The sequence below is a fragment of the Tachysurus vachellii genome, chromosome 12 (assembly GCF_030014155.1).
Source record: "Tachysurus vachellii isolate PV-2020 chromosome 12, HZAU_Pvac_v1, whole genome shotgun sequence".
Taxonomy (NCBI): domain Eukaryota; kingdom Metazoa; phylum Chordata; class Actinopteri; order Siluriformes; family Bagridae; genus Tachysurus; species Tachysurus vachellii.
This window is the reverse complement of record NC_083471.1, coordinates 13,078,972-13,148,971: the sequence shown is the minus strand read 5'-3', so window position 1 is coordinate 13,148,971 and position 70,000 is coordinate 13,078,972. Positions and strand designations below refer to the sequence as shown.

The 70,000-nt window shown below is 38.4% G+C and overlaps 6 protein-coding genes across 9 annotated transcripts in view; 4 read left to right on the top strand and 2 right to left on the bottom strand.

Moving 5' to 3' along the window:
- The window catches only part of dguok (deoxyguanosine kinase), a 6,840-nt gene extending 627 nt beyond the window's left edge, over nucleotides 1–6,213 (bottom strand). Inside the window, exons 1-5 of one of the 2 annotated variants that reach the window (XM_060883926.1) lie at nucleotides 5,988–6,213; nucleotides 5,457–5,575; nucleotides 5,103–5,299; nucleotides 4,866–5,013; nucleotides 164–279 (exon numbers count right to left, since the gene is read on the bottom strand). In XM_060883926.1, the coding sequence (XP_060739909.1) occupies nucleotides 164–279; nucleotides 4,866–5,013; nucleotides 5,103–5,299; nucleotides 5,457–5,575; nucleotides 5,988–6,189 (782 nt within the window). In that variant the 5' untranslated portion in view covers nucleotides 6,190–6,213. Of the gene's footprint in view, nucleotides 1–163; nucleotides 280–4,865; nucleotides 5,014–5,102; nucleotides 5,300–5,456; nucleotides 5,576–5,720; nucleotides 5,883–5,987 lie in introns of those variants that run through there. The other variant, XM_060883927.1, reaches the window with a different exon arrangement.
- A 2,648-nt stretch (nucleotides 6,214–8,861) lies between these two features.
- Nucleotides 8,862–15,289, bottom strand: mob1a (MOB kinase activator 1A). The gene is made up of 6 exons (XM_060883166.1): nucleotides 15,093–15,289; nucleotides 12,237–12,403; nucleotides 11,785–11,878; nucleotides 11,566–11,699; nucleotides 10,775–10,938; nucleotides 8,862–10,636 (listed from the first exon to the last, which is right to left on the bottom strand). The coding sequence occupies exons 1-6, from the start codon at nucleotides 15,104–15,106 to the stop codon at nucleotides 10,559–10,561; spliced, it is 651 nt and encodes a 216-aa protein (XP_060739149.1). The 5' UTR covers nucleotides 15,107–15,289; the 3' UTR covers nucleotides 8,862–10,558.
- A 4,359-nt stretch (nucleotides 15,290–19,648) lies between these two features.
- Nucleotides 19,649–28,467, top strand: mthfd2 (methylenetetrahydrofolate dehydrogenase (NADP+ dependent) 2, methenyltetrahydrofolate cyclohydrolase). The gene is made up of 8 exons (XM_060883790.1): nucleotides 19,649–19,878; nucleotides 21,454–21,638; nucleotides 22,610–22,732; nucleotides 23,213–23,365; nucleotides 23,559–23,666; nucleotides 24,475–24,567; nucleotides 24,787–24,912; nucleotides 27,647–28,467. The coding sequence occupies exons 1-8, from the start codon at nucleotides 19,799–19,801 to the stop codon at nucleotides 27,793–27,795; spliced, it is 1,017 nt and encodes a 338-aa protein (XP_060739773.1). The 5' UTR covers nucleotides 19,649–19,798; the 3' UTR covers nucleotides 27,796–28,467.
- A 2,837-nt stretch (nucleotides 28,468–31,304) lies between these two features.
- On the top strand, nucleotides 31,305–35,463 carry arl6ip4 (ADP-ribosylation factor-like 6 interacting protein 4). 2 transcript variants are annotated; one of them, XM_060884107.1, is made up of 6 exons: nucleotides 31,305–31,418; nucleotides 33,399–33,582; nucleotides 34,224–34,559; nucleotides 34,669–34,786; nucleotides 34,925–34,994; nucleotides 35,161–35,463. In XM_060884107.1, exons 2-6 carry the CDS (start codon nucleotides 33,405–33,407, stop codon nucleotides 35,215–35,217), a joined length of 759 nt encoding a protein of 252 aa, XP_060740090.1. In that variant the 5' UTR covers nucleotides 31,305–31,418; nucleotides 33,399–33,404; the 3' UTR covers nucleotides 35,218–35,463. The 2 variants fall into 2 exon arrangements, with proteins under 2 accessions (XP_060740090.1, XP_060740089.1); XM_060884106.1 differs by having other exon boundaries at nucleotides 31,411–31,529.
- A 2,990-nt stretch (nucleotides 35,464–38,453) lies between these two features.
- Nucleotides 38,454–39,305, top strand: mtrfr (mitochondrial translation release factor in rescue). The gene is made up of 2 exons (XM_060883159.1): nucleotides 38,454–38,807; nucleotides 38,880–39,305. Exons 1-2 carry the CDS (start codon nucleotides 38,538–38,540, stop codon nucleotides 39,093–39,095), a joined length of 486 nt encoding a protein of 161 aa, XP_060739142.1. The 5' UTR covers nucleotides 38,454–38,537; the 3' UTR covers nucleotides 39,096–39,305.
- A 3,322-nt stretch (nucleotides 39,306–42,627) lies between these two features.
- On the top strand, nucleotides 42,628–46,785 carry rilpl2 (Rab interacting lysosomal protein-like 2). 2 transcript variants are annotated; one of them, XM_060884215.1, is made up of 4 exons: nucleotides 42,628–43,189; nucleotides 43,260–43,411; nucleotides 43,949–44,086; nucleotides 45,667–46,785. In XM_060884215.1, the coding sequence occupies exons 1-4, from the start codon at nucleotides 42,896–42,898 to the stop codon at nucleotides 45,686–45,688; spliced, it is 606 nt and encodes a 201-aa protein (XP_060740198.1). In that variant the 5' UTR covers nucleotides 42,628–42,895; the 3' UTR covers nucleotides 45,689–46,785. The 2 variants fall into 2 exon arrangements, with proteins under 2 accessions (XP_060740198.1, XP_060740199.1); XM_060884216.1 differs by having other exon boundaries at nucleotides 42,731–43,189; nucleotides 43,263–43,411.
- Nucleotides 46,786–70,000: the final 23,215 nt, after the last annotated feature.

The window sequence follows — 70,000 nt, the reverse complement described above, 5'->3', positions numbered from 1 at the left end:
AGTTTAAAAAAATAAAATAAAATAAATTTTGAGAGATGAATTTAACCAATTATACATTTCTATCATACAGAACACAGTAATTCTACTGCTGACATTTATTTCAGTGTTACCAACAATGGAACGATCCACCAATGACCTGCCAATAAATGAACAACAAACTCACTTTGTAGTTTTGTTTATAAGCCAATTGTCATGCTGCTTATGGAGGGTTTCAAGGTAGTCCAGCTGTATTCCCTGCTCCTCTTCTCGACCTCTGTGTCTCAGCCGCTCCATGCAGGTCTATGAGACACACATAGTCAATTTCATCCTAGATTAGAGTTTATAGATGATGTTCACAGCAAATTGCAAAAAAAAAAGTGAGAAGACATAACTCTGTGGCCAATACAACCAATTTGTCTTGTTACTAATTTTATGGCTTAAATACCTTAAAAATTTCCTGCAAACATGAATGAAGCTATTAAAGAAATCATTTCCGACATATGACTTCGCTGTGACATTGACCCTGTCTGAATCACTTCTAAAACATAAGTTAGTACATCTGCTGGTCATTTATAATTTATTAGGAATCCTACGTATTTAGCCACTAATTTTTTAAGATAATCTTTGAGACATAGCAGGTGAAACAATGATACACAGCACAATCAATAAGAAATCCTTGTGTGCACTTTAACTGGAACATCTTTACAGAGGCTCATTTATGCAATTATACAATCCAATAGTAATTATCCAATCATTTGGCAGCAGTGCACTACACGAAATCAAGCAGAATGGGGAATGTCCAAGGCATAGTTGGTTATTACAGGCTACTTCCAGACTTTGAGAATCTGCTAACCACGTGAGATTAAGTATCTTCATCCCAAACCAAGATTGTAACCTCATCTTGAATTTTGGGAGAGAGTACAAACAAGTGTGTGTATGTGTATGAAAAAAAATTAATAGGCCACTCCAAATTCATGTTCAATTCCAACACAGGCACACATTAGGTGATCACCTGAAACAAATCTTATTTAACAAGTAAAAGTATTAAAACTACTGCTGTCATCACTGTCCTCTTTCAATAGCACCAGCTGGATGGCAAAAACACTGCTAGTCGTACCTCAAAAGAAATTGCAGTCAAATAACTACTGACCATGTCAGAAATGTTGAAAAGAAAAGAATTGAGTGAGGAAAAGAAGGGTTCGATCCGGGCTTTACAGGCAGAGGCATACAGTGAGCATCAGGTTGCTTCCATCCTTAAAAATTCAAAGACAGCAGTTAATTTGTACAAGGTCAAGCTGCAGACTCTGGAGACAACAAAGCTACAGACAGGTACTCAATTCACTCGAATGTCACTCAACAGCCATAGGATGACCAAGTGATCTACAACAAAATGGCAAACAGCAGCTGGGGGTGGAGTGCACAGCAAGGGCAGTTTGAAAAACTCCTACAGGCAGGGCTGAAGTCACGCAAAGCTAGAAATAATGTCTTCATTATTAAGAAGCAAAGAAGAGTCAGGCTAAGGTTTACAAAAGACCATAAGGATTGAACTGTAGAGTAAAGTCATCTTCTCAGTTTTCAGCTTTGCCCAACACTAAGTCATCTAATGGTTATACAGAGACCTAGAGAGACCTACAAGCCAGTGTCTTGCTGTGAAATTTGCTAGAGGATCGGTGATGATCTGGGGGTGCTTCAGCAAGGTTGGATCAGGCACATGTGTCTTTGTACAGGACACATGAATCAAGCCATGTGCAAGGTTGTCCTGGAAGAAAACTTGCTGCCTTCTGCTCTGACAATGTTCCCAACTCTGTGGATTGTTTTTTTTAGCAGGACAATGATCCATGCCACACCACCATGCCAATCAATGTGGATTGGCATGGTGTCTCCAGACCTGAACCCCATCGAAAACCTCTGGAATGTGTTCAAGAAGAAAATGGATGGTCACAAGCCATTAAATAAACTGAGCTGCTTGAATTTAAAGTCACACAACAGCAACAATTGGTGGAGAGCATGCCAAGACGCATGAAAGCTGTGATTGAAAATCAGGTTTATTCCACTAAATATTGATTTAAAAACAGTTTCACTGTGTTGTTTAAAAATTAATGAGATAGTTTTCTTTGCATTATTTGAGATGTGAAAACATTTATTTTCCACAAACAACTGCGCTAAATGACAATATGTACATATTTGGGAGAAATGTCAGAAGTTTATAGAATAAAAAAGGCTCAGTTAACTCAAACACATGGCTATAAATAGTACAACAAAAGAAAATTGCAGTTGTCAATTCTTTTCAGAGCTCATACAAATATACTGTGTGTGTATATATATATATATATATATATATATATATATATATATATATATATATATATATATATATATATATACAGGGAGTGCAGAATTATTAGGCAAATGAGTATTTTGACCACATCATCCTCTTTATGCATGTTGTCTTACTCCAAGCTGTATAGGCTCGAAAGCCTACAACCAATTAAGCATATTAGGTGATGTGCATCTCTGTAATGAGAAGGGGTGTGGTCTAATGACATCTACACCCTATATCAGGTGTGCATAATTATTAGGCAACTTCCTTTCCTTTGGCAAAATGGGTCAAAAGAAGGACTTGACAGGCTCCGAAAAGTCAAAAATAGTGAGATATCTTGCAGAGGGATGCAGCACTCTTAAAATTGCCAAGCTTCTGAAGCGTGATCATCGAACAATCAAGCGTTTCATTCAAAATAGTCAACAGGGTCGCAAGAAGCGTGTGGAAAAACCAAGGCGCAAAATAACTGCCCATGAACTGAGAAAAGTCAAGCATGCAGCTGCCAAGATGCCACTTGCCACCAGTTTTGCCATATTTCAGAGCTGCAACATCACTGGAGTGCCCAAAAGCACAAGGTGTGCAATACTCAGAGACATGGCCAAGGTAAGAAAGGCTGAAAAACGACCACCACTGAACAAGACACACAAGCTGAAACGTCAAGACTGGGCCAAGAAATATCTGAAGACTGATTTTTCTAAGGTTTTATGGACTGATGAAATGAGAGTGAGTCTTGATGGGCCAGATGGATGGGCTCGTGGCTGGATCGGTAAAGGGCAGAGAGCTCCAGTCCGACTGAGACGCCAGCAAGGTGGAGGTGGAGTACTGGTTTGGGCTGGTATCATCAAAGATGAGCTTGTGGGGCCTTTTCGGGTTGAGGATGGGGTCAAGCTCAACTCCCAGTCCTACTGCCAGTTTCTGGAAGACACCTTCTTCAAGCAGTGGTACAGGAAGAAGTCTGCATCCTTCAAGAAAAACATGATTTTCATGCAGGACAATGCTCCATCACACGCGTCCAAGTACTCCACAGCATGGCTGGCAAGAAAGGGTCTAAAAGAAGAAAAACTAATGACATGGCCTCCTTGTTCACCTGATCTGAACCCCATAGAGAACCTGTGGTCCATCATCAAATGTGAGATTTACAAGGAGGGAAAACAGTACACCTCTCTGAAGAGTGTCTGGGAGGCTGTGGTTGCTGCTGCACGCAATGTTGACGGTGAACAGATCAAAACACTGACAGAATCCATGGATGGCAGGCTTTTGAGTGTCCTTGCAAAGAAAGGTGGCTATATTGGTCACTGATTTGTTTTTGTTTTGTTTTTGAATGTCAGAAATGTATATTTGTGAATGTTGAGATGTAATATTGGTTTCACTGGTGAAAATAAATAATTGAAATGGGTATATATTTGTTTTTTGTTAAGTTGCCTAATAATTATGCACAGTAATAGTCACCTGCACACACAGATATCCTCCTAAAATAGCTAAAACTACAAACAAACTAAAAACTACTTCCAAAAATATTCAGCTTTGCTATTAATGAGTTTTTTGGGTTCATTGAGAACATGGTTGTTGTTCAATAATAAAATTAATCCTCAAAAATACAACTTCCCTAATAATTCTGCACTCCCTGTATATATATATATATATATACACACACACACATACACACATATATATACACATATACATACACACACACACATACCACTGCTTTTAGCTATTATGCTGCCCGTAGATGGAATCAGCTTCCAGAAGAGATCAGATGTGCTAAAACATTAGCCACATTTAAATCTAGACTTAAAACTCATCTGCTTAGCTGTGCATTTTCTGAATGAGCCCTGTGCTACATCCAAACTGATTGCACCATGTATAAGCCTTTCCTCTTTGTTTGTTTTAATTTTATTTTAAATCAATTTTTAAATAATTTTACATTTTTTTAATTCCTTTTTTATTGACATGTTATGTCATTGTTATGTTTGTTTTATGATTCTTTTCTTTTCTGTAAAGCACTTTAAATTACCATTGTGCATGAAATGTGCTATATAAATAAATATGGCTCCTCGTGGCAAAGAACACCGAGGATCTGAAAATAAGAATTGTTGCTCCATGAGCATAGGCTATAAGAAGATTGCTAAGACCCTGAAACTGAGCTGCAGCATGGTGGCCAAGACCATACAGCAGTTTGAATTCTGTATATATAATATAAATATACATATATGGTGGCCCATAGGTTGCCCAGGGTCTAACTCTAGAAATACTCAGACTTCTAATACATATTCAATTAAAGATATTAGTTGTCATCTCTACATTTGACCTCATTTCCTGCCTGCTAATAACCAGAGGCATTACTTTTTATTATTGTTGCAGACATCCCTTATTTAATTAAGGAAAAATAAACAGGAGTCCATGTGCTTATATGAAAATTTCACACTGTTATTTGTAGGAAAATAAGTATTTTATATGCATTTATTGGTCATATTGTGCCTGTTCTTAATTGCCAAGAATTGTTCCTGCGTACTCAAAAAGTTCATACACAACTTTCAGGAATATTTATTTTCACATCACTGACCTGAGGTGGTGCCCTAAGGTATAGGATACCCTCTAGTTGTACCTTAGGACCAAACTGCTCAACAAGAAAGGAATGCCAGTCCTGATATACAGCCCATTCTGTGGAGTTAATACAGCCTAACTCAAACATGTTCAGAGCAAAAACATACCTGAAAAGGAAATGTGACATGGATATCAGAGACAAGAAATCAATGATTAGAAGAAGCTGAAATGATGATGTCCGTGTGCATGAATTCACCGGTCACTGTAGATGGAACGTTCGTACACCTGAACAGCAACGTCACCTGTTTCCAGTAACTGAGCAGGAGGTGGCTGCAGCTGTGTGCGCAAACGGCTCATACAAGAAAATGTCTGAAAGGTGTAGGACCAGCGTTTGGGGTCTTCATACATCATTTGCAGCAGGTTGGTTGCTGTCTGGTGGGAAGATGGCACTGGCTACGGAAAGGATAATGGAAATGTAACATCAACAAGAAATGTTATCCAGTTTCAAACAAAAGCAGCCTTTGTTGCATTAAAGTCATGAGCCACCATGTCACTTCGGTCAATGTGTCCATCAGGCACAGAATAACAAGGATTACAAGATTATTTATACCGGTCTCATTTGTGAAGTCGCCTCTTCGACATTTTGCCATTTGCTGACCGGTTCTGGTGTGACTTCCCAGTTTCGCCCTGCACTGCTTAGCAACCTTGCAAAAGTCGACTTCCCAACCGCTGAAGTTTCCAAAAGACACACAGAGCAATATAACAGCAGTCCAGTTAAAAGTGCCACATATGATAACATACAAAATAACAAAATGGATTCAACATTTACTGTAATAATAAATTATAATTAAATAAATCTGCTTGACAATCTTACTTTTGTCTTCATGCTTTCATTCATATTTCAGTTTCTGCATGTTACAGTTTAATGCAACGATAAGCAAAGGTTCCATGTTGATTCCTTTAGCAAATGTTTTATCCAATTACAAATAAAAACAAACAAAACAACAACACAAGACTGTATCTTGACTGGAGAACACTTGCTGTCTTCAGAGCAGGGACCATGTGTGTAAAATGCCGTTAAATTAATTTTTAAAGCACATCCAGAGGTTAAAAAGAAGTTGTTAATGAAATCATTCCCTACCTATGTTGCCCTCAATAGAAAGCCTCTTTACACGTGTTACTGCAGGACGATGCTCCATAAAGCTCTCTAACTGTGTGTTTGCAGTCATTCTGCTATAAGAGAAACTGGCTGTAGAGAGAAGCCGTGAAAACAAGACGCACCGTTTCAGATCAGACCTCAGATGCTTGAATGCGCGCTTAAAACAGACACAGTGTGCAGACATGGCGAAGTTTAAGTCTCGCTCAGTGAAATGTGCGCATGCGTTAAACAACCGACACACGACTTGTTTGTTTTTGTACGCTGACAAAAGTGATCACGTGGGCAACGTTGCAAAAGTATATCCGGGTCATTTATATTTTTGTTCTAGCTTAAAATTAAACTTTTTTTTTAACTGTACGTACGTTTTCCTGAGCAGTACATAATACGTTGGCATCTGCATTTACGCACAGAAATGTAACACATTTAGCACGGGGTTTAGATTAACATTAAAGCTTGTTAATATCTGTCACTAACAAGCACATCATCTTATAAAGGGGGGCTTATTGGCTAAAGTTCAAACAAATAAAAATATATGTACACTACTATATAAATATATGTATATACATACAGTATATGTCTGTACTTTTGAGAGTCACAAACAGCTGGAACCAAATTATATATATATATATATATATATATATATATATATATATATATATATATATATATATATATATATATATATATATATATATACATACACAATTATTTATATTAGACAGATATTGAATTGTGTTCTGAATTATGCATAGATATATAATTTATACTTACAGTATATATACATGTGTATGTATATAGGATTTATAAGAAGGTCTTTTCTCAAAATCCACCCCAATTTCTTTTCTTTCTTTTTTTTAATGACATAATGAATATTTCAATTGAGGAAAAAGGTAGGACACCCTATTAGCTAGTGTTTCCCCCTTTGGCTGAAATAACCTCAGTGAGACATTTCTTGTAGCCATCTACCAGTTTCAGACATCAACTGGAAGAAAGTTTCCCCACTCCTCAATGCAGAATTCTTTCAGTTGACTTGACCATTCCAGACCATCCTTGTTCAAACACATCCCATGATAATTAAAGTTGTGCTGTCTCGTTCCGTATTCATGCACTTTGACATCAACTGTAGCAAGAGCTTGCTGTAGGTCCCATGATGATATTTTAGTGTTTTTCTTGCAGGCTGCTCTTGGAGTGAATTTGCTTGGATGGCCTGACCTGGCCACGGTGGCAGTTGTTTTAAATTTTCTCCACTTCAAATGATTTTCAAACAGTGGAATGGCTGATTACAAATTATTTTGAGATCTTTTTATATCCCTTACTAGATTCCTACGCTTCAACAATCTTCTCAAAGCTCTTTGGGTCTCACCATGGTGATATCTTTCACTTCAACAAATCAAACTAAATATCTGAGGTATAAGAAGTGCTTTTACTAGGTCCACAGGCAGCCAGAAGTAAGCTTTCTGATTACAGAGTAACTCTGGATGGTCATTCTATTACATCATGTGCAGCAGTAAAAGACCTCAGTGTGAATATTGATACCGGTTTCTCATTTGAAGCTCACATAAATAATACCACAAAGGTAGCCTTTTTTCATCTAAAAATATTGCTAACATAAGAAATATGATGTCATTACATGATGCAGAAACACTAGTTCATGCATTTGTTACCTCTAGGTTGGATGCTTTACTGCATGCTTTAATGCTTTACTGTCTGGATGGTCCAGTAGGAGCATAAACAAGCTCCAGTTTGTCCAGAACGCAGCAGCTAGAGTCCTAACTAAAACCAGAAGATAAGAACATACCACCCCTATCTTATACTCATTGCGTTGGCTTCCAGTAAAGTTTCGCATTGATTATAAAATTGAAAGGACATTATTTACATTTACACTATTTACTGAATGTCACCAGGTTGGTTTTGAGAATGGGTTCCCTTCTGAGCCTGGTTTCTTCCTCATATTATCTCAGGGAGTTTTTCCTTGCCGCCATCACCTCCTATATATCTAGGGATAGGTATAGGGATAGATATATAGTATTTTAAATTTTAAGTTAATCTTAATTTAATTTTAGTTAATTTTTTTTAATTAATTTCAAAGTTTTTCTTCTGTTTTCATACTTCTGTAATGGGAATTGAATTGAATTAATTAAATAAGGCAAGCCTTTTTCAAAATGCTCGGTAAGAATGTTATAATAATTTGCACCTGATGTGATATACCTGTAGGTTATTTTATCCATTTTAAGTACAAATAAATGTGGGGTGTCCTTACTTTTTCCTCACAAGAAAATGAAAAAAAAATTATATATATATATATATATATATATATATATATATATATATATATATATATATTTGTTTGTTTATATTATTTTATATTGTTAATTGAATCTTAATTTTATATAGTTAATTGAATCTTCCAGTACTGTTAAAATGAAATTATATATATAAAATGAAATTATATATTATGTGTGTGTATGTATGTATGTGTATATACATATATATATATAAAAAATACGCTCTTAGAACAAATATATATATATATATATATATATATATTGTTCTAAGAGCGTATTTTTTCTTTAAAACAAGGCACTTTGTTTAAACCATTATCACTATTACTATTCAGTATTTATTATAAAGGATCATTAATCAGTTGTCTGAAACATATAATTTGATTTAAAAAAAAGGCTCTGTATGAAATCTGTATATTGAATTTTTTAATTAAAAGGAAGCAAAAAATGTTCAAATAGTAGATCTCCAACATCTATGGAAACTTTTTTTGAAAAATTACTTACTAAAATCAGTGAGAATTTCTATGTAGACAAACCTTGCCAAGTGACAATTAAAAATGTACAGACAATCTGATATGGATACAAATACAGTTTTAATCCTCATCTTAAAGTTATTTAGATGATCAATTATTCTTTCATTTTTCATTGGACACAAATATACTTTTCAAAAAGGAAAAAACTACTGAAGATATTCAAAGCAAGGGAAAAATCAGCATTTTATATCGAGGAAAATCGGCAGCATTACTGTTACAGTTTACACTCACTGAGCACTGTATTAGGAACCTGTAACACCTACTCTTTCATGCAATCATCAAAAACAACCAAACATATGGCAGCAGTGTGATGCATAACATCATGCACATATGATGGGGAAATTGTGTGATCTCTGTGATTTTGTGATCTCTGTGATTTTGACCTTGTTATGATGTTAGATTTCAAAAATTTCTTTAACTGCTGATCTGCGATTATCAGTCTCTAGTGTTTAAACAGTGATGCAATAAAGAAAAAAGAAAACACTTATTTGGCTAGTTTTGGGGACAGAATCTCTGTGTTGTTGAGGAGAAGTCAACAGAGTAACAGTGACTCAGATAAGCACTCTGTCATGAGCAGAAAAGCATCTCAGAATGAACATGTCAAAGCCTGAGGTGCAGGAGCTACAAGAGTAAAACACCATGTCGGCTTAGGCTCCTGTCAGACAAGAACAGAAAATGAGGCTGCAGTTGGCACAGACTTCAACAGTGGAAAGTAAAAGACTAGAAAACTGCAGCCTGCTGTGATGAATCCTGATTTCAGCTGATACAAAGAGGTGGTCAGAATTGGGCACTAACTGCATGGACCCAGTATATCTTGTGTCAACAATCCAGACTGGTGGAGGTGGTGTAATGGTCTTGGTAATGTTTTCTTGGCACAGGTTATTTGAGTATTGTTGCCGATCATGTGCATCCCTTCATGACCACAATCGCCATCTTCTGATGGCTCCTTCCAGCATGAAAATACACCATGTCACAAAGCAAAAGCCATCTCAAACTCATTTCACAAATGTAACAATAAGATCAGTGATTTTCAGTGACCTTCCCACTCCAGAAGAACACATTTGGGTTGTGGTAGAACAGGAGATTGACAACATTAAAGTGCACCTTACAGATCCTTGTCAACATGGACCAGAAACTCAAAGGAATGATGAACTAATGACATAGAATTAAAGCCGTTTTTAAAACAAAGGGAGGCTTAATCAAGTGTTATTATATAGTGTTTCTAATAAACTACTCAGTGAGTGTAAATTTCAAAGCAAAAATACTGACTTAAAAACCATTTCAGCATAAAAGGAATGTTGGACCCTAACAAGGATGTACACATGTGCTGATCCCAGAAACCAATAGCCTTTTACTTAATTTACCTTTAATACGAAACTGTAAAAGGTTGTATAGTTTCTTTTCTCTTATATAAAGATGCTAGAATATAAAACAATAAGAAATCTTTAATACAAAAATCTGCCTGCAGTTTCTATCTGTTTTCTATCTCCTGTCTAATTTGTCCAACATTTGTATACATCATGAAACCCAAATAAAAAAAATGTAAAAAAATCAAAGGCAAAAAAAAAAAAAAAAAACGCACCCTAAAATGATTTTGGAAGATACAATCTGTTAATCTACAGTCAGCTTATTATTAAAATATACCTCTACTCCTAAAACGTTCTGACTGTGGCTTTAAAATTCTCTAAAAGGAAAAGAAGAAATACTTCAGTAATACATGTTTATGTGGTTTGTTTTTTTATCTGTCCTTGGTGCCTAGTTTCTCGATAAGTTCCTGCAGTGGAACCAGCTCTCTGCGGTCAATCAAGTTGAATTCCTGTCCATACACATGCAAACAAAGAAAGCAAGAAAAAAAATAATGATTAGAAAGAACAACTGTCAGACATATCATTTATGGTTGTGTATAAAATTATGTTAAAATATAAACCCCCTGAGCTGAGCCAAGCCCTATCACCTGCACAAAGAAGATGAAATGCTTGAAGGAAGTGTTGAGATGGGCCTCCTCTTGTAACTGCATCACAGAGTCAAAGTGCTGGTGGTAAATATGAGCATAGACTCTGAATAAACGTTTCAGAATAGTTTTAGCCACTGACATGAAGTTCTTTGGAAAAGGCACACCTGGAAAGAAGAAAACAGTGTCATTGTGCAAACAAATACTACACTGTCTAGTTATGGTGGGGGGATGTGGTGAACTTTTAGAACCGCCTCCTTAACAAGCATCTCTATGTTAAAATGTTTACTATTTTATATTATATTGACAGTTCCACTGTTATTACCACCAAATGGCTTGGGTCTTTAACCCTTGTGGGTACCACTGTGGACATGTGCTGATTAGTTAATGGTTCGTTGCCATTAATCTCCAAAGCTCTAGCTGCAGACGGAAGAACCATCCTACCATCAACCACGGGAATTCCAAACTGATGCAGAATCCCCTGTTCGATTTGGTAAGTCATGTATTTTTTTTTTTAGCCCTGTTCTGACATGACCTTGCCTTATTACATTTACATTACATGTACGGCACTTGGCAGACACCCTTATCCAGAGCGACTTCTTTTAACCTTCCAACTGGTAATCCAACACTATAACCTCATCACCCCCATTATTTTCTGGTCTGCTGTGGCAGCACCAACAATTTGCCAACACCAACTTTGCCGTACTTGCATTATTCCAGCTCACCCCAATGTTTCACTGCATATCAATTTACATACTGTATTTATTCTTCTCTTATCCATATGCCATGCTAACCAATTTTGGAAGGAAATAGGGTTTCGTCATCCAGTTGATCTTGGACCCAAGTCATCAAGTAGTCGATATATTTTGGAGCCGAACATTTGATCGGTTTCTTTATGTTGGTACCATCAGCCCAGTGATATTCATACCTGGAGAAACATAAGAGATACTGTAAAACCGTACAGTTGTATTTATGTGGCAAATAACAAAATATGTTATGATATTTCTTCCTACTTGGGCCCTGCAGACATGACAGGGCAGTTGGTCTCAGTGCAGAACTCAGTGATTGTGCCATACAACATATTGATCTGGTTGAAGAAATCGACCGCTAAAATAAAGTCAAAGTAGCTCGTCAGAATAAGAAGACCTAGATCACACAATCTGCCTTACACAAAAATGAGGAAGAAAGATTTTACTACAAATTTTACTACATATTTTGCAAAAGACTGTGCATAAAAAGACTATAGATATTTTAGTATTAAATATTTTAATGCTTTTAGAAAATGGAAAAAATTAAGTTTAGGGACATCAGTAAACAGAACACTACAATAACTTACAACAGATATATTAAAATATAAAACCTCACATATTGATCACTCAAACATTTCATATGATGTTTGGTAACGTTTAATTAAGATAATGCTGCTAGAACTTCAACAATTAAGCATGTAGATATATACACTCACTATTAACAGCGATCCATTCATTAAGGTCTTCTCCTTCTGGTAACATTACAGCAGCTCGAAGGTTGCCACTTCCCAATGTTGCTTCAGCATGTTTCAAGAGCTCGTACTGGTGAGAACCCTCTGGAATGTTTTTCTTTGGTTTAAAAGTCTTTGAAGACCGACTGCCACTAAAGCAAACACACGATCATCATTTACTCACTTACATGGTCTGATTATTCCTGCATAACAGCTTTGTATCCACCACCATTTCTGAGTTGAGCTGAAGTAGATTCAGCTATACCTGTATTAGCACAGTCCAAAATCTAATGCTATAAATGCCAAAGTAATCTTTTATAGACCAAAGTTTCTTGAGGCTCTTACCATGGAAAATGACAAATAATGATGACACTTTTAGTTCAAATTCTCTCAGTTTGGGTGATTGGTACAGCAATGATAAATACTCTGGCTTTTATATTTAGATGGCAGTTAAAAGATAGGACTGGTGCTTGTGTTCCTCCTAGTAGGAAATGAGCTCTTCATATAGTTTATTTTCAAACCACACAAATGTGAAATAAAAATAATCCCAAAAATATTTCAATTAACAAAACCCTAAACATATTAAAGGACACAAACATAAGAAAATTAAAACCTGCTTACACTGAATTAAAAAGACAAGAAAATGCATTAAATACATTTACTAAAACCAACACACTTTCTCTAAAACCACTGACATGAAGGAAATGAACACATTCATTTTAATTTATATGTATATTTGTACATTGTATTTGATTATAAAATAAAAATCTTGAAATCATGCAAATGATGTTTAAACTGACAGAATTATCAGACTTCCCACCCATCCTGCAGTCATGGTTTATTATTATTATTTATGGTTAATAATAATACATAAAGATATTTCATATAAATAGGTTAAACAACATATGTAGACTATTAGAAGTCATTATATTACTAGGGGTGTAAGGATACAGCATGGCACAATGCATTGCATTACGTTAATTTCATGATATGCATCATGGGAGTGCACGATTCACAGTCTAGAACACCAGGAACATTGAGATCCCAATACATAAACTGTATATATAAATGGGAATTTATAAATATATAAATTTTTATTTAAGCAATAGTGAAAATGTAGAACATTTTGTTTACAACAATTTTTGATCTTATACAGACAAAAATGCACACTGCTTTGCACCGTTTCTAATTCAGAAATTAAAAAGGAGAATTTTTCCTTTCATTCAAATTTTTTACAAAATATTATGAGAATCAAAATGAATCATGAAGCCAGTATCATGAACATATTTGTGATTGGAGTGCATCGTTACACCCCTAATGTTTACCTATAGCACAGCGCTGTTGAATTTCTGATTCTGACTGGTCAAAGATGATGATCTGAAGGAGCCCAGAGTGTTTTGTTACAGTTCATTGTAACAGGGTTTCATAACAGTATGTTTATTAACTGTAAACTAAAAAATGGTTAAAATGTATGACGTACTGTTTTGTTCACTACACAACAGTTAGTCCATGTGCTTCAATAGCGCTGATATTAAATACAACCACACTAGAACATTTTAATCAGTCTACTTTGTCTGGGTCCAAAATAAAAGTCCTAATTCAAACAATTACTGAAAATCTAGTTTCCAGTTCATCGTACTGAAACTGTAACTACACTTACTACAAGCTGTCAATCAGTCTGTGGGGTGCTTTTGGTATTGGTTTTGGCAACCAGCTCTAGGCTTCTTTTGAAACTGTTTCCGTTCATAAAGAAAAAATAAACAAAACATTTGGACAGGTGTCTGAAATGTCAGTTTCTTGATATTATTTTCTTGTAAACTCACAATTGTGCATTGGTATACAAGCACGTCTGTGGATTATATAACCTGCAGCCTAGTGTCTACAGCTGAATCACAGGCATGTTGATGTTCACTACAACACCACTCTTGTTCATGTGATATGTATACACCTAAATAAATCTCTGACAAGTTACTGTGTTATAAAAAGCCTAAAATAATTCAGGTTGTGCTGTTTTAATAAAATGGTCAACTTCAGATTGGTTCTCTGCATCAAACCACACTGTTGTTATTTAACAGCATATATGCAGCACACAGTTTGTGTTTATTCCTAACATTACATTACATAACATTATTATGTTATTTTCCCAGTCCATATGTGTCTGGTGATGTTGTCATAAAACGTCACTACATATGGAAGTTTTCAAGATTTTTTTTTAAAGAAAAGAAAAAATATATTGACGTAGATCAATTGTGTACAAAAGACTAAGGACATAACAAGGAAATGCCTTTTCTGAGAGCTTAAGAGCTTAGCCAAAAGTTCTAAAATAAAATCAGAATATTTTAATATGAATTCATTTGCATATTTTCGTGTTAACTGAAGCACAATTCACCCTCAGTTTGAGCTTTAATCACCTCACGATTAACAACTTTTATCTTTAATGTTTTAACACGAGCATCACTCTTAATTAAGGTCTTTAGCGGAAGCTTCATGGAGATCTTTCAGGAAAGAGAATATGCTATAATTAGAGACGTCTATGAGACGTGTTAAGTCGTGTTAAACGGTGTAATATAACATACTATAATATAAAAACGGATATTTTATATATTTGTTAAGATCTTATCGTGGTTTTAGATGTTAGATAACCAACGTTTATCATAAAGCTGAACTGAGCAACAACAATGAACCGAAAAGTTACACTAACTATTAGTTACTAGTTATTGACTGACTCGTTATAGTGTACTAGGTATTATTCAACAGGAATATAATGGAGTTATCTCCAAACAATGACCGCGTTGTTGTATAATAAGAGACTAACCAGTTTTGCTCGCCACCGTTACTTACAATAAGAAGCTCATTTTCGTTAAATTTGCCTCCAACGAAGATCCAGAGAGCGTGAAGTCCAAGTTATCCGATTAAACCGATGTAAACAACGTATTTGCGTCAGTTTAAAACTTTAAACAAAGTGAACATGAAACCGCGCTGAAACAGGAAGTGTTTGCACCACCGCAGAGAAAAAGGAAACAGCAAACACGAGAGAGACTCCGGGGGTGTCGTCAAAACACAAAGATCTCAGAGGAACCATTAAAACACTGCAATAACACCAACTGTACTGTATTTATTAACTTGTATTTATACTAGAGTTCAAATTTACACGTGTAACTGATCGATTAATTAGTGGCATGATAGAACAAGTTATTTAGTAATAGAACAAACCAGTTTATTTAGTAATAAAAACAGAACAATGAAATGTTTGTAAAATAATAATAATATAATAATAATAAATGTAATGTAAAATAAGAGGAGAAATAGTATGTACAGTAGCACAAACACAACGATAATGATGTAACACATGACTACAGCAGCCCTAATGGTGAGTCACAATAATAATATTTATATTAAGTTAGTGATCAAGGTAATGATTAACTTTTCATTTCTGCCAAGCTATTGTTTTTTTTATTATATAAAATGTTCAGTGTGTATGAAATCTATGTTGTTCTGTGTAAGTTGGATAATGTCTAGGTATATAAGATTTCTGAGGAGGATACAAGGCCAAACTTTCTTTGTTAAAAGACCTTAAATTGTTAAGTCAGAATAGGTATAGTGTTACATGTACCCTATTGCAAAAATTAAACCAAGTGTAACTGAAAAATTTGTTGATTGTTTATCTTTAGCTCACTTACAAGGCTAACATGGCTGATAAGGGAAGGAAATGTTTTGCAATGCTTCACTTCACTGGCCTCACTTCAAATAAATATTTTGTCATATTAATGCCATTATTACAAAAGTAAAATAAAATTGCAAAATGCATTTTTGTTAAACAAATAGCCTAAAAATTCGAATTATTATAACACCCCATGCAGAGACCCCAAACTAGATGCTGAAGTAAAACCTGATTCAGGCTTTAAACTACCAGCCACTGTTTATACTTCATTTTGTTTATATTTATAAGTGTCACCCGGTATCAGAATCTTAATGTGTGTGATGGATTTAGGCAGCTAGATTTCATAATGATAAACTGTTGCACCAATTGTTGCACCACTACATTTGAGATATGGTTCAATCTGTTAAATGTTCACTCTACTATAAAATATATTGTTACCAAATTATTGACATAGTCCATGCTCATATATTAATATGAGAATTTGTATTTTATTTTTTATTAGACTTAGACAGTTCACTGTTTTTAGGATTTCCCAGTTGGTGTACGTCCAAAAAAGAGGGACCCCTAGTGGCCATAGAAACACTATGTAATATGTAAGGATTGAGGATTTGTGTTCAATCAGTCACAAGAGCATTAATGAGATCAGGCACTGGTGTTGGGTGATGAGACATGGGTACAATCAGACATGGGCATTCCAGTTCACTCCAAAGCTGTTCAATTGGTTTGAGTCAGAGTCAGGGCTCTGTGCAGGACATTTGAGTTCTTCCATTCCACACCATCACTTTATGCACAGGGGCATTGTAATGCTGGAACAGGTTTGAGCCTGCTGCTTCCAGTGAAGAGAAATTCTGTACAATTTTCAGTTTCAGTTTTGCTTCCAACTTTGTGTAAACCATTTAGTGAAGAGCCACATAGAACTGTGATGGACAGGTGTCAACAAACTTGCAAATTTAGTAAATATCTAGTCTCTTAGTAAAGATTAACATAGTACTTAGCTCTGTCTTTGTTTTATGTAGCACCATGGTCCTTGAGAAACGTTGTCTCAATTCACTGTGTACTGCAACAGCTATATATGGTTGAAATGACAATAAAAGATTCTTCACTTGAATGGAGTTTACAGACAATTAGAGAGAGTATCACTTTAGATAATTGACTAATTTAGTGTGCAAGTTAAGATGACAGCAAGAGTCAACTATTCACAGGCAAAAAAGTGTGATTTTAGACAGAATTACAGGTAAGTTTAAGGTTTATTTCCATTTATTATTCAATTTATCTCTAATCTGACCCACATTCTTAGTACCTAATGCTCTTGATATTTGGCAGTATGATAGCGTTTTGGTTAGATTCATTTATGGATTTGTGATTAAGTGTTGATTAGTTTCTCTGGAATATTATGTTTATTATGACACTTTACAAAGGCTAAAGTTGAATTGAGATCATGTGTGTTATATTTATAATAAATCTTATTGTTGTTAGGTTTGCTAGTCTGATTTAATACTACTACTGTTACCATAATGTATGAATTTATTTCTATTTTATTTGAGTTGTAATTAGTTTAAAATGTATTAGCAGTAGAAGAACGCTAGTGTTAGGCCTAACCAGAGGTGGTTAGAGTAGCCAAAAGTTGTACTCAAGTAAAAGTACTGTTACTTCAGAATAATATGACTCAAGTAAAAGTAAAAAGTAGACATCCAAATAATTACTTGAATAAGAGTAAAAAAGTACTTGGTGAAAAAACTACTCAAGTACTGAGTAACTGTTGAGTAACGTCTGATTTATTTTTTAACACGACAGCAATCAGACAGACAAAAATACAAAATAATCTTTAGGCAAATTATGGCTCATCCAATCAATAAAATAAATTAAAATTAATTAATTACAAAATAGCTTAAATTAAAATAATTCAGGTAAATTCAAGTACTTAATAAATAAAATAATAAATAAAAAATAAATATGCACAAGTAACACAAATTTCCAAACCTTTATACTTTTTTACCAGGCAGAACTAGAACGAGGCAGCCCATAAATTCTCAAAAACTGTGCGTGTGTCTCCAGTGACAGAACAACAGAAGGAAACACACACACATTTCATTTCTTTTGTGTTGTGATTGTTGCACATTTGATGCCTTGATGAAAGGGCAATAATAAGGAAATACATCTCTACTCCTTTAATTAATTTCAGGAAGCCTCTAGTACTTTCCTTAGTTTCAGGTAAGCTAAAGCTTCTGGTTGCAAAGCTGTTTTTGTTTCTCAAAATATCTTCCTTCATGTTCATCAGAACAAAGAAATTTATATAGGTTTGTAACAACATGAGAGTGAGTAAATGATGACAGAATTTTCATTTTGAGTGAACTATCCCTTTAAATATGTGTGTTCGGCGTTGTGAGAAACGACACGTCTGATGTCATCTGTTTGTCGGCTCTTGCGGCGCTGAGTAAAGTTGAGCACATAAAAAACTCGAAACAGCTGAACTCGACAAAACTGCTCTGTGTACTGTATGCCTGCGCCTCGTCCATTAATTCAATTGTCTATAGCAGAAAAAGTTCTCCCTTACTTCTCAGCGTATGAAATACAAGGTGTGAACTGACTGAAATGCGTGTCTCACGGTGAAGACTTGAGAGCTCTGTCATATGTAACCTAAAAGACAAACATGCGCCTATCTGCTTTGGCAGACACAGAAGACACCTCATAATGTAGCTGCTCTCTCGCACTTTTTACTAAGGTAAACATGCTTTCAATATGAGGCCAGGGGTGCGGGTTTTCCTCCTCGTTTGTGTCTGCATTGCCGACGGTTGATTTTGACATGTTTGTGTTGCTAACTAACGCGTCCCGCCGCTGAGATTGAGTATGGTAACGTGACGAGACTGCACAACTACGTTTGATTGGTGAAACACAGTCACGTGGTAGAGCCTTAGCGGAAGTTTCTGTCAAAATAAAACATTAAAATTGATGCGTAGAATACCAAAGAGGTGAAAAGTAACGAGCTCATTGTAGCCTAATGTAGCGGAGTAAGAGTACAGTTTCTTCTTCACAAATCTACTCAAGTAAAAGTAAAAAGTATAGTGATTTAAAACTACTCCTAGAAGTATAATTTTTTCAAAAACTTACTCAAGTAAATGTAACGGAGTAAATGTAACTCGTTACTACCCACCTCTGGGCTTAACCCTAGGCTATGTGCTTTGGCCTACATACAATTTTGATGAAAGCTACACACAATAAAGCTGACTCAAAATGATTAGTAATATATTTACTTGTTCATGAACTGTAATATACACGATTTTATAAAAACTGGCTGAACATAAAGACAAAGCTAATTTTATCATGCATCTCTTCATAGACTTGTAACGTCTTATTTATAGCTTGCCCTGTCCAATATGGTGGACATGTTGACGTGTCGCGGTCGTTAGACCTTGTCTAGCATGTGGGGTACAATGTCATGACGCTTTGCGCATATTAACTTCCGTTTATTCGTAAACAAACCTTTGCATGCGGTATAGCTAGTCGTTTATTCATTCATTACAATATGAGAAATCACATTCTGAGAGCTTATATATAGGACATCACATCCGGTGTTCCGGATAATTCAGTTCCGCTGTTCCCTTTCCTTAAGAGAGAAACGGGAAGACGATTAAGCGTCTGCAGATAACTTACAGTAGCGCATTGAGCAGCTCTGAGACATGTCTCTACAGTAATGAGCTTGTTTTAAGCCCCGCCCACTCTGTGACGCACAGTTCCGCATGTGACGGACGAGGAGGAGATAAAACAGCGTGTTCCGCTCCGGTGTCTCTGCGCTGAACACTTTCTGATAGGTCCAGCTTTTTTTGTAGTTTTTTTTTATATATTTATGTGTATTTATTTTGATACTAAAAACTATATAGTTTGAACTATGGCTAGTTTAAGAACCCTGCGGAAACTGTGCCAACGCGCACAACATCACGCGTGTAACCTTCATGTGTCGGTGTCGAGGTAAGTGATTCGTCCCCCAGATGTGAGAGCAGATGTGAGAGCTAAACGAATACTCGGTGTTACAGTATGATGTGGTTCAAATAAAACAAGCTGTCATGTATTTACAGTCGCTCTCGACACTTTAACAGCGTGTCCCTTTATTCGTCCTGCTGATATTTCACTTAGGAACACATTTTGGCGAACGCAGTTGACTTATTTAGATGCTGTTCAGATAGAGGCTTTTGCATTAGGAAAATGTCTGTGTTTTATGAGGGATTTTAAACCCGAACGCGAGCCCGTTATTAGCGCTCATTAGCGCGCGCCCTCGTGCGGCTCGCCGGCGGATCGCGCGTCACTTGTGGATGATGAAACACTGTACAAATCTTGCAAGCTTAGCAAAGCCAGTGCAGGAGTCTAACCGTGTTAAACAGTGTATCAGCGATAAACCTCGTAAGGATTCGAATATTGATCTTAAAGTTTGTCGTCGTGTGACGCGTACAAAATGGATGATACATTCGAAGCAGAATCAGAAAGAGCTTTATTGCTTTTGCGCCTACAAGGAGTTTGTCATATGCTTCCAGTACACAGCACAGAGACAATAAAACACAGACAATAAAAATAAGATGAGAATAAAATACACGTATGTAAATGCAAATTGAAACAAAAAAATTAAATAAAACAAAATATTTGTTTAAAAAAAATAGGGAAAATAATTGAAAAAAAAAAGATGTACAGTTGTGCTATAGATTTTCTGTTTTTATTTTATTTAATTATTTATTTTTTAAATAAAAACAAAAAATTGCACGTGCATTGCATGTAATACACATGGGAGCCTCCAATGGACCTGTGCAGGTAGGTATGCATTCTGCAAATTATTACAGGGAGGCATTGCGTCATCGCACACTAAGGTTTTTCCTTCCCCAAACTCACCAGATTTAAACCATGTGGCAATGGTGCTGCTCAGAATCAGCATTTTAATGAACAGTGAGCCTTGAGAGGTAAACTCTGATATGTATATTAATTACAGGATCTCTTTTTTGGCTTGTAAATTAGTCATCTGGCCATCTAATAAGTGCATGTTAATGCTAATTGAACAGGTCATCTGCACGATCATCTGTGGCCTATAGTTTCCCTGAATGAGACAGCACATGACTTTGTTACAAACTCATCTTGCATATTAAAGTAAAATAAGACGTTTTTGGTTGCTCAAGTTCACACTAATCCAGGCACGTCCAGGGAGATGGAACACGCTTATGAGGTTAAAGTAAGACAGCTGAGCTGAAGCTGATATCTTTGAACAGTGTCACTATTGGCTGTGATAAGTTCCAGTTTAGTTAAAAAGTCTTATCATTGGTGGACAGAAAGTTTAATAAGTGCACTCTATGTTGCCAAAAAGTGGGATCTTGAGGATCTGCTAAACCAGATCTTAAGAGACTGAAAATGTATTATTTCCAATCGGATGCCGCTTATTCCAAAATAATGTTCAAAATTATGGATAGCCATTACCTTCTGCTCCTTTAACAGGCCTCTTACACCATGCCAAATACAGCTTTGATGTCATACTCTCTGCTATGAAATGTAACTCTTCTCTTTCAGGCCAGAAGCTGTGGTCATCTCAGGCAAGAAGTTGGCCCGTCAGATCCGTGATGAGACACGTGTTGATGTGGAGAAGTGGATTTCAGCCGGCAACAGACGACCTCATCTTAGCGTGGTGCTAGTGGGCGACAATCCTGCCAGCCATTCTTATGTACTCAATAAGACCCTTGCTGCTGCTGATATAGGTAAGGAGCAATGGTACACTATATATTGAGAAAAAATATTGTATAAATATAGCAAAAAAAAGTATATTATAATTAGGGCTGCACAATATGGACCAAGAAAGTGATAACAAAGTTTAATGGATTCCACAATTTTTTACTTTTTTGCTTTCCCCATTTTCTCCCCAATTTGAATATTTGAATGAATATTTAAAAAAATATTTAATTTCCTTACACTATTTGTCACCTGTAATAGATGTAAGTCTCAGCCTAACTACACCCCATCTAGTGTACTATATCCACAGCACTCCATTTGAGATTTAACGACATAGAAATGTAATAGTAAGAGCCAAGTGTACATCAGTAACAGTAAACATCATTAAAGATAAAGTATTTAGTTTATTTTACAATTAAAATGCAATTATTCAAAAACATTTGCTAAACTTTTCTTTATACAAAAAAATCTTTTTTTTTTTTTTTTTTTTTATTTCTGAGGCCATACACTAAAAATCACCAATAATGCATACACACTAGAGTTGCACTGTTATGGTATGCTGGTTATTCAGCTGTATGATTGATTGGTTCCTTCATGACTTTTTTTACCCGCCAGCCACCATCACTGCATAACAGGAAAACCCTTACAAGACCTGCTGTTTTGCAGATGGTCTGACCCAGGTGTCTAACCATCAAATCACATAGATCCTTACTCTTGCCGATTTTTCCTGCTACTGACACATCAACTTTGATAACTGACGGTTCAGTTGCTGCTTAATATATCCCACCCTTTCACAAGTGAAATGAATAACATTATCAACATTTTATTTATTTTACTGGAATAGACAAAGAGTTTTATAGGCATCGCCAAATGCAAATTATATTGGTTCTATGCATTGTGATGTTGCCTTCCAATTCATTTCAGTAATGTAAATTAATTATTTTTTGTTAACACAGATGTTGAAGTGGTTTTAGAGAAGATTTTTTTTATACTTGTATAGGTATCACAAGTGAGACCATATTAAAGCCCTCTTCTGTCTCTGAGGAAGAGCTGATGGAGCTGATTGATAAACTCAATTCTGACCACAGAGTGGATGGTCTTCTGGTGCAGTTGCCTCTGCCTGGTAGGATTATAAATTAAATTTAAATCTCATTGTACCTTTCTATATTGCACCTTTTGTATACAGTCAGCTTCAGAATTATTTGCATAGGTGAGACTTCTGGTTCATGCACAAAAAGTGAAGTGCTATGATCTCAAAACAATCCCCAAATTTAAACATCCATAATGTGTGTATAGAATGAAATTTTTTTATACTTATTTCGCTCATTAAATAAATGTTTCAGATAATTCTCTAGTTTAAATTTGGTCTGTAATATTGAGGTATCTGTTGCTCTACACATTTGACTGTCTATTATTAATGTAACACCATGGAACACAAGAATGGATGTGTCAGACAAGTAAATATATACCTACAAAGTGATTTGTATTGTATCTTTATCTGATGAATGCTAACTATTTGTATAGGTCTGTCTTTACATGTAAAAAATCTGAAAACTTTTTTCTGATTGCAGTCTTTAAATCTATGTGTCTCTTTGACCCTCAGACCACATTGATGAGCGGCGTATATGTAATGCAGTCTGTCCTGCGAAAGATGTTGATGGATTCCATGTGGTCAATGTTGGTCGTTTGTGCTTGGACCAATCCTCCATGTTGCCAGCCACACCTTGGGGAGTATGGGAAATCATTAAGCGTACAGGTTAGAAGTATTTAAGATCACAAATTAGAGTTTAAAATGGGACCCAGTCCAATTAGTATAAACCTTAACGCACAGAATCTATGTTTTACAACTGGGTGAAAAACTATACATACACACTAGACTTCACAATACTGTGAAAAAGTAGTATTAAGTTTTAAGTTGTGTTTCTAAATACTCTATTCTCTAATCAAAGGCATTCCTACTCTGGGAAAAAATGTAGTGGTAGCTGGACGATCTAAGAATGTGGGCATGCCAATCGCTATGCTTTTACACACAGATGGAAGACATGAAAGGCCAGGAGGTAAGTCATTTCTGTAGTAAAGTCATTACTGCTTTACACTGTTACTGTAAAGGAGACTGCAACGATTCTATCTCCATTATTGGTTGTTGAAATAAAACAAACAAATAATCTGATATGATTCTGAAATTGCTATTTATTTTAATTCATACATTTGACATGTTAGACTAAAATATTATACTGAATTACAGTTCATTTATTTAAAATAGTCTAATTTAGCATAGAAGGGGCAAGGTGGCTTAGTGGCTTAGGGGCAAGCGAGGCACGTTCGCCTCACACCTCCAGGGTCGGGGTTCGATTCCCGCCTCCACCTTGTGTGTGTGGAGTTTGCATGTTCTCCCCATGCCTCGGGGGTTTCCTCCGGGTACTCCGGTTTCCTCCCCCGGTCCAAAGACATGCATGGTAGGTTGATTGGCATGCATGGTAGGTTGATTGGCACACTACGGAAAATTGTCCGTAGTGTGTGATTGCGTGAGTGAATGAGAGTGTGTGTGTGTGTGTGTGCCCTGCGATGGGTTGGCACTCCGTCCAGGGTGTATCCTGCCTTGATGCCCGATGACGCCTGAGATAGGCACAGGCTCCCCGTGACCCGAGGTAGTTCGGATAAGCGGTAGAAGATGAATGAATGAATAATTTAGCATAGATTTATACTTTAGTTTTGTTGGAGGGAGGAACTATTTTACGGATTTCACAGTAAAGCTCAATTTATGTTCTTGTTTATTGTGTCATTACCTGAATGTTTCAGTTTTTGCTAAAATATACCAGAATAACTGTTCATACAGTTTACATTGATGGTCTTCTGCTTTGTTAGGTGATGCTACAGTTACTATCTCTCACCGTTACACACCTAAGGAGCAACTTTGCCAGCACACAAAAATTGCTGACATCATTATTGCTGCAGCAGGTAACAACCTTCTCTGGTTTTACTCTAATTTTTAAATGTGCTCTATTTTTATAATGTATAGTAAATTCATACCTGTTTAGTGTGAGAATCAAAAGAATGGCACTGATTTTATATTTTCCTAACTGTTGTTTCTTAACTGTATATCTGGTGGTTTTACGTATAGTTGCTCAACATTTTCTCTCAGGCAATTTCTTTAGATTTTCTCTAATTTTCTTGAAGGCATTCCCAACCTCATCACTGCAGATATGATAAAAGAAGGAGCAGCTGTCATTGATGTGGGCATTAACAGAATACAGGACCCTGTGACTGGAAAGGACAGACTTGTTGGTGATGTGGACTTTGAAGGTAATGATGGAATTAATTGGAACTGAAAGAAATCAGTCCTCTGGTCAGCAACATCGCTGTCTGGTCTCTCTAGTGCATCACTAAGCAGTTTTAGTCTATAAGGTACTGTTCAAATATAAGTTAATGACAAACAGGACCTTGAGGAGCCAGACAAAATTTGGTACATTATATAAGATGGTAAGAAATCTAGAGTGTGCCAAAGAGCCGTGTAATGGAGGCCAGGACCTGTGTTCATGAAAATTCATAGTGCAAATTGTTGCTCCTAGTTATAAAATGCTACAAAAAATTCTTAGAAAAAGAAGATCCTAGTGAAAATAAAAATTATTCACAAAGCATCTTAACCCTTAAAAGAGCCCATAAGGTGAAAAGGTGTTGGGAGAAGAGAGACGTTTAAGAGTTTCTTTAGCAGAGGAGAAAATGGCCAAAATGTAAAAAGCTTCCACCCGAGAGCTTTATATGTAAAACAGGTTCATAAAAATATACATTTTAACTTTTATTGTAAATCTACACATATTTTTACTGAAGTAAAGCAGAATCTAACACCTAGCAATTTAAAGGACAAATCGAAAAACTTCGTAAACATGTTTTTAATTTTTACTCCTGTAATCATTCATTACACGACACAAACATTACACTGGTTCAGATAGCTGAGATTCTACAGAATCCAACGGTATAACATGACACTAAATTTGCTCTTACCTTTGGTGTTTCAGGATTATAAATGATATTCCAAGAGAAAAATTCAGTTGAATTACAAACTTTTTTCTGTCTGCCACTAAAAGAAACTTCTGCTTATTGTCTGTTACTTCCTGTGTCTGTGAGAGACAAAACCAAGAAGTCCATTGGCCATCATTCATGGATCATTCATGATGCACTAACTTTACTGCATTACTATGGATTAAGCTTCAAAATTCGCAAATCTGTGGCTTTTCTTTCCATTCTATAGGATTAAAACTTTGGAATGGATCATAGTCATGCGCATCTCTGTACTCTAGGTAGTGGTTGGTAGATTCCAAAACAAACCCAAAATAGTTAGATTTGGATGCAGTGAACACCTGTAGTGTGACATATAAATCAATTAAATAAAGTTTTATAGCTTATAAAACTCAGATACAGAGGTGTGCCAACATGGCACAGGAGAGTGTACCACTACAAAAACCTCTCTCTCATATCTGATACTGTACACAATAGATAAATGAAACTTGAAACAGTTAATGGTGAGATGTTATACAATAGATTTCTGGAGTTTTTAAGCTTTCACTGCATGAATTCGAAGAGATATCCTGCCTAATATTTTGTCCGACTGAAGTTTTATTTTTTTATTTTTCCGGTGTTCCATCTTCTCTTACTCTGATCTGGTAATATACATATACTTATTTTAACACTTCTGCAGCAGTCTAAAGTGTCACCTTTATTTTGGTACCAGAGTTATTGAATTACATGCTGAGAAACCTCAGACATTACAGAAGATGCCAACATGTGCCATCATGGCGCAAAGGAGAGTCCACCTAGACATCCTTCTAAAAAAACCTCTCTATAATATCTCTGATACACAATAGATAAATCAGTCTTGAAAAAGTTAAAAGTGAGATGTTATAAAATAGATTTCTGTAGGTTATCAATGATTACATAGGGATAGTCTTTCTGAAATTGAAAATCTTATTCAGGTGTATTTTTTATTTTTATTTTTATTTTTTTTTGCTGTGTTCCATATTCTCTTACTCTGACCTAGTTTTATTTATTTATACATATATATTTATTTTAATCTTACAAGTGTTATGTTTATTTTGGTACCAGAATTATTCAAATACACCTTGTAGTTTTTGAGATATACTTTAAAATAGAGCATGTCATTTAAAAACAAAGAAAAACAGGCAGAAAAATAGGCCTACTGTGGTAGAGGTTTATAATGATAGTTATGCTACAGATTCAATTGTGTGGGAATTATTTTTGTGACCAATCATATTAGATATATATATTCTGTTGCTATGGCATTTTGAGATATGGTAACATATCAGAAACAGAGCCGAAATGCCATAGCATCAGAAAAGATATAATTTGGCACTTATATTTGGCATGCTTATATTACATTTGTTTCATTACAAATGTTAGTGTATCTCTAATATGATCGGTCACAAACGTAATCCCTACATGATATAGTCTCAAATATCTTAACCTGGGGGCAATGTGAATGTTTATAATAGACCAGATTTTAAAACACTCCTATTTATTATATTTTTATTGGACAACTAATGACAGTCTTCACAAGAATGTGTCAAACCGAGTAATGCCCTGCCTCCTCTCTAACATAAAAGTTTTTGTGTTTTCCTTGCTCAGAGTTGCTGCAAGTTTGGTGCTGAATCACTCTTAAGCTAATATTGCTAGTTAGAGAATTTTAAGCTAAATTAGGAGCTCTCGGAGTTCATACTTGGAATCTTTATGGATACATGCCCTGACATTAGGCTGCTCAACTTCTATTGTGAGAAGTATGAACAAATGCACATATGCATGCACAATTACACATAAATAAAGTAGAATAGTAGTATGTAAACTCTTGTTGCTGGAGAAAATCAGAAAATACAGAAAATGTAAATCCATGGTGTCCATTGTAATTTTAGAGGTGGATGAGGTCATTCATCTTTTGGACCAATTTTGAAACTGTTTGTTAAACCCTCTTTCTTACAAAAACTTTAACTCCTATGATGCTGATACTAAATCTTTCTTGCTTTTTTAGGGGTACGAAAGAAGGCTGGTTATATCACTCCAGTCCCAGGAGGTGTTGGACCCATGACTGTTGCAATGTTAATGAAAAACACTATTAAGGCAGCGAAAAATCTCCTTTTGACCCCTCCAGAGCGGATGCGTATGGTAGCTTCCTCCTAACATCCCTCTTTACCATGCTGCTTGTGTTTCAATAGCTCCAAGTCCTATTTTTGTTTACATCAGTTTGTTAATCACAACTCAATTCAAGTGTTCTATGGTGTGAACTATTTGAATAAGAGACTCCTTCACACATGAAGACTGAAACACATTTATGAGAGCCTTGATAAATCACCTGAATTGGATGTGTTAAATCGGGTGAAACATCGCAGTACATCGTTCTTCCAGGAGTCGAGGTCTTCACTCCAAATCTAGATAAGGTTTCAACTATGTTACCTGCTCATCACAGCTTGAGAGCTTTGCTGTTAGACCTTGTCTTTACAGCCCTTTCTATATAGTTTGTTATACTTTGTAAAAATAAAATGTCAGTTGCAAATACAAAAATATTTATTTATCTTCAATGCAAGTGCATTTTTGTACAGAATCACAGTATTAAAACTGTTACTTCCTTGTGACTATTTAATAAAGGAAGTACACTTGAACACTGCTGTCATGTTATACCTGCTGTACAGCATGTAATTTTGGAACAGTGAAAGGGATACGTGATCACTTTTTGCTCTATGAGTCTTGATAAACACATGGCATGTCAGAGTTCTGTATGAGAAATGAAGCTTTAAGTTAGCACTGCAGGTGCCTTTGTATGTGCAAATCAAATAAAGTTTGAGTTACATGTGATGGTCTTTATTATGTTTTATTTCTGTATAGCGTAATGACCTACAGCTCACTTCAGGCCCGTAAATTTCAATAAGCTATACTGTTGCTAGTACTGTTGCTGATAACCGCAGTATACCATATTGGCTCTAGCTGTCTGTGAAACCCGTCATTCTTGCTGCTTCCAGTTCATCCTGCAACACGTCTTGAGTAACTCTTACCTTCCTTATCATAAGTCCGAGAGGGCATTGTGAAATTGTACATGCTACAGCTGTCTGGGAACAATTAGTTCCTTTTCCATTTGAATATGATCAAACCAACAGTACTTACATTCATGCATTCATTCATTCATCTTCTACCGCTTATCCGAACTACCTCGGGTCACAGGGAGCCACAGTACTTACAAAGATGTTTAAATTATTTGCTATGATTCTGTTGTTTAATGTCCCTGAAAATGTTCAAAGCTCCTTCAAGTCATCATAATTACTACTTTTGTATAAAATCTTCCCTACCAGTTGCAACGTCTGTTATAAGGGCACCATGTACAATTTGCCCAAGACCAATTTTTGAACTAGAATTTGATTTCATTTCAAATAAATGTACAAAACACTAAAACAGTGATATAGTTTAGTATTACAATTATTCATGAGTCGTTTGTTGATCAGTTGTCTAATTTTTTTTTCTAAAAGTGCAGTTTTATAAGGAATTTTGCCAGGTTTTTACGTTCTTTATTATTTTTTTTAGTCTTTATTAAATTTTTACAAGTTTTACTTAAAGAATCTGCAGCGGTTCTTCTGCACTTACTTCTGTCTGTGCAGGTAAAACATGACAGCCATTATTATTATGATTATTATTATGATGATGATGATTATTTATTTATTTATTTATTTCCCTGTAAAGTGGTCTAAAAATTGTTTAATATCGTTATTTATTGTTAAATATAGTTTCCTTTTTCTCTGTCTTTCTTGTATGTAGAAATGTAGTAAAAAAAAAAAACTGCAATTCTGCAAGCTGAATGAAAAGCGTGGTGCATGTTGTATAAACACTCACTTTATATTCACAATGGGCATATGCCACAATAACATAGATGTCATTTTCTATCATACATTCATATTACATTAATAAGTTCATATAACCAGACATCTGGAAAAACCTTGTATTCTGTTATCCCTTCCAAGATGCCAGAATGTAAGACAAGATCCAAATTTTCTCTGCCAACTGGTCTTAAGTGATATTATTAGAAAGCATTAGGATCACTTTCTGTCACCGGCTGTTATTAGATTGCAACAAGAATAGCAACAACCCATTACTGCCAAGCTATAATTTAAAAAAATGCTTTGGACACGTCCCCAGTGACCCCAGAGTAAGTTACAAATGTAATAAACGTAAATAAAAATAAAAAAACATCAGATACCAGTAAACAAGCACTGCGTTAAGATATGATATTGTAGTGCACGCTTTACATGACCACTCAAATAAACTGAGCTAGATAATGATCAAATTATAGTCCGGTCCATAAATATTGGGACATCAACACAATTCTAACATTTTTGGCTCTATACACCACCACAATGGATTTGAAATGAAACGAACAAGTTGTGCTTTAACTGCAGACTGTCAGCTTTAATTTGAGGGCATTTACATCCAAATCAGGTGAACGGTGTAGGAATTACAACAGTTTGCATATGTGCCTCCCACTTGTTAAGCGTACAAAAGTAATGGGACAGAATAATAATCATAAATCAAACTCACTTTTTTTATACTTGGTTGCAAATCCTTTACAGTCAATTACAGCCTGAAGTCTGGAACGCATAGACATCACCAGACGCTGAGTTTCATCCCTGGTGATGCTCTGCCAGGCCTCTACTGCAACTGTCTTCAGTTCCTGCTTGTTCTTGGGGCATTTACCCTTCAGTTTTGTCTTCAGCAAGTGAAATGCATGCTCAATCGGATTCAGGTCAGGTGATTGACTTGGCCATTGCATAACATTCCACTTTTTTCCCTTAAAAAACTCTTTGGTTGCTTTTGCAGTATGCTTTGGGTCATTGTCCATCTGCACTGTGAAGCGCCGTCCTGTTGTGAACACCCTTCACAACAGTTGGCCAGATCAAGAACACTCTCCAGGAGGTAGGTGTATGTGTGTCAAAGTCAACAATCAAGAGAAGACTTCACCAGCGTGAATACAGAGGGTTCACCACAAGATGTAAACCATTGGTGAGCCTCAAAAACAGGAAGGCCAGATTAGAGTTTGCCAAACAACATCTAAAAAAGCCTCCACAGTTCTGGAACAACATCTTATGGACAGATGAGACCAAGATCAACTTGTACCAGAGTGATGGGAAGAGAAGAGTATGGAGAAGGAAAGGAACTGCTCATGATCCTAAGCATACCACCTCATCAGTGAAGCATGGTGGTGCTAGTGTCATGGCGTGGGCATGTATGGCTGCGTTAAGTTTGTTTCACTTGCTGAAGACAAACTGAAGAGAAAATGCCCCAAGAACAAGCAGGAACTGAAGACAGTTGCAGTAGAGGCCTGGCAGAGCATCACCAGGGATGAAACTCAGCGTCTGGTGATGTCTATGCGTTCCAGACTTCAGGCTGTAATTGACTGTAAAGGATTTGCAACCAAGTATTAAAAAAAGTGAAAGTTTGATTTATGATTATTATTCTGTCCCATTACTTTTGGTCCCTTAATAAGTGGGAGGCACATATGCAAACTGTTGTAATTCCTACACCGTTCACCTGATTTGGATGTAAATGCCCTCAAATTAAAGCTGACAGTCTGCAGTTAAAGCACAACTTGTTCGTTTCATTTCAAATCCATTGTGGTGGTGTAAAGAGCCAAAAATGTTAGAATTGTGTCGATGTCCCAATATTTATGGACCTGACTGTATGTAAACAAACGTAAATGTACTTTGATTTGAACTTTATTTTGAAATATTAACGCACCGGAAGTGACTTCACGTTGGGACAAGGTAAGAGTCTTGTCGGCGTATAAACACAGTAATCAACCGCAAAAGAAAGTATACTTTACCTATTTTTTATCTTTATGGAAAACAACCAGAGCGGTTTTCTGCTTAAATTTGGTAAGTGATGGTGAAACACTGTCTCCAGGCTGTTTTATTTAATGGTCAGAGGTACCTCTTTGTCTCTACAGAAAACATAGATAACGCAGGCCTTATTACCTTCATCACATACCTGCGGTTATAAAAATATAGATGTCTCGATTTATAAGTAAAAGAAAGTCGCTACACAAGAACATGTAGTTATTTGACTATTAGAGAATCTTCGCTTTAGGTTTACGGAAATTTATCAACAGATGTTGCGTCTATGCCAAGAAGCTCGGAGCACTGTGTTTCTCTGAGATGTTAGCAACGAGATGTACTGAACACAGTTGGATACAGACAGTGATGTACTGAACACAGTTGGATATAGACAGTGATGTACTGAATACAGTTAGATATAGACAGTGATGTACTGAACACAGTTAGATACAGACAGTGATGTACTGAACACAGTTAGATATAGACAGTGATGTACTGAACACAGTGATAGACAATGATGTACTGTACACAAGTATAGACAGTGATGTACTGAACACAGATACAGACAGTGATGTACTGAACACAGTTAGATATAGACAGTGATGTACTGAATACAGTTAGATATAAACAGTGATGTACTGAACACAGTGATAGACAATGATGTACTGTACACAAGTATAGACAGTGATGTACTGAACACAGGATACTAAACATTGAGGATATAAACAGTGATGTACTGTATACAGTTAGATATAGACAGTGATGTACTGAACACAGGATACTAAACATTGAGGATATAAACAGTGATGTACTGTATACAGTTAGATATAGACAGTGATGTACTGAACACAGGATACTAAATATTGAGGATATAAACAGTGATGTACTGTATACAGTTAGATATAGACAGTGATGTACTGAACACAGGATACTAAACATTGAATTCAATTCAAGTTTATTTGAATAGCGCTTTTTACAATGGACATTGTCTCAAAGCAGCTTTACAGAACATAAACATAGAGCAGAAGGTAAACATAAGGAGAAGTATAAAGAATTAATATAATAAAAATTCAAGATATATATATAGTTCACTGTATGTATGTATGTGTATATATGTATATGTGTTTATCCCCAATGAGCAAGTCTGAGGTGACTCAGGCAGCAGTGGCAAGGAAAAACTCCCTTAAATTGGTAAGGAAGAAACCTTGACAGGAACCAGACTCAAAGGGGGGCCCATCCTCATATGGGTGACACTAGAGGGTGTGATTACAAATATACAGTTAAACAAATGCTGTATTGGTGTAAGGATCACATGGAGTTCAGATCTCCTCTTAGTATCACAGAGTCCAACTGGAGCTGGTAGATCTGTAATTGTAGATTGAGGATATAGACAGTGATGTACTGTATACAGTTAGATATAGACAGTGATGTATTGAACACAGAGGATATAGACAGTGATGTATTGAACACAGAGGATATAGACAGTGATGTACTGAACACAGTGAGATATAGACAGTGATGTACTGAATACAGTTATAGATATATAGATATAGACAGCGATGTACACAATTAGATATAGACAGATGTATTGAACACAGAGGATATAGACAGTGATGTACTGAATACAGTTATATATAGGCAGTGATGTCCTGGACACAGTTAGATGTAGACTGTGATGTACTGTAAACAGAGGTTATAAACAGTGATGATTTACACAGGTAGATATAGACTGTGATGTACTGTACACTGTGAATTTATAGTTGAGAATAAAATGTCTGTGTTCTTCTCAACTCCGATGAACCCAAAGTACTTATTTTGTAATCAACCTCTTTTTCATGAAGATATTCATTTTATTTTCTAACACTGCTATCTGATTATTACAAATTGATAATATTTACAAACATATTGCAGGTTACAATGGGGAGAAGTCGGTCCCGCAGCAGATCTCCAGTGAGTTCTGTGCGTAGGCGTGGAAACGAGCGAAGATCATCAAAGAAATGTCGTAGATCTAGCTCTTCGTCCTCCAGCTCCAGCAGTGAAAGTCCAAGCCGTCAGAAAAAACAAGTACATGTGTCTAGCAAGAGCCAAAGTGCAGGTATGATTTGAGTTCTTTTGTTGTTGGATCTAAGGCTAATTTATAAATCTCATCACAAATAACAATAAAAATAACAATAATATAACAAATAATAAAATAACATGCTGCTTTTTTCAGTTTTTATATACTGAATATCAGCAGCAGTTATATATTTTTAATATATTTTTTAAATATGTAATATAATGTATAACACGAAATATAAATGTGGCATCTAGTTATTTATAGTTGGATCCATAAGTATTGGAACATTGACAGACTTTCCATTAAACACAAAGGATTTGAAATTAATTAATGACGATTTGACTGAATTGCAGACTTTCAGATCTAATTCAAGAGGTTTAGCCATTAACCATTTAGGCATTACAGCCATTTCTGCTGATTACATCTGGCCAAACTTAATCTCATGTCTCAAAGATGTCATCAAATCTGGAAACAGATTATACTACATACCCTGTAGTATGGTATGCAGACAATGAGCTCTGCAACTGACATCTGAATGCTCATTTTAAGCCAAACTTGTACTGTGAACATATAGGCATGCCTTTTTTTTGTCTTATGACACTTGCCTGACATTTTACTGCATTCAGAATGTCTGTCTAAATTGTGGATATAAAATGTACTTTATTTATATTTATATTTAGAGCAAAGATCAGAGAAGAAAAAGCAGAAAAGAAAACGCGATTCTTCCTCTTCATCAAGCAGCTCATCATCTTCATCTTCCTCCAGTGATGAAGAATCCAGGAAGAGAAAGCATAAAAAGGCCAAGAAACAGTTGAAGAAAATGAGAGCAAAGGAAAAAAAGAAGGAAAAAAAAGAGAAGAAAAGGCTTAAGAAGATGAAGAAGTTAGCAGCTAAGGCTGAAGCAGCAGCAAATAAAGCTCCATTAATGATTCCTGTTCCAGTACCCATACAAATAGATAAACCACAGTCATGCTTAATGACCTGGCAATGTGATGATGCCATAGAACATGGTCCTGGTGAGTGAGCTTATATCTATATAGAAGTTAAATGCTGCCAGTGCTACATTTTTCCCTTAGGGATTGAATGCGTCATCCATGCGTCATGATGTCATTTTACTTATTTCAGTGATGACTGATGAACAGAAAGCCAGTTTTTCCACTAAGAGGCCCATAACAAAAGAAGAGTATGAAGCCAGACAGAGTGTAATCCGGCGAGTTGTTGACCCTGAGACAGGACGTACCAGGTGTGTCATCTGTTTTAATACCAGAAATTACGTAGATGTGAAACAGAATAAACACTTTATTAGTAAAAGGAGGAAGCAATATTCACTAATTCACTGAACCAAGTCAATGGACTGAAGTGTGTATTATTTTACTTATAGGCTTGTGAGAGGAGATGGAGAGATTTTAGAAGAGATTGTCAGCAAGGAGAAGCACAAAGACATCAACAAGGTATAGTGTTTACTTCCATTTCTCCACTTATACAATTCAACAAATATTACACAGAGGTTCAACATATGTTTTATGATCTTATTGTGTGCTTGTGTGTGTGTGTGTGTGTGTGTGTGTGTGTGTGCTTGTGTGTGTGTGTGAGAATATATATATTTACATTTCTTAGCAAGCAACCAAGCGAGATGGTGATGCATTCCAGAAGAGACTAGGGATTAACAAGTAGAGGAACACAACTTTTTCACTGGACAAAAAAAACTTTTTCCAGATGTTTTTTAGCCAAAAAACCCATGCAATCTTAAGAAAGCATTATATGTTCAGTGTTTTCACGCCTGTATGAGTGTCTGTAAAATTACTAATCTACTTCTTGAAGTGGTTTAAAGATTGTCTAATTACTCCTGTTGTTTTAATTATGCTTTATAGTCTCACATACCAGCACATAAATGAGCAATTAAATATCACCTGGAATATGCTTGTTGTCTGTCATTTGTTTTCCAACCCATGTAAACACCTGTTCATTATCGTGTGACTGATATTGGGTGGTCAGAAGTAAAGGATCCATGGAATATATATATGTATATATATACACACACACACACACACACCAGCTGATCAAAAGTTTAAAGACCATGGCCAAAAATACCCACAACAGAACTACAAGTGTCAAAAAGTGAGTAGTCCAGAAGTGCAATGTTATTGTCCTGGATGAAGTCCTTTGTCAGGTGGGCGTTGTGAATTGCAGCATTGTCCTGTTGAAAGTACCACACAGACGAGGGCCCTTAGTCAAGAGGGATGCCTGCTGCAACATGTCCACATAGCCAACCGCCGTTTGATACCCCTGTACAGCCTGAAGCTCCATTTTCCCACTGAAGGAAAAAGCACCCCTGATCATGATGGAGCCTTCTCCACTGTGCCAGGTAGAAAACATCTCCAGTGGGATCTCCTTGTCATGCCAATGTCACTGGAAGCCATCAGGACCATCCAGGTTAAATTTTTTTTTCATCCAACAATTAAACGTTCTTCCATCTTTCAATGTCCCATGTTTTTTGCTCCCTTGCAAATTCAAAATGGGCAAGTTTGTAGTGTGGTAGCAGAGGTGGCTTTCAAAGACATTTTTGTTCTTTAAGCCCTTCTCTCACAGATGCCATCTCGTGGATAATAGGCTGCAGTCAGCATCAGTAATGACCATAATATGGGTCGAGGATTGGCCTGTGTCTTCACGGACAGCCCATTGGATCCTCCAGCTCAGGTGAAATTCTTTTGGGTCAACCACTTGATTTTTTTTAGTCCCATAAAACAGATCTTTTAAGAAATTTAAATGATTGTCTTACTGTGTCCAAAACTGGCAGCAATGGCACGTCGTGAGAGCTCTTGCTTGTTGCAATTCTGCTACATTCAAAAACAGAAAGCCTTTTTACTTTTGTCATCAGGAGATAATGACAGTGTGACTGTCTGAAGAACAATGACATTACAGCCACATTTTTGCACAAAAGGCAATGGTCTTATACTTTTGATCAGCTAATGACCAGCCTGTTTGAGTTTAAATGCAGTTTTCAATAAATTGCCTATTCTCTTTTTGTCTGTTGCTCGTTTCTTCTTTTGGCATTTTGAAGAATACTTACAACCTAGTAACTATCCACCAGGGTGAATACTTGTACATTTATAATTTAATAAGAAACATTTATATGCTTTGAAAGGAAACTCATTATGTGAAAGAGTGACTTCAGTTTTATATAAACTGTCTTGGATTGCTGTCATATATTATGCATACTTTTTTGTGAAACCCAGCCATTTCATAGCAATAGTACTAATTGAATCAATTTTTAAAGGGAAAAATATAATAACTAAAGAAACCAAGCCAATACAAATTCATAAATGACAGATAAACCCACTTATTCAATTAAGTCAAGTGGCTAGACAAAGTGCCAATACTTATAATAATAACATCACTTGGAAAATTGGAATGCTTGTGAAAATCACTGTAAGGTCATTAAATTGTAGTAAGAATCACTGGATCATACACATGTAAAAACAGTGGCAATAAGATGTCAGGTATCAGAACACATGGAATAATTGAGCTTGTCAGTGGCGTTGCGATGGTGTGGCTTCGAAGGCTTTTAAGCCCCTCATGTACTGTCAAAAGCCTTTCATACCGATACACGCAGATTTAAAGTTTACATGTCAAGCTGTTAAACACAACAGAACAGTACCTATTCTGGTCAGCAGGTGGCACGCTTGTTAATATACATTCATTCATTCGTTCATTTATTTATTCATTCATTCATTCATTCATTCGTTCATTTGAGGAATTTAGAAGCTCAGTGGTTAAGGCGCTGGACTACTGATCGGAAGGTCATGGGTTCGAATCAAAGGTCCACAAAGCTGCCACTGCTGGACCCCGGTGCAAGGCCCTTAACCCTTAGCAGAATATGCAAATATCTAAAATAAAATGTATAGAAAAAAGGTTGAAGCCTTAGATCTAAATTCTTATTGTGAATGTAAACTGAGCTCACTGAAGGTTAGGACCCGCAACATGTTAATACACCAAACAATTAAAGTATATGAGAGAATGATTTTCAAAAGACACTTGGAATATAATAAAATATGTAATTATTTCAACTATCCTACCCTGCAATAATCTCACACATCCTGATGGCATTAAATCACAAACAATACTAATTCTCTTGGAGAGAATGACATTTATTTAAAGAAATTCTGAATTCTGAAAGTCAGCAATCTACCTTTTTCATTAAGGAACCGCGAAATAAAAGTTATATACTTTTTAACCTAATTATCAAAGAAATGATCATATTTGTTATTCCATATTAATTGTTTGTGGGGAGAAAAATTGTTTGTAAATCGGAGGTGAAAATGTATTTATTTATATTTATACAATTTAACATTTATTTATTTTTATTTATATTTTATTTTTACACTTATATTGTTACAGACTAAATACTGTATTTAGGATTAAATACCACAGCCGAGTGTGGATTGAAATCTAAGCCTCCTACGACTGCATAACTTTAATTTGTTTAAACAATCTAGTTTATTTTTCCAGACAACTAACCTTGCTGAACCTTCAGATTCTTTTAATAAGGTTCAGCCTTTGAGGAATAAACCCTAACTACATATTAAATTTATTTTGGATTTTTAGACCTAAATGATTCATATTTACACGAATTCTTTCAGTCTGATTTCTGCATATATGAATACCAAGATAAGGGGATATTTTCTATTTCAGTATATTGAGTAGAGAAAATTCTCTTTTAAAGGGAAAAGTACATTTTAACATTTATTTCCATCTCTGGTTCACTGCAGAAGATTACTTCCGGGTCAAAAAAAAAAGTTTTTTATCATTATAATAAAGCTTGTTTGAGTTTCATGTTTGTTTGTTTTTTTATACCTGGTGTATTAATGGAAGCGTTTTTCCTTTTTGATATTTAGTCAATAATTGTGAATATTTGGCCAATGTTTTTCAGCATTTTGTCACTTCCGTCACTTTTTTGACTTATCCAGTGTTATACTTCACCTTGATGACGCAAAATGACACCCAGGACTTTGGTTCTGCGTTTTTTATTCAGCGCAAAACTGACAAGAGAATCTCAGAAACAATCTCAGTTTTGTCTCTGTCAGCCAGTCGGTTTGTCTGGTATCCAGGCAGCAGGGAAGAAGCACGTGTTTCTGCTGCCGGTGTTAAACGAAGCAGATTTAGAGGAACAGTTCGTTCGTGGCTCCGGACCGGGCGGACAAGCCACTAACAAGACCAGTAACTGTGTGGTTTTAAAACATATCCCGACTGGTGTAGTTGTAAAGGTAAGCTTCCTTATTAAATTCAGCATTTCCTGCTCTAAACACCAGTCTGAATGAACGGATTTTCACCTGCAGTGTCACGAGACCAGGTCGGTGGAGTTGAACCGGAAGCGTGCACGAGAGATCCTGCAGGAGAAACTGGACATTGTTTACAAAGGTGAAGAGAGCGAGTTGCTTAAACAAAAGGAAGAATCCAGAATAAGAAAACAAGTGAAGCGAAAGAAAGTAAATGAAAATCTGGAAAAAAAGAGACTGTTCAAAAAAACAATAGCAGAAGAGGAGAGTGGATGAAGTTTGATGCATAGTTTGTAAACTTATACAGTCATTCTTATACTGTGATGATAAAAACAGCTAATGTTTACAGGGCCACAACCACACCCACTGTCAGTTAATATACTATAAACGCTGAATGAGCAGTACATTAATTACTAATCTCTCATCTCTTGTCTCTCTACCGCTTTTCTGTTGCATTTTCTTAAATTAAACACTATGGTAAACTTCTCACACTCTCTTTTTTGCTTCACCAATAAAAATTAATTTTGCTCTTATATATATATATATATATAAGTGATGCAGGTAAAGCTGAGCACTAAACAACAGGTTTTTTTTCTTTTTGGTTTTTCCCTTTTTAAAGGTCAGCCTAATTAAATCTATCAAATTCTGAAGATATCTCCTCTGAAAGTAATTTCTCTTCAAGTTTGTGGCAGCGATTTGGTCAAGTGTCAGCTGTGTGTGAAGAGGATGCAGGCTGAACCGTCAGATAACGCATGATGGTTCTTATTTGCCTTCTCACTGCCAGTCTAATTATATTTCTTTGTGCTTTCAGTTACAGCCCTTACCAAATTATTAATTGTAGTTGGCAGCATGCGCAACACACACATACCAGGAAATGTGAACTTGAAGCAAAAGCCTTGGGTTTGTGACTCTCCTCTCTTGATTTGTACTACTTTGTTGTTTTTGAAAATTCACTGAAAAGCATGGTGTGAATAAACACAAACCTGGAGCTCTGCTAAAATTCTGGTCTCCTGAGCTTTCCATCACACTTCATGAGTTGAGTTCTACAAAGTTATTCTACAGGATTTCAATATGATTTGGATCTGGTCTCTGACAATAACCATGAAGTCTTTTCTTTGTTATTGTAAGGCGTGGAGGTTTAACTGTTCATGGGTTGATTTCAATAAAGACGATGGACTTGAAATATTACCAGCTAATAACTTTTATTGAGCAGAGGATTAGAACTGGAAAAAAAAAACAACACATCACTTCGCGCCCGAACACACACCCCCAAGCTCCTCCCCTTCACATTCCATCCTCTTCCTCGAGGACTCAACATCAAAATAAAAGTCCTTGATAGAAAATAACGTAAAACAAAAAAACGATAGAATACAATGAACGTTAAACAAGCAACCTCACATTATCATCCTGGAAAGTGACATTTTCTTCATCTTCAGATGTCTCAGAGTTCTGTAGGTTTCATGCCAGATTTGTTTTCATGAGAAAGGACTTCTTAGATGTCCGGCTATGAGGTAAAGTCACACAATGGAAGCCCATTTTCAAGAATAAAATCTTGAGTGCCAAAAGCATGTGTGGCAAAATTGTCTGAAGAGACCAAGATATTATTATAAAAGGTATGTTAATTCAAAAACAAGACAGCTTGTCAAAAAAAAAAAAAAAAAAAAATGGTTCCACCAGCATGGTGGTGGAAGCATTGTGTAATGGTGAAGACAAATTTCACCTTTAAGCACAATACCAATTTTATACCAATAACAATAAAATTGTAGTATTACAGAACGTGATAAAATTGCTATGCCTTATTCAAAAAAAGACTGAGTGCTGAATTACAAGCAATAGATGCTTTAACAAATTATTATTTAAGAACCATATTATATGTAGTATTATTTACCATCCTGGTGGTTCAGTAGGCAGGATCATGCACTCTTATTGCCATGGCACAGGTTTGATTCTCAGGCACAGATCTAGCCCAGCCACTGAAGAGTTAATTCTCAGTACCGGTCCCAAGCCCGGATAAAATGTGAGGGTTGCATCAGAAATAGCATCCGATGTAAAACTTACCCTAACTCTACTATGTGGAGCATGGGATCTGGTGCGGTGACCCACACCAGGGAGCACCCAAAAATATACGTAAAAGTATTATTTGAAAAAGAACAAAAAACATTGAGAGGGGAGAGTGACACATATCCTACAGTCATGTAATTTTGTTATGGTACATAAACCTGATACTGACAGAAGGAGTGTCATACACTATCATTAGTTCCTCAATACTACTTAAGGGGAAACATGTCATTTGTTCATGTGCCCCCACTCACCGTGGCCCACGCTTAACAACTGCATCTCCCCAAGTGATTTAATTATCATAGAAAAATACAGTTTCAATTCAGTTTCAGGAAAACTGAAGACAAAGGGAATTTCATATACTCACTAGCATAGAGAACATAACCTTATTACCATTAAAAGATTGAAGTTGATTCAAACTGTATTTAAGGTTTGGTGTTTGAATGTTTGGTGTTCAATCTAACTCCACTTCTGTGTGCTTTGACACTGCAACACTGCAATGACTTCTCTATCTTTGCAACAATACCAACCAGAGTCCTTATCTTTCTTACAGTACCTTATAGTAGTTCTCTATTCTTCCATTAGCAGCACAATAAATATTCAAGTAAAATTCAATAATTCATTAAAAATGTTGTACTGTCCCTTCATGGTTGGATATTTATCACATATCCATTGCAGCAGGATATTATTTCTTGCTTGTTTTATTTGATAGAACTGATCTTCCAGGAAAGGCCTAAGATCAAAGACAAGGGTTCTTAGTCTACCCTGAATATTGACAATTAGGTGACCACTGAAGTAACAGATTTACTACAAAAATACCAACATTTTATACCTGCTATCACCAACCTGTAATCCTCAAATAGCTCAAATAGCTGATCCTTAAAAATGACAATCTTTTTCCGCTACACAGTGTAAAGCTCTCTGAACTGAAAATATTTTTTATTTTGCTGTTTGGATATTACGGAGCCCGCCTGGTCACGCCTTGGGGAAAAGAAAACAAGACCCGCAAATCCGTGATCACGGTTTTGTAATTCGTCCTCTCAGTTTATAAACCGTTCTCACGGATTATTAAACTGTTCCCTCCGTTTCACAAATCGTGCGGATTAATAAACCGTATAACGAGTTAACAATCCGTGCTCTCAGATTTGTAAACCGTACCCTCAGTTTTTGTAATCCGTACCCACAAATTCATAAACCGTGTGCATGCTTTCGTTGTTAATATTATCTGGTTATTCTATACCAATCAATGTATATTCAATATAGTCAACTGTTTCAATTGCATGCTTTAATTTGCCATCGTAATGGATTATAGACAACAATTTGGTGTGTGTCATAATCATCTGTTATGATATATATATATATATATATATATATATATATATATATATATATATATATATATATATATATATATATATATATATGAAAAATGAATGTTTATATTTAAAATAAACATTCATAAAATATGAAATAAAATAAAACAAATAAACAACCAAATACTACGGTTATAGTTAGGGATAGGGTTAGATTATCAAATAGGCCACGCCTACCCGACGACGCAATATCTGTTACGCTGTTCTGAAATCCCTGGAAATAAGTGCCTGCCTTACGGTATACGCGCTCGTGTAGTTTATAGCAACGTCTTTCATTGGTGTGTTTCGCGTTATGCATTGTGGGTAATGTAGTACCTCACTTACATTTTTAATTACGATTAAATTAGTATTTTAAATAAATGAAAAAATAAGTTGGAAACTGACTTATACATTAGCATATCCTGTTGTTTAACAATTTCGTAGTTCACGGCGATTCACTATTTATAGTTTTAACATATAATGGTGTTTGTAGTTCCGGAACCTAATTGTTCAGCTCCAGCGGGAACAAGGAAGGGGGAAGTTTTTGGAGTAGGGGGGGACTTTAACTACCTGTGGCTCCAAATGAACGTATCTTCTAATTCAGGTTTATTTTTATATTTGATTTAGAGTTATATTTGTTTAGAGTTTTGTATACAAAACACGAAAATGGGAGATATTCATGACGGGACACCGGTTTCTGCCTTCGAGAAAGACCCACTGGAGCTTGGAGTTGAAGATGTTTATGACATTTCATACGTCATTGGCAAAGACTTATTAAAAATAAACAGTGGCGGTCATGATGTCTCAGATTTACAATTCAAAATTGTCCGAGTGTTGGAAATGTTTGAAATAATGGTGAGCAAGTATAACCTGTCACTGGAGGAGCTCAGAATGGAGAGAGACAACTTGAAATCGGAACTGGACCGAGTTGTTGCAGGGTCACATGAAAACAGTAACAATGTGTGTGTAGTTAGTTGCATTGTTTAGTAACAAATATAAATACACAAAGCCTTGATTATACTTCTCTCAGCAGATAATTGGGTCTGACAAGCTGGTGGTAGATTTGAAGGACCCAAACCGACCACGATTCACAATGCAGGAGTTAAAGGAGGTTCTACAGGAGAGGAACCATCTTAAAGCACAGTTACTGGTGGCCCAAGAAGAGCTTCAACTCTATCAAAGGTATGACATTACATTAGAGTAAGGTTTTAATGGATAAAATTGAAATGGGCTTTATTGCAAGGGCAGTTCGGATTAGAACAGGGCTATCAGGGCAAACCCAGTCTTTCAAAAGACAATTTAAGGAAAAAAACACACTGTGCTATGTAGCATGGCTGTGGGCAAAGTTTAAAGAGATCAGTGCTGTAGATTCATACAGCCAATCAGTGACAATCATGTCTGGTGACACACCTCTATATTACTTAATCTGGGTTACTATGGTCTTGCCTTTTTCTGTGAGGTTTTTATGTGTGCTTTTTTGAACAAGTCATTCAGTTATTTTTTGCTTGGAATGCACACGAAAGATGCACCAAGGTAGAATGCCGAGCAAATATGACAATTATCTTTGAAGCTCAGCCTGAATAACTGCATGACTATGTTAGTATATTGTCTACTTGGTACAGTGATAATTCACTAGTGCTTAAGCACTGCTGTTTGTGGTCCAGAAATCATAAACCACTGTTATCTAAGTATCATTACTTTTGTGTTTGCATATTGCAGTGGTGTTTTACCTCAAACACAAACAAATATGGTTGAAGTAGATCTGAGGACTCCTTACTCAGTCGACCCCATGCAAGATGGTCCTACAAAGGAGAACAAAGAACAACACAAAGACGAGAGGTCTACTATTCAAAAACTGTGAGTTTTCATTTTTAGCCTGTTCTAACTGATGCATTTCAAAATAGACATCACAAAATTCCCAGGCTCAGGTTTTAACCTAAAGATTTGCCCTAATTTAAGAGTAAAATCAGTTTCATCTTACTTTGTTCTCATTGCTTCAAAATGCACAATTTTGCCATAGTGTTATGGCAATGCTTATTCTTGAACTATTATTTAGTCGTAATATTAAGACATTCTTCCAAAACTCATACTCAAAATACTGTATTTTTATTTTTTAAACAGTGGCCCTAAAATATTGTTTTCATATAGCGCCATATAACTAACAAAACACCTACTTAGCTTTGCTTTGATAACATGATCAAATATTAGTGTAAATATTATGCAGTCTATGATATTTTAATTTAATTACCTTGTTAATAAAGGTTACATAAATGGTGTACCATTACACACACACATATTATTTTTATTTTTTTTATTCCAATTAATGTAACAAATGTGTTATAGTTTATAATTTAATACAAAATTCTTTACAACACATTATTGTTGTTGTTCTTGATAATATTAATAATATTAATAATATTAATAATAATAATAATAATAAAAATAAAAATAATATCATCCATACCATTTAAGAGTTACATGCTGACCTCACTGTTGAGAAACATAAACAAACATTGAAGCTTTTTTGTTCTTTCGTTTATTTTAGTAACCTGCTTGCATATGTAATCCTGAATGAAAATATTTTTTTTTTCAGATTGCATGACATCATTGCTCAGTCCTAGATACTGGTTCTGAATAAATTTTTTTCTGAACAAAATTTTTAGCCTTCTCTTATGTGAGCACCTGACTATACAACCCATATATAGTTCTTCCCCATGCTGTTACTACAAAGTTATGTCATAGCATTAAGATTTCACTTGAACTAAGACGCTCAAGTAGATTGAGCTTCAAGTAGATCCTAGATTGGCCTCCAGATTCAATCTCGTCAAGCACTGTGGGATGCCCCCCTCAGCATCTTATAGACTTAGAGGACTTAAAGGATCTGCTTCTAAGATATTAGTGTGGAGTCCATGTCTTGACTGGTCAGAGCTATTTTGGTGGCTCAAAGGGTATCTCAGTGGTTAAGGCATTGGGTTAGTGACCGGAAGGTTGAGTCCAACTGCCACAGCTGGACCTTTAAACAAGGCCCTTAACCCTCAATTGCTGAGCTGTAAAAATGGTGAATGTAAGTCGCTCTGGATAAGGGCATCTGCCAAATGTCGTAAATGTAAATCTCTAAAATATATATTGTGATGGCAGATCTGCAGAGCCTGCTCTAAATCCTCTATGTGCTCCTTGCGATGCTGCAGTTTGGAACTTCTGCCAGCGGTGTGCCCAGTGTCAATGCATTTCGACCCAGAAGCCTATGCCTACCAATGTGAAACACTATTTTGCTAACAGATTTGAGACCAGTAACCAAAGAATTGATGTGGTATGTGGATATTTATGAAATGATATGTAAGAAAATAGATAATTTAGGTAAAAACCAATCTCTCTCTCTCTCTCTCTCTCTCTCTCTCTCTCTCTCTCTCTCTCTCTCTTTCATGCTTTTTTCTCAGGTTCTCATTTAGAAGAAAATGACAGCAGTACCTAACCTGACTTTGGGGACCAGAAGCATGTTTTTAAAGGACTGTAACAGTTTCTGTATACTCAGCCTTATAGTGTCCTAATCAAATGTACTTTTGAAAAATCTTTGTTAATATGGCAAGAATTTCTCTTTTTAAATGCAATTTGTTCATCTAACAATCTATTTACTTTTAAAATGATACATTTTTCTACAAGTGTCTTCATCATGTAATGCAGCTTACTTTTCATTCTGTTGATTGACAATTTAACAAATCATGTTGAATATAAATAGAAATAGAAATAAAAATCAAATTGGCAAAAGTCTAGAAAAATACACCCACAAAGGATAATACTAAAGAATAATTACTTGCTTGTACAGTCTTTGTCTAATTGAAATGAACTCAGTTTTTGTTCATTTTGTTTTCTTGAAATTGAAGGATTTTTTTCCACTGATGATTTAGTAACAAAAGTCACTGTTTGAAGATATAGTTAAAATAAAAAAAACATATTTTCTTTCAATATAAGTGTCAATATTTATTACTGAATGATGATCTAACTAAACTAAGTTTTAACTCCAACTTGTAACCAACCAACTTTACACCTGTGTACAGGTTATATTATGCTCATGTACAGGAGTATGAGAGACTAGCTCGAATGGGAGAAAGAAGTGCAGCAACTCTGCTTGTTCTGACCCTGTTAAATTAATGAAAAACTGTAGTTTTTCTAAACACACCGTTACTGACTTTTCAAGTGCATCACATATGACAGATATTGGGAAAGTTTAATATGGGATTGACTAGAACTAACAATGGGTACTGTATTTAAAATTGTATCTGGATGATGAAGTTTTAGTTCATTCATAATTTTGATATGCTGCAGCGAACCAACTTTCTGTATGTTTAACATTTTCTATCAGCATAATTATGTAAATTATGTATTTTTTTTGTTTGTTTGTTTGTTTGTTGTTTTTTTTTTCAATTTTCAGTGGAATCCCGGGGTTGACACCAGTCACTTATCTAATATGAAAACCAGACAATATATTTGCCCTTTTTTACATTTAAAATACTTTTTTTTGCATATAAAATAAATGTTTATTCTTACATCACTATAAATCAGTTAAAAGAATTTTGTCTATTCAGAATCAGAATCAGGTTTATTGGCCAAGTGTGTTGACACAGACAAGGAATTTGGTTCCTGTTGGTGACTCAAAAGTACAGACATAAATAACACTATACATTTAGCTTGGACTATACAAGACAAAAATAGACAAGACAAGACAAAACAGACTATACAAGACAATATTGACAATGTGAGACAATATATACAGTACAAGTATTAAATAGGAATATAGTGTATATGACAGATCAGTAATGTACATATAGTGCTAATAACAGTACTAATAATAAAAGTGTTTCATTCTGTCTCATAAGCATTACAGAAATATTGACATCATAAAAATATACTTTTTCACATTAAGAAAAGATTAACTTAGAAAACAGAAGAAAACTAGAAGAGAAAAAATGACATTTATCATTGCTTTGGACCTACATGCAGTACAGCAGTATATAAGTGAGTAAAGAAAACGGGAAGAAAGAACAGATTAAGCAACTCATAAAATTTCTAAATTTATTCATTATTTTATTTGTTATTTACTCAAATTCTAAAGTGGAAATAGATTTCTACAGTTGTATAATTATTTTGTTTTATATTTGTTTACAAAATGCAAAAGTCTTTAACTGAATGTTTTTCCTCAGCTCATGTCTGCTGCATTATCTGAAACCGAGCATCTTTGAGGAAACCTTTAAACTCTGTGTGTTTGCCACAATTGCATCATGTCTGACAAATAAATTGTCATAACGATATGTAATTCACTTGATTTTAGAAATTAAATCACAATAACTAGAGTATAAGCTCAATAAACCATTAAAAAAATCCCTTAAAATTTAAACCAAAACCTTTTTCCCAGAACCAAAAATAGGTTCCAAATGACCAAATTTCATGAAATTTGACAAGCTTAGTTGTATCCATAATTTCGAAGAATATTACAAGATTTATTTTAGACTTTATTATGTAAAATTCCGAAAGCTATAACAGTCTATCAGGTTTCCTTTGTTAATCAAAGAAATGTATTGCAAAGGACATTTTTTGTGCATGTTTTACTGTAACTATGAATTAAATAATTTAATTGTAACATCATCCAAAATTTTTGCCTTTATGTTTTCAAATACACACAAATTTACAGATTTTCCTTTTATGTGCTGAAATCTTAAGGATACCCTGGTGTATACTTATTGATAAAAAAAAAATGGGCATTATTATTATGATTATTATCATTCATCTTCTACCGCTTATCCGAACTATCTCGGGTCACGGGGAGCCTGTGCCTATCTCAGGCGTCATTGGGCATCAAGCCAGGATACACCCTGGACGGAGTGCCAACCCATCGCAGGGCACACACACACTCTCATTCACTCACGCAATCACACACTAGGGACAATTTTCCAGAGATGCCAATCAACCTACCAAGCATGTCTTTGGACCGGGGGGAGGAAACCGGAGTACCCGGAGGAAACCCCCGAGGCACGGGGAGAACATGCAAACTCCACACACACAAGGTGGAGGCGGGAATCGAACCCCGACCCTGGAGGTGTGAGGCGAACGTGCTAACCACTAAGCCACCGTGCCCCATGATTATTATTATTTAACAAAACATAAAAATTTTATGAATTTTATGATTTTGTGTTGTTTTTTAAATATTGACATTATGATAATATTTGAACGTTTTTTAAACTTGTTTCGAGTTTATTTGGTAGCAAAAAAAAAAAAAAAACAATAATATATGTCTCTTGGGTACAGAGCGTCATAGATTGTTCTGATTCTCAAACCGAACTGAACTGAACTCAGGCTGAACTCAAGGACACGCGAAACGACCATAAAAGTCGGGTGAGGTGACTTTATTAGGGGTCAAGCCCCGAAGGGGCGTAGACACCTATTGTTATCGTTAGTTTTCTTCTTCTTTTTCTTCTTCTTCTTCTTCTTATTATTATTCCTCTTCTGCCATTGAAGTCAATGGCAGTCCATAGAACCGTACGTAGGAAAGTTATGAAATTTGGCACACATGTAGAGGTCAGTCTTAGAAGTTACTATAGCAACTTTGGTGTGTCTAGCTCAAACCCTCTAGTGCCACCAACAGTCCAAATACCCAATTTTGTGCTGAATCGTAAGGCCTAGAGGCAAAATTTTTGCAACATCAGAATCAGAATCAGAATCAGAAAGGTCTTTATTGCCAAGTATGTTTTCACATACGAGGAACGCACACACTTACACACACACTTACACACACACTCACTCACACTCGCACACTCACATACTCACTCGCACACTCACATACTCAAACACCCACTCACATACACACACATTTACATACACACTCACACACACACAGACACACACATTTACATACACACTCACACACACAGACACACACAGACACACACACACTCACACTCACACACACACTCACACAGACACACTAACACCCACACTCACACAAACACACTTTATTGCCAAGTATGTTTTCACATACGAGGAACACACACACACACTTACACACACACAGATACTCACACACACACTCACACACATACACACACTCACACAGACACACTCACACACACACACACTCACACACACACACTCACTCACACACACACAAACACACAGACGCACAGAGACACACACACTCACACTCACACACACACACGGGGTCAAGCCGATCAGATACGCTCAGAACATGTCGCTGATGAACCATACCAAGTGCGCGAGTGTAGACACCTATTGTTATCGTTAGTTTTCTTATTATTAGCATGCAACGTTTCGTGACAGCGCCAAATAGTGGCCACGAGATTTTAAAAACACCTATTTTCGCTTATAACTACTGCAAACTTGAATTTAAAATCATGAAGAACGTGTTGTTAGACTCCTTGAGGCATGCTGAGTCAAACGATACCAAACGGTTTTCGGACTGCCATTTTGTGTGTTGGCCATTTTGAATTTTCACGTTAAGTTCAGTATTTTACGAATGCAATGCCATATCGCTACGAAACTTGGTATGGTTCATTAGCAACATGTTCTGAGCGCATCTGATCAGCTTGACCCCGGTATCGCTGCTTGCAGCTATATTTTATTATTGTGATTATTATTTATCTCTAGAGATGTTCAGCGTTGTGTAAAATAAGAGAAATGATACAAACGATGAAGAAATCTGTTCAGGTTTTGTGTTTTAGGGACCAAATCAGTGAAGATTACGTTTCTGATCTGTGTAGATCTTAATGCACGTTACACAAATGATTAGTGTCAAACTTGAACACTTAGCATAAGAACCAGAGTCCAGTGTGTTCAGCTATTTCACTAAATTACTTCTGCATAACAAAAACATCATACACGGTCTAAACTAAAATTTACTTTGTAATTTTCAGTGAAAAATAGAAATATTCCTGCTGGTTTCGTTTAGTTTAAAACTTCGTAATGAGGTGTTTTGATTTGTTCTCCTGTATTTCAGTCAAAGTTTTCTTGTGTTTATTGGTTTAATTGAATCATCTGGAGCACATGCGCAGTTACGAGAGCTTTTTACATTAGCTTTATAATATGAAGCGAACTTGCAGACAAAATTAAAAAGCAATTGAAAATTATTTTTGCAATTGCGTTTCCTACTTGTCGTAAAAACCGTGACATAATTCAAATGCAAATGCGAACCGTTTGAAATTTTTATTTCTATTTCTTCTGTCTTTCGACTTACGACCATATTTTAATCTCCAATTTAATTTCCAATGCCTGCACGTAAACCTGTCAATCATCTTTGGGGGCGGGATTATATTATGGGGTGTGTTTGTATCTGAAAGTGACGTCATTCACAGTTGACCGCTGTCATAGATGTGTATATGAATTTTTGAAATTTGAATACAATTTCAGTATCAGCAGGATTAAAGGAGTATGCAATTGTCTGAGGACAGTTTTTTTTTTTTTTTTAAAAAAAAAGCATCTTTAGACCAGAGGGAATAGCATAGTCTAATAGTATAGTCTTTAGGAGAAATTGGTATGCTATATTTAGACAGAAATTCAGAATAGGTTGCCATTACACTGTGTTAAAGTGTAAATATAAACCGGCACGATTCGTATATTCTGCTATATTCTGCATATAGTCTGCTAAATGCTGTAAATGTAAATATATTCTGTTTGGGCCGACGGTCGACAGTGAATGACATCACTTTCAGATACAAACACTCCCCATAATATAATCCCACCCAAACAATGATTGGTCGGTTTATGTGCAGACATTGTAAACGCAAATGCAAAAGGAATTGCGACTGCATTTGAGTTTTGGCAGGCATGCGATACCAGAGGAAGTAAAATAGCAAATGGGTAATTGAGATTAAAATATGGAAAAAGACATATTGAAGTCTAAATGAAGATGGACTTTGCTTTTCAGTTTGAAATTTGGCATACACTGTGCCTTTGAGTAAATGGAAATGCAAACGGTTTGTATTCGCATTTGAATTATGTCACACTTTTTACAACTACAAGTAGGAAATGCAATTGCAAATATAATTTGCAAATTCTTTTTAATATTGTTTGCAAAATCATTCCATATTTTAATGTTCCTAAATGTGGAATGACAGAAAAATTGAATCAAGAATGCAAAATTAATATTATGTTGGTACAATAAAGAGGAATATACAATTATCAGCCATAACATTAAAACCACATTGGCAACTTTTAAGGCAATGGTGGGAAATTAATATTCCCAAGGGGCCACATGCGAAACTGTTCACATGGACCAAACCAAAAGGCTGAACTTAATTCTCTATCTCTCTAATTTCTCTCTCTCATTTTCTACCGCTTATCCAAACTACCTCGGGTCACAGGGAGCCTGTGCCTATCTCAGGCGTCATCGGACATCAAGGCAGGATACACCCTGGACGGCGTGCCAACCCATCGCAGGGCACACACACTCTCATTCACTCACGCACTCACACACTACGGACAATTTTCCAGAGATGCCAATCAACCTACCATGCATGTCTTTGGACCGTTGGAGGAAACCAGAGTACCCGGAGGAAACCCCTGAGGCATGGGGAGAACATGCAAACTCCACACACAAGGCGGAAGCGGGAATCATGCCCCCAACCCTGGAGGTGTGAGGCGAACGTGCTAACCACAAAGCCACCGTGCCCCCCTGAACTTAATTCTGCTTAATATATATTTTTATTTAATTGGCCTACAAATAAATGGCTGAAAAGGCAAGAAAGTTAAGTTAATTGATATCAGGACTGTAACATGATTAGCTATAAAAGGGATATCTTAGAGAGACATAGTCTCTCAGAAGTAAAGATGGGCAGAAGCTCTCCAATCTGTGAAAGAGTGCATAAAAAGGAATACTTTAAGAACAATGTTCCTCAACATCAAATTGCATAAACTTTGCAAATCTCATAATCTACAGCGCATGACATCATCAAAAGATTCAGAAAACTGGAGAAAGGACAAGGCTGAAGACCTTTATTGGATGTCTGTGATCTTTGGGCCCTCAGACGACACTACATCACTCATTGGCATGATTGGAATACTTCCAGAAACCACTGTCGGTAAATGAAATCCGCGGTGCCATCTGCAGATGCCAACTAAAGCTCTATCGTGCAAAATGGCAGCCATATGTGAACACGGTCTTCATTTAAAATATACTGTTTAAAAGTGGAAAAGTGGAAGTGGAAAAACCATGTTTCATGGTCCTCCAGGCTAAAGAGGAGGGAGACCTTCCAGCGTGTTATCAGCATTCAGTTCAAAAGCCAGTATCTCTGATGTTATGGGGTGCACAAGTGCATCCGGTATGGGCAGCTTACATGTTTTGGAAGGCACTATGAACGCTGAAAGGTATATAAAGGTTTTAGACCAACATATGCTCCTGTCCAGATGACATCTGTTTCAGGATAGGCCTTGTGTATTTTAGCAGGACAATGCAAAACCACATACTACAGCTATTACAATAACATGGCTTTGTCTTAGAAGAGTCGGGGTGCTGAATTGGCCTGCCTGCAGTCCAGATCTTTCACCTATAGAGAACATTTGGCGCATCATTAAACGAAAAATATGACCACAGGCTCTTCAGCAGCTGGAAACTTATATCAGGCAATAATGGGACCAAATTCCAACACCAAAACTCCAGAAAATCAAAAACTTGATGCCCAGACATCTTCAAACTGAAAAGAGGAGATGCTACACCATGGTTAACATGCCCCTGTCCCAACTGTCTTGAGACCTATAGCAGGCATCAAATTTGTATCAAATGTGTATGTTTCGCAGTATGTTAAAGACATTTTGTATTTTGCATTGATTGGCTGATTAGATTAACTGCATGAATGTGCCAGTGTATGTCTGTAAATTGTAGATGTATATTATAATATTCATTATAATATAATCTATTATATTATAATGAATATTAAAGAGTAGATAAATGTATGGACATATGTGTCGTAACTCCAGTTTTCAGACAAAAACCTTTATTTTGCATGCAAAAAGAATCTCCAAGAGTCTCCAGGATGCTCATTAAATATTACCAGCTAATTTCCTAATAAAACTGTGCAACTTGTACCTGAAAGAACTAACTTTAGTATTTGTTTACTAAAGCAAATATTGTAACACCAAATATTGGCTTCAGTTTATCACTGTTTACTGCTCTTTATAGAATTTGTTTAATTTTATTGTTTTTATTTCATTATTTTTGAAAGCATCTTTGCTTAACAACATTTCTTTAAATGTTCCTAAAACTTTAGATATATATATACTGACCATCTTGGAGAGTCTTGCCACAGTTGTTCTGGAGACCTTGACTGTCGCATGTTGCATGCAAGTAAAGCAGCCTTCATTATGGTTTATGTCTGAAAAATTGTATTGCAAGATAATTTGCTTTAGGAAGTAGGCTTTTAGCATTAAAGTAACGTTATCTCTGACTGGAGCTGTCAAAACCTGAGCTTGATTACAATTAGCCTGTTTATACCTAAACTGATCGGGTTCCTCACTACTAAAGTGTAAAAATGCCGCTGGAACATTACAGCAGAAATGACTACGGAAGAGCTACTTAGATGTATATTATTATTCGAGATGTCGTTCCAAATAGACATAATAGATATCCAAATAAACATCATAAATATTACCATCGATTGATTATTTGTTTTGCTCATTTGGTTTACCCATGTTTGTGATTATAGCCTAATGATGTTAGACTGTGATGAATGTTAGATTGAATGTTTTACTGAAGCACAGAGGAGAAATATGTTGACACTGCATGCTGTCAGTGGAGGGAACACACATTGTTTGTATGCTTTGATTTTCAGCTGTTTACAAAATTAGTTTTGAATAAGTGACTTTTTCTATTACAGGAAAGAGAGGAAGGGGAGGAATCAGTTCAGAATTTATATTCTGTTTAAAGTGCAGTGGAAACTGAATCACCTTTATTATATGGTGCTTGCTGTAAATGGAAGGAAATCTTAACCTGGTAATGTGCTGGGGCATTTTCATCTCCTGCTGCCATGCTTTCATGTGAGAAATGAAGCAGATTTCATATGAGACAGCAACTCTACAGGTTAGAAGGTCTCTGTGATCTCTTTTCTTTATTCATTTATACATGGTGAACACAATTCTTTTACAATGTTGGGTCAATGTTTATCCAGTTCCCAAGGCTTCTGAGCTCTTTGGCCAGATGTGTTGTATTTAGTGTTAGCCAAAGACTGTTGGAGCAATTTAATCCCAACATCGGCAAAGTTGATTTGAGTGAGTGGTATGACGAAGCTGGCCCAACATTGGCAAGATAAGCCTGATGTCCCTTGTGGAAGAAAATGTGCTCAAAATTGTCCAAGAAGTTTTCAAAATTGGGTGAAATACTAAGAGGGCTGGCAGGTAACATTTGTCACCTTTATGTCACCTTGCCAATGTCATGGCAGCAGGGCTGAAATGCTTAAAGGTAAGGGAACATGTACCAGCCTAGCACCTTTAAAGTTGGCAAGACGTATTTTATTGTTGTCCAATGATGACTGAATAGCAAGATGGAGATAAAGACATTTGCCAAGGTTGACTTTAAATTCATGTGGCCCAAACAGGGCTGACAGGCATTTTTGGCACCATGAAATCCACCTTTCCAATGTTATGCCCACAGGGCCAAAATTCTTTCAGCTGCCTTTAAATATCCTCTGGAAGATTTTGGTTATTTAGTCTAAAGTTGTTATTCGGTTGTTAATATTACAACTGATTCAATTTGTATATTTTTGGGTATATTTCTTTGAGCTTATTCTGTTTTACTTTTGTATTTACATGAGTCCTGGGGTGCAATGGGATAGGGGTGGGATGGGGGGTGGTTGTGGGAGGGTATTAGTTTAAAAAGGTTTTCTCTCTTTCTGTTGTGTTGTATTTTTCCATGTTCTATCAAAATAAAAATAGTGAATTACAAAAAAATAAAAATAAAATAAAATAAATATCCTCAATTTTAATAATTGAGAATTTTCCCAACAGGCCTGGCATGTACTTCTTAACTTTCAAATCAACCTTGCCAATTTTATGGCAGCATTGCTGACTTACATAAAGGCAAGTATATGTCTGTCAAGTATTTTTGCTAATTCTTGAGTTATTTCTGCCTGTGCCAAGTGGACAGAAATCACAAGTATCCTTTGTGATTGAAGGAAACCCATACACCTGAATGCAGAAGTATGCAAAACCACTGTCTGCCCATGTCTGCCAAGTGTTTTGATTGAGCCTTGGGCTAACCAGATGGGACCACACAACAAACAAAGATGTCAGGAAGCGAATGAGAGTGGCACTGATCATCGACAAGATGCAGGTGGTGAGAGTAAGATGTTATGGGCATGTCACACCAGGTGCTGACAGTCATCAGCCAGGAGAGTCATGTACCTGAGTAACCAAGAAAAGTGGCCACATGGAAGATCAATGAAACCTCTCTGTCAGCCCTCCTGGCTTCCGGTTTGCTCGAAAGTGATCAGGAAAACCTCCACAGCCAGAGTTGGGGAGATGGATGGTGGCAGCCATGGAAACAGCAGCAGCCGTGGAAACCTTTTTCAGGTCCACTAGTTTCTTGGTACCTACTTGGAGCTCTTTTCCAGCTCCTGGGTGACCGTGTGCTCATAGACACTGCTCTCCAGGAGTTTCTGCATCAACTACTCTACAGTAATTCATGGCGCCTGGTCCTGGTCCCCTGCCTGCATCGTCTACCAGTGTAGAGACTCTAGCCAAGTGAAGTCAAGAAGCTTTTATTGTCATTTCAACCATATATAGCTAACGCAGTACATAGCTAAATGAGACGACGTTTCTCCAGGACCATGGTGTTACATATAACAAAGATGGAGCTGCATAGAACAACACAGAGCTAAGGACCTAAGTAAGTTATTCTTATCCACATAAAGTGCAACCTGCTGCAAATAGCGCAAGACAAAACACGAAAGACACTGACCAGATTACAAACTATATATTCTATAGTACATGTGCAAAATTACTGGAATGAACACTTAATATAATAGCAGCAGTTATATGAGGTATTGTTATCTATTGTGCAACACAGCAATTGACTGAAATGTGCAAGACAGCATGTGCAAAGAGCGAAAATAGTATGCAAAACAACATATGAACAGATTGATATGGGTGGTGCTGTAGACATGGATGTATATTGGAAGAGTGTGTATTTGGTGCGGATCAGTGCAGTCCATACAGTTCAGTTTGCATGTGTGTGCATTGTGCTCAGTACAGTTCAGTTCAGTTATTGAGGAGTCTGTTGGCTTTTGAAAGAAACTCTTGCACAGTCTGGTCCTGAGGGCTCGAATGCTTCGGTACCATTTTCCAGACGACAGGAGAGAAAAGTGTGTGTGTGAGGGGTGTGTGGGATCATCCACAATTATGTATGCTTTGCAGTTGCAGCGTGTTGTGTAAATGTTTGTGACAGAGGGAAGAGAGACTCCAACGATCTTCTCAGCTGTCCTCACTATCTGCTGCAGGGTCTTGCGATCCGAGATGGCGCAATTCCCAAACCAGTCAGTGATGTAGCTGCTCAGGATGCTCTCAATCATCCTGCTGTTAAACTTAGTCAGGATGTGGAGATGGAGGTGGGCTTTCCTCAGCCTTTGTAGGAAGTTAAGGCACTGCTGTGCTTTCTTATTGATGGAGCTGATGTTGATTGACCAGGTGAAGTTCTCCGCCCAATGAACTCCAAGGAATTTGGTGCTCTTGATGATCTCTACAGAAGATATGTCAATGTTCAGCGGAGGGTGGCCGCTCTACACTCTCCTGAAGTCAACAACCATCTCTTTAATTTTACATTTAGAGATAGGTTGTTAGCTTTACACCAAGCAGATAGTAGTTGCACCTCCTTTCTGTATGCTGACTCATCGTTCTTGCTGATGAGACCCAACGCTGTTGTGTCATTGGTGAACTTGATGATAGGGTTTGAGCTGTACAGTACATTACTGCACAGTCGTGAGTCTGCAAAGTGAACAGCAGTGGGCTTAGCTCACAGCCCTGATAGGCTCCAGTGCACAGTGTGGTGGTGCTGGAGATGCTATTCCTGTTCCTGACTGACTGAGGTCTCCCAGTCAGGAAGTCCAGGATCCAGTTGCAGAGGGAGGTGTTAAGGAACAATCAGGAACAACAACAATTCTCAGGTAAATGTTGATGTCAGTGAAGTCTTCTCTGATGGCTCAGGACGTTTTGGCCCTAGCTGTTCTTAGGGCTGCCCTCTCCCCTCCTCTGAAGGCTAGGTCTCTAGATTTCAGCAGTGCACGCACTTTAGCAGTCATCCTCGGCTTCTGGTTGGGGCGTGTAATGTAGCTGGTCACTGATGTTGTCTACTCCTCTAGGTTGACGAAATCACTGATGGTTACAGCCTCCTTGAAGATGTTGGAGTCAGTCCATTCAAAACAGTCCTGAAGAGCATAGGTGGCTCCTGTGGGTTTTCACCTGCTTCAGAACCGGTTTATAGCATCTGATGAGTTAAAGTGCTTTTTTTATTTGCTTGAAGCTGCTCCTGATTGGCTCACTGCAGCCAGGGGAGCTGTAATGAAGTGCTTTTGTTTCTTCCAAAGCACGGGAACTGCGGGAAGGAGAGCGCTTTGCTTTCGGTTTCATTCACTTGTCCCATTCGGGACCTTTGGGAAATCCACCTTTTCCATGTTATGCCCATAGGTCAATGTTGCCAGTAGGTGCCAACACTAGTCCAGCAGGTTTTACAGATGAATCAGCATGAAAAGGTAAGTGTCCATCAGGCAGATCTGTTCAGCAGTCTATTCAGCTGCATGAAGAATCAGTTCAGAGGCCTGGAGGAAACTGGTTCGGATTACCCTTCTTATAAGGCGCATGCTGCAAATGGAAGGAAATCCTCCATCTTCAGAAGGCAACAATACAGGTCAGAAGATCTCAATGATTTTTTTTTCTTACCTTCAGCCATCTTTAGATTCTGTTTTTATAATGTTGGGCTATCGTTTACCCAGATGAAGGCACAGTTTATAGACATTTCTAAAATCCACAATGTGGCCAATTTTGTTTTGACCAAAAAGTGGTCAAACTTTTTACCACCTTGGCCAGCTTTTTTTTATCACCTTGGCCAGCTCTTGACCATATCTGACGAGGTTGTATTTAATGATAACTAAAAGACTGTTGTCCTTGCTGAACCAATTTGATCCCAACATGGCAAAGAAAGTGAATGTTTTGATGAAGTTGGCTCAACATTTGCAAGATGGAGGACAATGTCTGTTTTGACTGGTTGTACAATTTAAGCCCAAGATTGGCAAAGAATTTTTCAAATTAGGGTAAGATTTTTTACCCACACAATTGACCTTTTGTCACCATTATGTGACCTCCATCTTGCCAACATCATGGCAGCAGGAGTGAGACAATAGTTTAGATGTTGGTGAATGTTTTTTGGCCAATCTGGTCAATCATAATTCCAAAGATGGCACAACATCCACAAGACAGGGAACAACACCTGTTGTCTCTACAGGCACAGTGTTAGCCCATGAATGTGTATGAAGGGTTCAACCTTGGGTATATGTTCTTTCAACATGTCCAACAGGCATTTCTTCACCTCAAAATATATCTTGCTAATGTCAAGGCAAGTTTCTCTGAAGATGTCTATGTTGATTTAATTGCTGGCCTAAAGCATATTTCTGATGTTGTCCCACACTGACTGAATATTAGGATGGACCTAAAAAATGCATTATTTTGTGGATTTTGGTGATTCGGTACCATTTAATCTGTCTTTTCAATTTTATGCCTACAGACCAATTTGTGCCAATGTTAGCGCAGCAGTTTTTACAGACTTTTAGGTTCAGCCTCAACTGGTGCGTCCTGAGTGATCAAAGTGTGACCATATTTTGGTCCACCTTAAAAAACTTTTCCACCTATAGCCCTTTATGGATGCAAGTGCTGGTCAGCAACATGGAGATATGAGCAGGCCCTACGGAAGACACCCAAAGCATATAGGCCCTCCTTAGCACTCTCTGCCAGACCTGGCCCACAAGCGATGGCTATTAGGTCTCACTGTACCCTTCTGTACAACTCAACCTCTCCACTCCAGTCTCTTGAACTCTGACCATGTCTTCCCTGCTGGCATGAGCCATTGTTACACTTTATTAACCACGTAGTCCCCATCCTGAACATTTTTCAGGCAAGCCAGGGTTCTATTGAGCCTTTCTGATGCAATGCTAGATCATCTTCGAAATCCCGAAAATTATTTCCCTCGGAGTGCTCCAAGGTGGCATGTCATCTCCCTGCTGTCTTGTTCTCCAACTATGCTTTCTCTCTAGAACTGCGCAAGGTGTTCAACTCCATGGACGCTAAGCTTGATGGCACAAGGACCCTATTCGAGTCATCTCAAGGCAGACATTCCATCTCTGGGTTTGCCATTGAAAAGGCAAAAAAGGCAAACAGAGAAACATGGAGGCATAGCCAGATGGGCCAAGCGAAATCCACAGCCGAGCAGAAGGTCCAAACAATGTCCACAGCCGAGAAAAAGGGCCAAGCAAGGTCCACAGCTGAGCAGCCACAGTCCGACCCACATCCAGAAAGAGAGTAAGCGATGCAAAGATCCTCCGGCAAAGGCAGGTACTGAGCCACCTCCACCACAGGAGGAAAAAAATTAAAAAAGGCAAACAGATACAGGAATGTACCATCCCCGACAGGCAAGAAGTGAGGTGGCATCCTTTACAGGATAACAGGAAGATGCAGAGAGATGTCCACAGAAAGGCACGGCGAGGCACGTGGAGAGAGTGAAGAACACAGCAAAGCATGTGGGGGGAACATGGTGAGGCATGTGGGGGGGAGTGACGAACATGGCAAGGCATGTGGGGGGAGTGAGGAACATGCTGAGGCAAGTGGAGGGAGCGAGGAACATGGCGGTATAGCCAGATGGGCCAAGTGATGTCCACAGCCGAGCAAAAAGGGGAACAAGGAACACGGAGAGGCAAGCAGGGAAGTGAGGAACACGGTGAGGCACATGGAGGGAACAAAAAACACGACAAAGCATGTGGGAGGCACAGGAACACAGCGAGGAACATGCGGGTAACAAGGAACATGGTGAGGAAAGGGAGAAAGTTAGAAAAAAATCCTGAAATCCTGAGCCAACTCCACCACAGGAGCAAAAAAAAGAAAAAAGGCAAACAGGTACAGGCCTGTACCATCCCCCACAGGGAAGAAGTTAGGTGGCATCCTTCACAGGACAACAGGAAGATGCAGAGAGATGTCCACTGAAAAAAAACTAAAAACCATGTATCACAACCTAAACATCTTCGCTGCCACCCCATAGATCATATTATTGGACTTTCGACCTATCGAAGCATGTGGGGGAAGCAAGGAACATGGTGAGGCACGTGGATCTACAAAAGAACACTGCCAGGCACGTTGGGGGAGCAAGGAACACGTGCTGTGTTACTCTCTCCCTCCGGTGAGGCACATGGGGGCAGTGCAACACAGCAAGGCATATGGGGGAAGTGAGGAAAATGGCGAGGCAATGGGAAAGCAAGAAACACGGTGAGGCAAATGGAGGGAGCGAGGAACATGGCCAGGCACGTAAGTGGAGTGAGGAACACGGGGAGACATGTGGGGGAGCGAGGAACATGGCGAGGAAGGGACATAGAGGTATAGCCAGATGGGCCAAGCGACGTCCTCAGCCAAGCAGACATTTTAATCGACGCCCACGGCCGAGCAAAAGGGCAGGGCAATGTCCACAATTGAGCAGATGTCTGCGTGAAGACCCTAACTGACCCACATCCAAAAAGGGAGAAAGGGACGCAAAGATCCTGAGCCAACTCCACCACAGTTGCAAGAAGAAAAAAAAAAGCAAATAGATAGGCCTGTACCAACAAAGAATACGTAGATGCAAGTGGGGAAAGGGAGGACCAAGGCGAGGCACATGGAGGGAGTGAAGAACACAGCAAAGCACGTGGGGGTATCTAGGAACATGGCGAGGTACATGCGGGGAAGCGAGGAACACAGCGAGGCACGTGGAGGGAGTGAAGAACATGGCAAAGCACGTGGGGAGACATGGGAACGTGGCAAAGAACATGTGGGGAACAAGGAACATGGCGAGGAAAGTGGGGGAAGCAAGGAACATGGCAAGGCACGTGGAGGGAGTGAAGAACATGGCGAGGCACGTGTGGGGAGCAAGCAACACGGCGAGGCATGTGGAAGGAGGGAGGGAGGAACACGGCGAGGCACGTGAGGGGATCAAGGACCATGGCGAGGCAAGCAGGGAAGCGAGGAACATGGCGAGGCACGTGGAGGGAGCGAAAAACACGGTGAAGCACGTGGGGGGACCCAGAAACACGGCGAGGAACATGCGGGGAACAAGGCACTTCGCTGCCACCCCATAGCTCGTATTATGGTACTATTCTGGGCACCACTCCACCCTGTGGTTGCAAGTGGGGGAAGCGAGGAGCACAACGAGGCACATGGAGGGAGTGAAGAACACAGCAAATCATGTGGGGGTATCTAGGAACATGGCAAGGCACATGCGGGGAACAAGGAACACGGCTAGGAAAGTCTGGGATGCGAGGAACACGGTGAGGCAAGTGGAAGGAGTGAAGAACACGGCGAGGCACGTGTGGGGAGTGAGGAACACGGCGAGGCACATGAGGGGAACAAGGAACACGACGAGGCAAGCGGGGAAGTGAGGAACACAGCAAGGCATGTTGAGGGAGCGAAAAACACGGCGAAGCACGTGGGGGGACCTAGGAACACGGTGAGAAATATGCGGTGAACAAGGAACACGGCAAGGAAAGTGGGGGAAGCGAGGAACACGGCGAGGCATGTGGATGGACCAAAGAATACTGCCAGGCGCGTGGGGGAAGCAAGGAACACATGCCGTGTTACACAGCGAAGCGAGGGAAGTGAGGAAGCAAACATGGCGAGGCAAGTGGGGGAGCAAGGAACACGGTGAGGCACGTGAGAGGAGCGAGGAACACGGTGAGGCACGTGGGGAGAGTGAGGAACACGGTGAGGCACGTGCGGGGAGCAAGGAACATGGAGGTATAGCCAGATTGGCCAAGCGACGTCCTCAGCCAAGCAGGCATTCCAATCGATATCCACGGTCGAGCAAAAGGGCTGAGCAATGTCCACAACTGAGCAAATGTCTGCGCGACACCCCTAGTCGAGTCACAGACCGACCCACATTTAGCAAACAGATAAGGCCTGTACCATCCCCCACAGGGAAGAAGTTAGGTGGCATCCAGCGAAAACCACAGTGAGGCATGTGGGGGGAGCGAAGGAACGTGGAGGGGGTGTGATGAACACATCGAGACATGTGGGTGGAGCGAGGACCACGGTGAGGCATGTGGGGGGAGTGAGGAACATGGCAAGGCACATGAGGGGAGCGAGGAACACAGGAGGCATGGGGGGGCGAGGAACATGAAGGTTTAGCCAGATTGGCCAAGCAATGTCCACAGCCGAGCAAAAGGGCCAAGCAATCTAAACAACTGAGCCACAGCCCGACCCACATCCAGAAACGGAGAAAGGGACACAAAGATCCTGAGCCAATTTCACCACAGGCGCAAAAAAAGCCAAGGGAGCCAAGAACATGGCGAGGCATGTGGGGGAAGTGAGGAACACGGTGAGGCACATGCAGGGAACAAGGAACACGTCGAGGCAAGTGGGGGAAACAAGGAACATGGCGAGGCACGTGGAGAGATTGAAGAACACAGCGGGGCATGTGGAGGGAGCGAAAAACACGGGGAGGCACATGATGAGAGAACACGGTGAGAGAATTGGAGGAGTTGAGGAATGCGGCAGGACACGTGAGGGGAGCGAGGAACATTGAGGCATAGCCAGATGGGCCATGCAATGTCCACACCCGAGCAGAAGTTCCAAGCGAAGTCCACAGCTGAGCAAAATTGCCCAGCGATGTCTACAGCTGAGCAGACATCTGCATGATGAACCCAGCCAAGCCACAGCCCAACCCACATCCAAAAAGGGAGAAAGGTATGGAAAGATCCTCTGCCAAAGGCTGGAACTGAGCCACCTCCACCACAGGAGCAAAAAAAAGAAACAATACAAACAGATACAGGTCTGTACCATCCCCCACAGGCAAGATGTGAGGTGGCATCCTCCACAGGACAAAAAGAAGATGCAGAGAGATGTCTACAGAAATAAAACAGCTATATATCACAACCCAAGCATCTTCGCTGCCACCCCATAGGTCGTATTATTGTAGTATCGACCTCCTTCGGGGCACCACTCCACCCTGTGGTCATTTGTATCACATGTAGGGACAGGGCAAGGCATGTGGGGGGAGCGATGAGCACAGTGTGGCATGTGGAGGGAGCAAGGAACACCGTGAGGCACTTGGAGGAAGCTATGAGCACAGCAAGGCACATAGGGGGAGCAAGGAATATGGTGAGGCACTTGGGAGGAACGAGTCATAGCCTGATGGGCTGAACGACGTCCACAGCCAAGCAGAAGTTCTGAGCGATGTCCACAGCCGGACAAAAGGGCCAAGCAATGTCCACAGCCGAGCAGAAGGGCCAAGCAGGCAAGCAGGAGGGCAGAGCAATTTCCACAGCAGGGAAGCAAGGAACATGGCAAGCACATGGGAAGATAGAGAGAAAGATGGCGAGGTAAGTGGGAGGAGCGAGAAACACGGCGAGGCACTTGGGGGGAGCAAGGAATACACAGGCATAGCCAGATGGGCTTAGCAACATCCAAAGCCAAGCAGATGTTCTGAGTGACGTCCACAGCCAAGCAAAAGGGACAAGCGATGTCCACAGCCGAGTAGAAGGGCCAAGCAGAAGGTCCGAACGACTTCCACAGCTGAGGCACAGCCCGACCCACAAACCCAGAAAGGGAGGGAGGGAGTTTAAAATCCACCGAAGGTTGGCACTGAGCCACCTCCACCACAGGAGCAAGGTAATGTCCACCGAAAAAGAAAAAAGGCATACAGATACAGGCTTGTTACATACCCCAAGGGCAACAAGTGAAGCACTGCTCCTTGGGAAAACAGGAAGATGCAGAGCGATGTCCACAGAAAAAAAAACAGAAAATGAAAAATCAAGGAAACAAAGAGTTCTTAAAGCCATGAATGTATAGTCCAAAAAGATGCTGCACAAAAGTTAGGTGCCAGGCTAGAGGTTATCCCACTGGGTCTGTGAATGGCTGAGTCCTTCTGTCAGGCAGTGGGATGTCTTTACAGGTAAAATCCAGATCCAAATGGAGGAATAGCATACAAAGTGGTTTTATTTAAAAAAAAATAAACTACAAACACATGGAAAATACACTTGGGAAGACTAGGCAAAAGAGAAAACAGAAACAGAGGAAACAAGTTGACAGAAAACTCAGAAATGAAGAAACTCAGAAGCACAGAAACACAAACAAAAAACAAGAACAAGGCACATGGTTGGAGCGAGGAACACGGCGAGGCCCTTGGAGGAGCGAGGAACACAAAGGCATAGCCAGATGTGCTTTAGACTCAGAAATGCAGAAACTCAGAAACACAGAAGCACAGAAACACAAACGCAAACACAAACACAAAGACAAACATACACAAGGACTCAGCAAAAAACAAGCACAAGGCACGTGGGGGGGAGTGAGGGGCATGGCGAGGCACGTAGGGGGATTAAGAAACACAGCGAGGCAAAGTGGGAGCAAGGAACACGGCGAGTCATGTGAGGCGAGGAAAGAACATGGTGAGTCATGTGGGGCAAGCAAAGAACAAGCGAGTCACGTGGGGCGAGCGACGAACACAACAAGGCATGTGGGGGGCTAGAGAACATGGTGAGGCACGTAGGGGAAGCAATGAACACTGCGAGGCACCTGGGGGGGTGAGGAACATGGTGAGGTATGTGGGGGAAGCAAGGAACATGGCGAGGAATGTGCGGGGATCAAGGAATACGATGAGGCACGAGGGGGGGGGGGTGGGGAAGATGGTGAGGGGAGAGAGGAACATGGCGAGGCACTTGGGAGGAGCGAGGAACACAGAGGCATAGCCAGATTGGCTGAGCAACATCCAAAGCCGAGCAAAAGGGCCGTGCGATGTCCACAGTTGAGCAGAAGGACCAAACCGAAGGGCCCAGCAACTTCCACAGCTGAGGGACAGCCCAACTCACATCCAGAAAGGGAGGGAGGAAGGGTAAAATCCTCCACCAAAGGCCGGCACCGAGTCACCTCCAAGACAGGAGCAAGGTAATGTCCACAAAAAAAGAAAAAAGGCATACAGATACAGGCTTGTAACATACCCTGCGGGCAAGAAGTGAGGCAGCATCCTGCTTGGGAAAACAGGAAGCGATGTCCACAGGAAAAAAAAACAGAAATCAAGGAAACAAAAGGTTCATTAAGCCAGGAATGTAAAGTTCAAAAAGATGCTGCACAAAAGTTAGGTGGGTCTGTAAATGGCTGAGTCCTTCTGTCAGGCAATGGGATGTCTTTACAGGTAAAATCCAGATCCAAATGTAGGAATAGCATACAGAGTGGTTAAATACAAACACATGGAAAATACACTTGGGAAGACTAGGCAAAAGAGAAAACAGAAACCAGGAAACAAGTTAATAGAAAACTCAGAAATGCATTCATTCATTCATTCATTTTCTACCACTTATCCGAACTACCTCGGGTCACGGGGAGCCTGTGCCTATCTCAGGCGTCATCGGGCATCAAGGCAGGATACACCCTGGACGGAGTGCCAACCCATCGCAGGGCGCACACACACACACACACTCTCTCATTCACTCACGCACTCACACACTAGGGACAATTTTCCAGAGATGCCAATCAACCTACCATGCATGTCTTTGGACCGGGGGAGGAAACCGGAGTACCCGGAGGAAACCCCAGAGGCACGGGGAGAACATGCAAACTCCACACACACAAGGGGGAGGCGGGAATCGAACCCCGACCCTGGAGGTGTGAGGCGAACGTGCTAACCACTAAGCCACCGTGCCCCCACTCAGAAATGCAGAAACTCAGAAACTCAGAAACACAGAAGCACAGAAACGCAAACGCAAACACAAACAAAAACAAGGATTCAGCAAAAAACAAGCATAAGGCACGTGGGGGGAGCGAGGAACACAGTGAGGCACGTGGGGGGAATGAGGAACACGGCGAGGAAAAGGGGGGAAGCAAGGAACACGGTGAGTCACATGGGGTGAGCAAAGAACACAGCAAGTCACGTGGGGTGAGCAAAGAACACGGCGAGGCATGTGCGGGGAGCAAGGAACACGGTGAGGCACAAGGGTGGAGCGAGGAGTAAAGGCGTAGCCAAAAGATTCTGGCTGAAGATTGAAGATTGTGAAATGCAGAAACTTAGAAACACAGAAACGCAAACACAAACACAAAGACAAACATAAAGAAGGACTCAGCAAAAAACAAGCACAATGCACGTAAGGGGAGCGAGGGGCATGGTGAGACATGTAGGCGGATTGAGGAACACGGTGAGGCAAAGGGGGTGAGCAAGGAACACGGCGAGTCATGTGGGGCGAGCGAGGAACACGAGGCACCTGGGGGGGCGAGGAACATGGCGAGGTATGTGGGGGAAGCAAGGAACATGGCGAGGAATGTGCGGGGAGCAAGGAACACGATGAGGCACACGGGGGAGAGTGAGGAAGATCAAGGAAACAAAGGGTTTTTAAAGCCCAGAATGTATGGTCCAAAAAGATGCTGCACAAAAGTTAGGTGCCAGGCTAGAGGTTATTCCACTGGGTCTGTGACTGGCTGAGTCCTTCTGTCAGGCAATGGGATGTCTTTACAGGTAAAATCCAGACCCAAATGCAGGAATAGCATAAAAAAAATGGTTTTATTAAAAAAAATTTTTTTTAAATTACTACAAACACATGAAAAAATACACTTTGGAAGACTAGGTAAAAGAGAAAACAGAAACCAGGAAACAAGATGACACAAAACTCAGAAACACAGTAGCACAGAAACATAATCACCAACACAAACAAGGCAAAAAACAAGCACAGGGCACGTGGGGGAAGCGAGGGAGACGGCAAGTCAAGTGGAGGGAGTGAGGAACATGGGAAGGCACGTGAGGGGATTAAGGAACACGGTAAGGCAAAGGGGGGGCGAGCGAGGAACACGGCGAGGCACCTGGGGGGGTGATGAACACAGAGGCATAGTCAGATGGGCTGAGCGATATCCACAGCCAAGAAAAAGGGGAGAGGGATGACCACAACTGTGCGGATGTCAGCGTGATGCCAACCCTCATTCAGAAAGGGAGGAAGGGACGGAAAAATCCTCCACCAAAGACTGGAACTGAACTCCACCACACGAGCAAAAAAAAAAGAAAAAAGGCAAACAGATACAGGCCTGTACCATCCCCCAGACAAGAAGTGAGGTGGCATCCTCCATGGGAAAACAGGAAGATGCCCACAGAAAAAAGAAAACCAAAAATCCAGAAAAAAGGGTTCCAAAAGGCCAGAATAGACCAAAAAGATGCTGCACAAATGTTAGGTGCCAGGCTAAAGGTTTTTCTGCTGGGGCTGTAAATGTCTGAGTCCTTCTGTCAGGAAATGGGATGTCTTTCAGGTAAAATCCAGACTCAAATGGTTGAAAAATGGAAAAAAAAACTACAAACACATGGAAAAAACACTGGGAAAGACTAGGCAAAAGAAATAAGAAACAGAAACCAGGAAACAAGATGACAAAAACTGAGAAATGCAGAAACTCAGAAACACAGTAGCACAGAAACAAACACAAAGACAAAGACAATCACAAACAAGGACTCAGCAAAAAACAGGCACAAGACAACAGGTATATATAAGTACAATCACAGAGACACAAGGAACATGTGTGCAGAACCTGGAACAGATTAAGGACATGGCAAGGCTAACACATCATACACAAAATAAAAAACAAATGCACATGGCACAAGATAAAATATGGCTCCTGAATCATAACTCTCACCTCGACTAGTCTAGTGGAAGGATCCTGAACTAGGTAACTAGCTGCTATTCGCACCATCTGGATTTGGCTTCTCCTGACCCTGCACCATCCCAGCCATGTATCATGACCTAAGCATCTTCTCTGCTATCACCTATTCACATATTCTCTGTATCACCTGTCCGAACCTCAGAGAGAGGCCATGAACAAGTACTTTCAAGAGTCCTCGACCACAGGGATTATCCATCCATCATCCTCTCATGCGGGGGCAGGCTTTGATGGACAAGACATTGTGGCCAAAGTCTTTTTTGGTGATTGTACCAGGGTGCTAGTGTTCTATGATTTTATGTGGAGCTAAAATATCTAAGGTGTAGTGAAACTCTGACTCTGAAGTAATCGCGATCCAATAAGGGTGATACTTCTGGGAGAGTAAATCTTGGTAAACCTCTCTGCATTAGCAGATGTAAACGTATGTTTAACCTGGTGACGTGGCAAATTGCATATATTGTGTCCATGATGCATTTTAAACAAAATTAGATAATAGTCTGAAATAGCTTCAGATTGTGGTAGTGTGAATATATTTTCTATACTTAATCCAAAGGTTCGAAAGGGGTCCTGTTGTGTTATGATTAACTAAATCCAAGATGGACACAATGCTGTTCACAGAGGATCTTTAAACTTATCAAAATATAAATATTGAATATTAATATTAAATTCTCCAACAATGAATGCTTTGTCTAAAGGAACAACTACGATTGAAATCAAGTCCTCAAATTTACTGAAACATTCAGAATATGGCCCCAGATGTCTGTAAATTGACTTGGTAGACTTTTTTGTGACTATGTTAAATTTGTTTAAAGAACTTCAAATGTGTTGAATTTACTGATTCAATGAATCTGTACAAATCTGTACAGATTCTGTACAGATTTGTGTTTGGGAATAAATAAATATAGGTAGGCGTCTATGAAATGTCTAGACATAAGTATATGTAGTGCAAATAGTTCCAAACGTTCAGTGATGGTGTTTTTTGGTGTTCAGTTCTCTAATGGCTCTGGTGTAGAAACCGCTCCTGAGTCTGTGCATGATGTGATGGACCTGAAGCATCTGCTAGATAGAAGGTCAAATAGGTGGTATACAGGGTGTGTTGAGTCTTTAAGTATGTTGTTTGCACTGCTGTAGCAAAGAGAGCTAAATAGTTTTTCAGGGAGGGTAGTGAGCAGCCGAAGATTTTTTGGGAGGTGTTGGTCATCTGAAGGCCTTTCCTGTTTGCTGTGGTGGAACTGGTGTACCATACAGTGATACAGTATGTCAGCACAATCTCAATAGAGCAGCAGTAGTAAGACAATAGCAGATCCTCTTGTAAATTGTTTTTCCTATGAATCCTCAGGAAGTAGAGTCACTATTGTGCCTTTACCAATACTGTGGTGTTCGTAGTCCAGGAGAGAGTATAATCAATATGTGTACCCAAGAACCTGAAAGTGGGGACCCTTTCCACACATTCACCATTGTTTTAGATCTGATCAGGAACTGTGATATACTTCTTTGATGTCATATGAAGTCTGTGATAAGGTCTTTTGTTTTTGCATTGTTCAGGATGAGATTGTTTTCTGGACACCATAAAGCCAGTTTTTGGACTCTCTGAGATGAAACACCTACAATTGTGTCTTTGTTGTTGGTGGGATGAGTGTATGCCCAGTCCTAGTCATAAAAAATAGGGCTCAACAAGTCCTTAATCCAATGGCAAGTGGGTTGATAAAGTCCAAGGTTATCAAGTTTGGTGACAAATCCACTTGGTATGACTATTTAAGGCAGATTTGAAGTCTACCCATAGGTTGAAGATCTTAGTAAAGACAGCAGAGAGCTGGTTTGCAAATTTCTTCAGAACCCTTACTGTCACACCATCATGGCCAGCAGCTTCCT

Coding starts and splice junctions, on each gene's coding strand:
- mob1a (XM_060883166.1), bottom strand. Junction 11,879..12,236: donor TGAATGGATCGCTGTTAATA/GTGAGTGTATAT, acceptor ACTTTATTTTAG/CGGTCGATTTCTTCAACCAG. Junction 10,939..11,565: donor CCTATTTCCTTCCAAAATTG/GTTAGCATGGCA, acceptor TCTTCTTTCCAG/GTGTGCCTTTTCCAAAGAAC.
- mthfd2 (XM_060883790.1), top strand. CDS start 19,799: ATGGCTAGTTTAAGAACCCTGCGGAAACTGTGCCAACGCGCACAACAT. Junction 19,879..21,453: donor CTTCATGTGTCGGTGTCGAG/GTAAGTGATTCG, acceptor CTTCTCTTTCAG/GCCAGAAGCTGTGGTCATCT. Junction 21,639..22,609: donor CCTTGCTGCTGCTGATATAG/GTAAGGAGCAAT, acceptor ATACTTGTATAG/GTATCACAAGTGAGACCATA.
- rilpl2 (XM_060884215.1), top strand. CDS start 42,896: ATGGGAGATATTCATGACGGGACACCGGTTTCTGCCTTCGAGAAAGAC. Junction 43,190..43,259: donor CACATGAAAACAGTAACAAT/GTGTGTGTAGTT, acceptor TACTTCTCTCAG/CAGATAATTGGGTCTGACAA. Junction 44,087..45,666: donor AGGTCTACTATTCAAAAACT/GTGAGTTTTCAT, acceptor CTTTTTTCTCAG/GTTCTCATTTAGAAGAAAAT.
- arl6ip4 (XM_060884107.1), top strand. CDS start 33,405: ATGGGGAGAAGTCGGTCCCGCAGCAGATCTCCAGTGAGTTCTGTGCGT. Junction 34,560..34,668: donor TGCCATAGAACATGGTCCTG/GTGAGTGAGCTT, acceptor TACTTATTTCAG/TGATGACTGATGAACAGAAA. Junction 34,787..34,924: donor CCTGAGACAGGACGTACCAG/GTGTGTCATCTG, acceptor TTTTACTTATAG/GCTTGTGAGAGGAGATGGAG.
- mtrfr (XM_060883159.1), top strand. CDS start 38,538: ATGACACCCAGGACTTTGGTTCTGCGTTTTTTATTCAGCGCAAAACTG. Junction 38,808..38,879: donor CGACTGGTGTAGTTGTAAAG/GTAAGCTTCCTT, acceptor TTTCACCTGCAG/TGTCACGAGACCAGGTCGGT.